At 50.3% G+C, this 62,393-nt stretch overlaps 2 protein-coding genes across 2 annotated transcripts; both read right to left on the bottom strand.

Moving 5' to 3' along the window:
* Positions 1-4,298: 4,298 nt before the first annotated feature.
* SLC50A1 (solute carrier family 50 member 1) lies at positions 4,299-27,138 on the bottom strand (the record flags this gene model as incomplete). Its single annotated transcript, XM_056552767.1, is given in 5 exon segments — positions 4,299-4,337; positions 4,339-4,461; positions 4,531-4,654; positions 10,513-10,590; positions 26,831-27,138. Coding segments are annotated over 5 exon segments (639 nt in total), but the record flags the coding sequence as incomplete, so codon positions are not given.
* Positions 27,139-46,275: 19,137 nt separating this feature from the next.
* Positions 46,276-57,407, bottom strand: LOC130315692 (ephrin-A1-like; the record flags this gene model as incomplete). Its single annotated transcript, XM_056552768.1, has 4 exons — positions 46,276-46,946; positions 47,187-47,237; positions 50,180-50,245; positions 57,115-57,407. Coding segments are annotated over 4 exons (532 nt in total), but the record flags the coding sequence as incomplete, so codon positions are not given.
* Between the last annotated feature and the right edge of the window lie 4,986 nt (positions 57,408-62,393).

The following is a 62,393-nucleotide window of genomic DNA, read 5'->3' as shown; positions in this document are numbered from 1 at the left end:
TCCCCCCCCACATCACTACTACTCTACTGCCTGATGCCCCCCTCTACATCACTACTACTCTACTGCCTGATCCCCCCCCCCCTACATCACTACTACTCTACTGCCTGATCCCCCCCCTACATCACTACTACTCTACTGCCTGATCCCCCCCCTACATCACTACTACTCTACTGCCTGATCTCCCCCCTACATCACTACTACTCTACTGCCTGATCCCCCCCCTACATCACTACTACTCTACTGCCTGATCCCCTCCACATCACTACTACTATACTGACTGATTTCCCCCCCTACATCACTACTACTCTACTGCCTGATCCCCCCCCTACATCACTACTACTGCCTGATCCCCCCCCACATCACTACTACTCTACTGCCTGATCCCCCCCCCCTACATCACTACTACTCTACTGCCTGATCCCCCCCTACATCACTACTACTGCCTGATCCCCCCCCACATCACTACTACTCTACTGCCTGATCCCCCCCCCTACATCACTACTACTCTACTGCCTGACCCCCCCCCCACATCACTACTACTCTACTGCCTGACCCCCCCCCTACATCACTACTACTCTACTGCCTGACCCCCCCCCCTACATCACTACTACTCTACTGCCTGATCCCCCCCCTACATCACTACTTCTCTACTGCCTGATCCCCTCCACATCACTACTACTCTACTGCCTGTTCCCCCCCTCTACATCACTACTACTCTACTGCCTGTTCCCCCCCTCTACATCACTACTACTCTACTGCCTGATGCCCCCCCCCCATCACTACTACTCTACTGCCTGATCCCCCCCACCCTACATCACTACTACTCTACTGCCTGATCCCCCCCCCCCCTACATCACTACTACTCTACTGCCTGGTCTCCCCCCTACATCACTACTACTCTACTGCCTGGTCTCCCCCCTACATCACTACTACTCTACTGCCTGGTCTCCCCCCTACATCACTACTACTCTACTGCCTGATCTCCCCCCTACATCACTACTACTCTACTGCCTGATCCCCCCCCCTACATCACTACTACTCTACTGCCTGATCCCCCCCCCCCTACATCACTACTACTCTACTGCCTGATCCCCTCCACATCACTACTACTCTACTGCCTGATCCCCCCCCCACATCACTACTACTCTACTGCCTGACCCCCCCCCCCCTACATTACTACTACTCTACTGCCTGATCCCCCCCCTACATCACTACTTCTCTACTGCCTGATCCCCTCCACATCACTACTACTCTACTGCCTGATCCCCTCCACATCACTACTACTCTACTGCCTGTTCCCCCCCCTCTACATCACTACTACTCTACTGCCTGATGCCCCCCCCCCATCACTACTACTCTACTGCCTGATCCCCCCCCCTACATCACTACTACTCTACTGCCTGATCCCCCCCCCCCCTACATCACTACTACTCTACTGCCTGATCCCCCCCCCTACATCACTACTACTCTACTGCCTGGTCTCCCCCCTACATCACTACTACTCTACTGCCTGGTCTCCCCCCCTACATCACTACTACTCTACTGCCTGATCTCCCCCCTACATCACTACTACTCTACTGCCTGATCCCCCCCCCTACATCACTACTACTCTACTGCCTGATCCCCCCCCCCTACATCACTACTACTCTACTGCCTGATCCCCCCCCCTACATCACTACTACTCTACTGCCTGATCCCCCCCCCTACATCACTACTACTCTACTGCCTGATCCCCCCCCCCTACATCACTACTACTCTACTGCCTGATCCCCTCCACATCACTACTACTATACTGACTGATTTCCCCCTACATCACTACTACTCTACTGCCTGATCTCCCCCCCCACATCACTACTACTCTACTGCCTGATCCCCCCCCTACATCACTACTACTCTACTGCCTGATCCCCCCCACATCACTACTACTCTACTGCCTGATCCCCTCCACATCACTACTACTCTACTGCCTGATCCCCCCCCCCACATCACTACTACTCTACTGCCTGATCCCCCCCTACATCACTACTACTCTACTGCCTGATCCCCCCCCCACATCACTACTACTCTACTGCCTGACCCCCCCCCCCTACATCACTACTACTCTACTGCCTGATCCCCCCCCTACATCACTACTACTCTACTGCCTGATCCCCCCCCCCCCACATCACTACTACTCTACTGCCTGACCCCCCCCCCTACATCACTACTACTCTACTGCCTGATCCCCCCCCTACATCACTACTACTCTACTGCCTGATCCCCCCCCTACATCACTACTACTCTACTGCCTGATCCCCCCCTACATCACTACTACTCTACTGCCTGATCCCCTCCACATCACTACTACTATACTGCCTGATCCCCCCCCATCACTACTACTCTACTGCCTGATCCCCCCCCCTACATCACTACTACTCTACTGCCTGATCCCCCCCCCTACATCACTACTACTCTACTGCCTGATCCCCCCCCTACATCACTACTACTCTGCCTGATCCCCTCCACATCACTACTACTATACTGCCTGATCCCCTCCACATCACTACTACTCTACTGCCTGATGCCCCCCCCCTCTACATCACTACAACTCTACTGCCTGATGCCCCCCCCCATCTACATCACTACAACTCTACTGCCTGATGCCCCCCCCATCACTACTACTCTACTGCCTGATGCCCCCCCCTCTACATCACTACTACTCTACTGCCTGATGCCCCCCCCATCACTACTACTCTACTGCCTGATCCCCCCCCTACATCACTACTACTCTACTGCCTGATGCCCCCCCCTCTACATCACTACTACTCTACTGCCTGATCCCCCCCCCCACATCACTACTACTCTACTGCCTGATCCCCCCCCTACATCACTACTACTCTACTGCCTGATCTCCCCCCTACATCACTACTACTCTACTGCCTGATCTCCCCCCTACATCACTACTACTCTACTGCCTGATCCCCCCTACATCACTACTACTCTACTGCCTGATCCCCCCTACATCACTACTACTCTACTGCCTGATCCCCCCCCCCTACATCACTACTACTCTACTGCCTGATCCCCCCCCTACATCACTACTACTCTACTGCCTGATCCCCCCCCCCACATCACTACTACTCTACTGCCTGATCCCCCCCCCCTACATCACTACTACTCTGCCTGATCCCCCCCCCTACATCACTACTACTCTACTGCCTGATCCCCCCCCTACATCACTACTACTCTACTGCCTGATCCCCCCCCCCCTACATCACTACTACTCTACTGCCTGATCCCCCCCCCCACATCACTACTACTCTACTTCCTGATCCCCTCCACATCACTACTACTCTACTGCCTGATCCCCCCCCCACATCACTACTACTCTACTGCCTGATCCCCCCCCCTACATCACTACTACTATACTGCCTGATTTCTCTCCCCCCCCACCTAAATCACTACTACTCTACTGCCTGATCCCCTCCACATCACTACTACTATACTGCCTGATTTCCCCCCTACATCACTACTACTCTACTGCCTGATTCCCCCCCCTACATCACTACTACTCTACTGCCCTATTACCCCCCCCTACATCACTACTACTCTACTGCCTGATTTCCCCCCTACATCACTACTACTCTACTGCCCTATTACCCCCCCTACATCACTACTACTCTACTGCCTGATTCCCCCCCCCCCTACATCACTACTACTCTACTGCCCTATTACCCCCCCCTACATCACTACTACTCTACTGCCTGATTCCCCCCCCCCTACATCACTACTACTCTACTGCCCTATTACCCCCCCCTACATCACTACTACTCTACTGCCCGATTACCCCCCCCTACATCACTACTACTCTACTGCCCGATTACCCCCCCCCTTACATCACTACTACTCTACTGCCCGATTACCCCCCCCTACATCACTACTACTCTACTGCCCGATTACCCCCCCCTACATCACTACTACTCTACTGCCCGATTACCCCCCCCCCTACATCACTACTACTCTACTGCCGATTACCCCCCCCCCCTACATCACTACTACTCTACTGCCCGATTACCCCCCCCCCCTACATCACTACTACTCTACTGCCCGATTACCCCCCCCCCCTACATCACTACTACTCTACTGCCCGATTACCCCCCCCACATCACTACTACTCTACTGCCCGATTACCCCCCCTACATCACTACTACTATACTGCCTGATTTCTCCCCCCCACCTACATCACTACTGTCTCGTCCTCCTTACAGCTCTTCAGCCTCACCCCCCTGCACAGTATAAAGTTGCAGCACTAGGATTACCAGGTCGGTGAGCGGGGACAGGTACATGCTGATGGTGAAACACGCTGCAGAACAGACCCAGCTGGTTAAGACGAGCGCCTACATCTGGGATCCAGAGGTAGAAATAGATGTACCCCAAAACCAGGACTCCCAGCGACAAGAGCACCTGATATATGGGAGGACGCTGCAATACAAGTATACAACATGTCAGACACAGCCCGAAGCAGCTCCATCACCTAACACTGACACAAACCTTCTCCGCTGAGTAGAGTATGAAGGCCACAATATACACAGTCTGTAGGGAGGCTCCGATCGAGTTCACTGTGATCAGTGTCCCATCCCCCTTCAGGAAGCCATAATACAGCCAGCCCAGATTACTGCAAGACAAAGACAAACGGGACCTAAGAAAGACCCCCGCAATGCCCCCCTACACTCCAGCCTATCCACAACTACCCCCCCATGTCCTCCATCCACAGAGACAACTGCCCCCATGTCCTCCATCCATCCAGACAACTGCCCAGAATACTGCAAGACAAAGACAAACAGGACCTAAGAAAGACCCCCGCAATGCCCCCCTACACTCCAGCCTATCCACAACTACCCCCCCATGTCCTCCATCCACAGAGACAACTGCCCCCATGTCCTCCATCCATCCAGACAACTGCCCAGAATACTGCAAGACAAAGACAAACAGGACCTGAGGAAGACCCCCGCAATGCCCCCCTACACTCCAGCCTATCCACAACTACCCCCCCATGTCCTCCATCCACAGAGACAACTGCCCCCATGTCCTACATCCATCCAGACAACTGCCCAGAATACTGCAAGACAAAGACAAACAGGACTGAGGAAGACCCCCGCAATGCCCCCCTACACTCCAGCCTTTCCACAACTACCCCCCAAGTCCTCCATCCACAGAGACAGCTACCCCATGTCCTCCATCCATACAGACAACTGCCCAGAATACTGCAATACAAAGAAACTGAGGAAGACCCCCGCAACTACACTTTACCCTACACTCCAGCCTAGCCACGACTCCTTCCCCAGCCTAACCACAACTCCGTCCCCAGCCTAGCCACGACTCAACCCCATCCCCAGACTAGTCCCAAACTAAGTTATATAATACCCAGACTAGTCCACTGTTCCATGACCAGTCTAGTCCCTGTTTGGCCACTACTCCATCCCCACACTAGTCCTAGTATAACCACTAAGCCAACCCCATTCTCAGACTAGCCTCAAACTAATAACTACTCAATCCAAAAACTAATCCCAAAGTTTACCCAATACTTTATCCCCATCATCAGAGAAATCCCTACATAACCACTACTCCAATCTCATCCCCATACCAAACCCAGTCTAACCACTACACCAACTTCATCCCTAGACTAGTCCCAACCTAACTACTACACCAACTCCATCCCTAGACTAGTCCCAATCTAACCACTACACCAACTCCATCCCTAGACTAGTCCCAATCTAACCACTACACCAACTCCATCCCTAGACTAGTCCAAATTTAACCACTACACCAACTCCATCCCTAGACTAGTCCCAATCTAACCACTACACCAACTCCATCCCTAGACTAGTCCCAACCTAACTACTACACCAACTCCATCCCTAGACTAGTCCAAATTTAACCACTACACCAACTCCATCCCTAGACTAGTCCCAATCTAACCACTACACCAACTCCATCCCTAGACTAGTCCAAATTTAACCACTACACCAACTCCATCCCTAGACTAGTCCCAATCTAACCACTACACCAACTCCATCCCTAGACTAGTCCCAATCTAACCACTACACCAACTCCATCCCTAGACTAGTCCAAATTTAACCACTACACCAACTCCATCCCTAGACTAGTCCCAATCTAACCACTACACCAACTCCATCCCTAGACTAGTCCAAATTTAACCACTACACCAACTCCATCCCTAGACTAGTCCCAATCTAACCACTACACTACTCCATCCCTAGACTAGTCCCAATCTAACCACTACACCAACTCCATCCCTAGACTAGTCCCAATCTAACCACTACACCAACTCCATCCCTAGACTAGTCCCAATCTAACCACTACACCAACTCCATCCCTAGACTAGTCCCAATCTAACCACTACACTACTCCATCCCTAGACTAGTCCCAACCTAACCACTACACCAACTCCATCCCTAGACTAGTCCCAATCTAACCACTACACTACTCCATCCCTAGACTAGTCCCAATCTAACCACTACACCAACTCCATCCCTAGACTAGTCCCAATCTAACCACTACACTACTCCATCCCTAGACTAGTCCCAATCTAACCACTACACTACTCCATCCCTAGACTAGTCCCAATCTAACCACTACACTACTCCATCCCTAGACTAGTCCCAATCTAACCACTACACTACTCCATCCCTAGACTAGTCCCAATCTAACCACTACACCAACTCCATCCCTAGACTAGTCCCAATCTAACCACTACACCAACTCCATCCCTAGACTAGTCCCAATCTAACCACTACACCAACTCCATCCCTAGACTAGTCCCAATCTAACCACTACACTACTCCATCCCTAGACTAGTCCCAATCTAACCACTACACCAACTCCATCCCTAGACTAGTCCCAATCTAACCACTACACTACTCCATCCCTAGACTAGTCCCAATCTAACCACTACACCAACTCCATCCCTAGACTAGTCCCAATCTAACCACTACACTACTCCATCCCTAGACTAGTCCCAATCTAACCACTACACCAACTCCATCCCTAGACTAGTCCCAATCTAACCACTACACTACTCCATCCCTAGACTAGTCCCAATCTAACCACTACACTACTCCATCCCTAGACTAGTCCCAATCTAACCACTACACCAACTCCATCCCTAGACTAGTCCCAATCTAACCACTACACCAACTCCATCCCTAGACTAGTCCCAATCTAACCACTACACCAACTCCATCCCTAGACTAGTCCCAATCTAACCACTACACTACTCCATCCCTAGACTAGTCCCAATCTAACCACTACACCAACTCCATCCCTAGACTAGTCCCAATCTAACCACTACACCAACTCCATCCCTAGACTAGTCCCAATCTAACCACTACACTACTCCATCCCTAGACTAGTCCCAATCTAACCACTACACCAACTCCATCCCTAGACTAGTCCCAATCTAACCACTACACCAACTCCATCCCTAGACTAGTCCCAATCTAACCACTACACCAACTCCATCCCTAGACTAGTCCCAATCTAACCACTACACTACTCCATCCCTAGACTAGTCCCAATCTAACCACTACACTACTCCATCCCTAGACTAGTCCCCAATCTAACCACTACACCAACTCCATCCCTAGACTAGTCCCAATCTAACCACTACACCACCTCCATCCCTAGACTAGTCCCAATCTAACCACTACACCACCTCCATCCCTAGACTAGTCCCAATCTAACCACTACACTACTCCATCCCCAGACTAGTCCCAATCTAACCACTACACTACTCCATCCCTAGACTAGTCCCAATCTAACCATTACACCAACTCCATCCCTAGACTAGTCCCAATCTAACCACTACACTACTCCATCCCTAGACTAGTCCCAATCTAACCACTACACTACTCCATCCCTAGACTAGTCCCAATCTAACCACTACACCAACTCCATCCCTAGACTAGTACCAATCTAACCACTACACCAACTCCATCCCTAGACTAGTCCCAATCTAACCACTACACTACTCCATCCCTAGACTAGTCCCAATCTAACCACTACACTACTCCATCCCTAGACTAGTCCCAATCTAACCATTACACCAACTCCATCCCTAGACTAGACCCAGCATAACCACTGCTCCAATCTCATCCCCATACTAGCTCCAGTCTAATCACTACACCAACTCCATCCCTAGACTAGACCCAACCACTATTCTGCTACCAGACTATTCAAAAACTAACTCAAACTTTCTCCATCCCCAGACTAGTCACAAAGGCTAATATGGGTGTAGGTGGTCGGCACTTCTGCAATGGTGGTGGTGCGTGAGGCAAAGATGCTATAATATATAAAGAAGGCCCAGCACTCACCAAGGTAGATGCAAGAATGTGAAGTTTATTCACATAAGTGGACAGAACGCGTTTCGGCAGGATAGCCTTCCTCTGCTGTCTAGTACATAAGTCAGGTCTCTCTGTTATATACACACGAGGAGGCGCCCTAAGATGACGTCACTCCCTGCCCGTCACGGCGGGTGTAATAATAGTGTAGTAGAACATGACAGTGACATAATGACAGAAACAGTAGCTAGAGTCATGCAAAACAGGGTAGTGAAATCGGGTTTGGCAAGCGGGTTCATCAGCGTTCTTATGAGCGCTCCGGCTGGGCGCTCAGTGTATCCCAGCTGACAGCTGCCGCTGAACTTGTAACATCAGCGTGCGTGAGTAAACAGTTTCTGATAGGGTAAGACAAGTGAAGTGGGCGTGTCCTGCTCCCGATGTAACGGAGCGCTGATTCAACATGGGGCAGCATGCTGATAATGGATAAGTGCTCGTGCCAGGGGATACCTGACAGGCCTGCATCACATCACGCCATGATAGGGAGTGGATCGGTCATTGCGGGGCAGCACATTGCTCCAGGGCTTGGGGTGGAAGTCCTTAGATCAGATGCGGGGCCATATCCAGGTAAGTCCACTGCAGGGGAATAGCATCAGATGAAGGTTCCATAAAGTCCAAAAAATAGGAATAGTATTCTCAGCGCACAAGTTTCCATGATGCACACAGATAAATATCAAAGTCAGAGTGATACTGTAAGAAAATATAAATGGCTAAATGTAGAGGGACGCCATACTGGGTAGATGGCTAGCATTGCCACTAAATAGGGGATACATATAAATAGCATAGAATTAGAAGTAGCCGAGGAATCTGAAGCTACTATCTGACATAATGTCCACTGCAACGGCCCCGCATCTGATCTAAGGACTTCCACCCCAAGCCCTGGAGCAATGTGCTGCCCCGCAATGACCGATCCACTCCCTATCATGGCGTGATGTGATGCAGGCCTGTCAGGTATCCCCTGGCACGAGCACTTATCCATTATCAGCATGCTGCCCCATGTTGAATCAGCGCTCCGTTACATCGGGAGCAGGACACGCCCACTTCACTTGTCTTACCCTATCAGAAACTGTTTACTCACGCACGCTGATGTTACAAGTTCAGCGGCAGCTGTCAGCTGGGATACACTGAGCGCCCAGCCGGAGCGCTCATAAGAACGCTGATGAACCCGCTTGCCAAACCCGATTTCACTACCCTGTTTTGCATGACTCTAGCTACTGTTTCTGTCATTATGTCACTGTCATGTTCTACTACACTATTATTACACCCGCCGTGACGGGCAGGGAGTGACGTCATCTTAGGGCGCCTCCTCGTGTGTATATAACAGAGAGACCTGACTTATGTACTAGACAGCAGAGGAAGGCTATCCTGCCGAAACGCGTTCTGTCCACTTATGTGAATAAACTTCACATTCTTGCATCTACCTTGGTTAGTGCTGGGCCTTCTTTATATATGATAGTCACAAAGGCTAGCCACTACTCCACCCTATCATCATACTAGTTCCAACATACCAAGGTCCCTCTCCGATCCCCACACTAGATCCATCATTACCCCATCTCCAGACCAAACCCAGCTTTACTACTAGAGTATTCCCTTAGATGCAGACTAGTCTTAGCCTAGCCTCTTCATCCACCCACCAGACCCAGTCAAACCAATAGTGCACCCCATCCTCCAACAAGCCAAGACTAAGCCATTATTTACCCCATCCCCAGTCTAATCCCCCACCCCCCAACACCAAGCCATTATTTACCCCATCCCCAGTCTAATCCCCCACCCCCAACACGCCAAGACCAAGCCATTATTTACCCCATCCCCAGTCTAATCCCCCAACACACCAAGACCAAGCCATTATTTACCCCAGTCTAATCCCCCACCCCCCAACACCAAGCCATTATTTACCCCATCCCCAGTCTAATCCCCCACCCCCAACACGCCAAGACCAAGCCATTATTTACCCCATCCCCAGTCTAATCCCCCAACACGCCAAGACCAAACCATTATTTACCCCATCCCACACTAATCCCCACTCCAGGCCATTCATAGACTCCTCAAAATATGGGGCACAGACTCACCAAGGGCCCGGACAGATCTGCCACCACCACCCAGGACCCAAACCTACTTCAGATCTGTTGTCAAGAACGGCAAGAACTGGACATTATCCACAGTGCGCTTAGATACCATCACACGGAGGTCCGATCTGTAAAGACAATGTTAGATACTGATACTGTATACAGAGTACAGGGCACTACAAAGTCGGGGTCATACTTTATACAGAGTACAGGGCACTACAGAGCCGGGGTCATACTGTATACAGAGTACAGGGCACTACAGAGCCGGGGTCATACTGTATACAGAGTACTACAGAGCCGGGGTCATACTGTATACAGAGTACAGGGCACTACAGAGCCGGGGTCATACTGTATACAGAGTACAGGGCACTACAGAGCCGGGGTCATACTGTATACAGAGTACAGGGCACTACAGAGCCGGGGTCATACTGTATACAGAGTACAGGGCACTACAGAGCCGGGGTCATACTGTATACAGAGTACAGGACACTGCAGAGCCGGGGTCATACTGTATACAGGACACTACAGAGTCGGGGTCATACTGTATACAGAGTACAGGGCACTCCAGAGCCGGGGTCATACTGTATACAGAGTACAGGGCACTACAGAGCCGGGGTCATACTGTATACAGAGTACAGAGCCGGGGTCATACTGTATACAGAGTACAGGGCACTACAGAGCCGGGGTCATACTGTATACAGAGTACAGGGCACTCCAGAGCCGGGGTCATACTGTATACAGAGTACAGGGCACTCCAGAGCCGGGGTCATACTGTATACAGAGTACAGGGCACTACAGAGCCGGGGTCATACTGTATACAGGACACTACAGAGCCGGGGTCATACTGTATACAGAGTACAGGGCACTCCAGAGCCGGGGTCATACTGTATACAGAGTAGAGGGCACTCCAGAGCCGGGGTCATACTGTATACAGAGTACAGGGCACTCCAGAGCCGGGGTCATACTGTATACAGAGTACAGGGCACTACAGGAGATCATACCGTATGCAGAGTACAGGGCACTACAGAGCCGGGGTCATACTGTATACAGAGTACAGCGCACTACAGAGCCGGGGTCATACCGTATACAGAGTACAGGGCACTACAGGAGATCATACCGTATGCAGAGTACAGGGCACTACAGGAGATCATACCGTATGCAGAGTACAGGGCACTACAGGAGATCATACCGTATGCAGAGTACAGGGCACTACAGGAGATCATACCGTATGCAGAGTACAGGGCACTACAGGAGATCATACCGTATGCAGAGTACAGGGCACTACAGGAGATCATACCGTATGCAGAGTACAGGGCACTTAAGTAAAGTATTTAGTCAGCCCCCAATTGTACCCGTTCTCCCCCTTATAAAGATGAGGCTGTAATTATCATAGGTTATAACCTCAACTATGAGACAGAATGAGAAAAATCCATTAATTCACATTGTCTGATTATTAAAGAATTTATCTGCAAATTATGGTGGAAAATAAGTATTTGGTCACCTACAAACAAGTAAGATTTCTGTCTCTCACAGACCTGTAACTTCTTCTATAAGAGTCTCCTCTGTCCTCCACTCGTTACCTGTATTAATGGCTCCTGTGTGAACTTGTTATCAGTATAAAAGACACCTGTCCACAACCTCAGTCACACTCCAAACTCCACTATGGCCAAGACCAAAGAGCTGGCGAAGGACACCAGAAACAACACTGTAGACCTGCACCAGGCTGGGAAGACTGAATCTGCAATAGGCAAGCAGCTTGGTGTGAAGAAATCAACTGTGTGACCAATTATTAGAAAATGGAAGATATACAAGACCACTGATAATCTCCCTCCATCGGGGGCTCCACACAAGATCTCACCCTGTGGTGTCAAAATGATCACAAGAACAAAGTAACAAAGGCTAGCATCAGTAACACACTACACCGCCAGGGACTCGCATCATGCAGTGCCAGACGTGTCCCCTTGCTTAAGCCAGTACATGTCCGGGCCCGTCTGAAGTTTGCTAGAGAGCATATGGATGATCCAGAAGAGGATTGGGAGAATGTCATATAAGTCAGATGAAACCAAAGTAGAACTTTTTGGTAAAAACTCAACTCGTCCTGTTTGGAGGAGAAAGAATGCTGAGTTGCATCCAAAGAACACCATACCTACTGTGAAGCATGGGGGCGGGAACACCATACCTACTGTGAAGCATGGGGGTGGGAACACCATACCTACTGTGAAGCATGGGGGTGGGAACACCATACCTACTGTGAGGCATGGGGGTGGAGACATCAGGCTTTGGGGCTGTTTTTCTGCTCAGGGACCAGGATGACTGATCCGTGTAAAGGAAAGAATGAATGGGACCATGTATCGTGAGATTGTGAGTGAAAACCTCCTTCCATCAGCGAGGGCAATGAAGATGAAACGTGGCTGGGTCTTTCAGCATGACAATGATCCCAAACACACCGCCCAGGAAATGAAGGAGGAGCTTCATAAGAAGCATTTCAAGGTCCTGGAGTGGCCTAGCTGATCTCCAGATCTCAACCCCATAGAAAAGCTTTGGAGGGGGTTGAAAGTCTGTGTTTCCCAGCGACAGCCCCAACACATCACTGCCCTAGAGGAGATCTGCATGGAGGAATGGGCCAAAATACCAGCAACAGTGAGAACCTTGTGAAGACAGAAAACATGTGACCTCTGTCATTACCAACAGTGTGTGAGAACCTTGTGAAGACAGAAAACATGTGACCTCTGTCATTACCAACAGTGTGTGAGAACCTTGTGAAGACAGAAAACATGTGACCTCTGTCATTACCAACAGTGTGTGAGAACCTTGTGAAGACAGAAATCATGTGACCTCTGTCATTACCAACAGTGTGTGAGAACCTTGTGAAGACAGAAAACATGTGACCTCTGTCATTACCAACAGTGTGTGAGAACCTTGTGAAGACAGAAAACATGTGACCTCTGTCATTACCAACAGTGTGCGAGAACCTTGTGAAGACAGAAAACATGTGACCTCTGTCATTACCAACAGTGTGTGAGAACCTTGTGAAGACAGAAATCATGTGACCTCTGTCATTGCCAACAGTGTGTGAGAACCTTGTGAAGACAGAAATCATGTGACCTCTGTCATTGCCAACAGTGTGTGAGAACCTTGTGAAGACAGAAAACATGTGACCTCTGTCATTGCCAACAGTGTGTGAGAACCTTGTGAAGACAGAAAACATGTGACCTCTGTCATTACCAACAGTGTGTGAGAACCTTGTGAAGACAGAAATCATGTGACCTCTGTCATTACCAACAGTGTGTGAGAACCTTGTGAAGACAGAAATCATGTGACCTGTCATTACCAACAGTGTGTGAGAACCTTGTGAAGACAGAAAACATGTGACCTCTGTCATTACCAACAGTGTGTGAGAACCTTGTGAAGACAGAAATCATGTGACCTCTGTCATTGCCAACAGTGTGTGAGAACCTTGTGAAGACAGAAATCATGTGACCTCTGTCATTGCCAACAGTGTGTGAGAACCTTGTGAAGACAGAAAACATGTGACCTCTGTCATTACCAACAAAGGGATATAACAAAGTATTGAGAGGAACTTTTCTTATTCACCAAATACTTATTTTCCACCATAATTTGCAGATAAATTCTTAAAAAAATCAGACAATGAGATTTTATGGATTATTTCTCATTCTGTCTCTCATAGTATATATATACACACACCGTATTTACCGGGGTATACCACGAACCGGCCTATAACACGCACCCTCATTTTACCAAGGATATTACCCAAATATCCTTGGTAAAATGAGGGTGCGTGTGTGCGCATGTATACCCCGATACACCCCCAGGAAAGGCAGGGGGAGAGAGGCCGTCGCTGCCCGCTTCTCTGCCCCTGCCTGTCCTGGGGTCTAGAGCCCTGCTGCCGCCGCTTCTCTCCCACTGGCTATCGGCACCGCTGCCCGTTCTCTCCACCTGACTATCGGTGCCGGCGCCCCATTGCCGGCGCCGATAGCCAGGGGGAGAGAAGCAGCGCCAGCAATGGGGGAGCGGCGCCGACAGACAGGGGGAGAGAAGGGGCAGCGGCACCCATTGCCGTCGCCGCTGCCCCGTTGCCTCCCCCATCCCCGGTTGTATAATTACCTGTTGCCGGGGTCGGGTCCGCGCTGCTTCAGGCCTCCGGTGTGCGTCCCATGCGTCGTTGCTATGCACTGCACGGCGCGGCGCAATGACGAGTGACGAGCACCGATAGTCAGGGGGAGAGAACGGGCAGCGGCGCCGATAGCCAGGGGGAGAGAAGGGCTGGCAGCAGGGCTCTAGACCCCAGGACAGGCAGGGGCAGAGAAGCTGGCAGCGCTGGCGGTCTCTGCACCTGCAAAGCCGCTGCAGTTCATTGATTTAAAGCGCCCGCTTTAAATCATTGAACTGCAACGGCTTATCGGCGTATAACACGCAGGTAGACTTTAGGCTAAAAATTTTAGCCTAAAAAGTGTTTGTTATACGCCGATAAATACGGTATATATATATATATATAATATATATAATGAAGTATTTCTCACAGGAAAGGATTGCAGTAACACAGGTTTTGCTATACACATGTTTATTCCCTTTGTGTGTATGTATATATATATATATATATATATATATATATATATATATATAGATCTCCTCTCCTCTGTATATATATATATATAGATCTCCTCTCCTCTGTATATATATATATATATATATATAGATCTCCTCTCCTCTGTGTATATATATATATATATATATATATATATAGAGAGATCTCCTCTCCTCTGTATATATATATATATATATATATATATATATATATATATATATATATAGATCTCCTCTCCTCTGTATATATATATATATATATATATATATATATATATATATATATATATATATATTGCAGTAACACAGGTTTTGCTATACACATGTTTATTCCCTTTGTGTGTATTGGAACTGATCCAAAAAAGGAAGAAAAAAAGCAAATTGGACATAATGTCACCAAACTCCAAAAATGGGCCGGACACAATTATTGGCACCTTAACTTAATATTTGGCTGCACACCCTTTGGAAAAAATAAGTGAGATCAGTGTCTTCCTATAACCATCAATAAGCTTCTTACACCTCTCAGCCGGAATGTTGGACCACTCTTCCTATAACCATCAATAAGCTTCTTACACCTCTCAGCCGGAATGTTGGACCACTCTTCCTATAACCATCAATAAGCTTCTTACACCTCTCAGCCGGAATGTTGGACCACTCTTCCTATGAGCATCAATAAGCTTCTTACACCTCTCAGCCGGAATGTTGGACCACTCTTCCTATAACCATCAATAAGCTTCTTACACCTCCCAGCCGGAATGTTGGACCACTCTTCCTATAACCATCAATAAGCTTCTTACACCTCTCAGCCGGAATGTTGGACCACTCTTCCTTTACAAACTGCTCCAGGTCTCTTATTGGAAGGCGCCTTTTCCCAACAGTAATTATAAGATCTCTCCACAGGTGATCAATGGGATTTAGATCTGGACTCATTGCTGGCACTTCAGAACTCTCCAGCGCTTTGTTGTCATGCATTTCTGGGGCTTTTTGACGTATGTTTGGGGTCATTGTCCTGCTGGAAGTCCCAAGATCTCGGACACAAACCCAGCTTTCTGACACTGGGCTGTACAGTGCGACCCAAAATCCATTGGTAATCCTCAGTGCCAGAGGCAGCAAAACAACCCTAAAACATCACTGACCTCCCCCATATGTCACTGTAGGTTCTGTGCTCTTTTCTTTGTAGGCCTCATTCCGTTTTCGGTAAACAGTAGAATGATGCGCTTTACCAAAAAGCTCCATCTTGTCTCATCTGTCCACAAGATGTTTTCCCAGAAGGATTTTGGTTACTTAGGTTCATTTTGGTAAAATGTAGTCTCTTTTGTATGTCTGTATCAGAAGTGGGGTCCTCCTGGGTCTCCCCCATAGTGGGGTCCTCCTGGGTCTCCTCCATAGTGGGGTCCTCCTGGGTCTCCTCCATAGTGGGGTCCTCCTGGGTCTCCTCTATAGCGGGGTCCTCCTGGGTCTCCTCCATAGCGTTTCATTTCATATAAATGTGGATGGATAGTTTGTGCTGACACTGATGCTCCCTGAGCCTGCAGGACAGCTTGAATGTCTTTGGAACTTGTTTGGGGCTGCTTATCCACCATCTGGACAATCCTGCGATGACACCTTTCATCAATGTTTCTCTTCCGTCCACACCCAGGGAGATTATCTACAGTACCATGGGGTGTAAACTTCTTGATAATGTTCCGCACTGTGGACAAAGACAAATCTAGATCTCTGGAGATGGACGTGTAACCTGGAGATTGTTGATATTTTTCCACAGTTTTGGTTCCCAAGTCCTCAGACAGTTCTCTTCTCCTCTTTCTGTTCTCTTCTCCTCTTTCTGTTCTCTTCTCCTCTTTCTGTTCTCTTCTCCTCTTTCTGTTCTCTTCTCCTCTTTCTGTTCTCTTCTCCTCTTTCTGTTCTCTCTTCTCCTCTTTCTGTTCTCTCCTCCTCTTTCTGTTCTCTTCTCCTCTTTCTGTTCTCTTCTCCTCTTTCTGTTCTCTTCTCCTCTTTCTGTTCTCTCTTCTCCTCTTTCTGTTCTCTCTTCTCCTCTTTCTGTTCTCTCTTCTCCTCTTTCTGTTCTCTTCTCCTCTTTCTGTTCTCTCCTCCTCTTTCTGTTCTCTCCTCCTCTTTCTGTTCTCTCCTCCTCTTTCTGTTCTCTCCTCCTCTTTCTGTTCTCTCCTCCTCTTTCTGTTCTCTTCTCCTCTTTCTGTTCTCTTCTCCTCTTTCTGTTCTCTTCTCCTCTTTCTGTTCTCTTCTCCTCTTTCTGTTCTCTTCTCCTCTTTCTGTTCTCTTCTCCTCTTTCTGTTCTCTCCTCCTCTTTCTGTTCTCTCCTCTTTCTGTTCTCTCCTCCTCTTTCTGTTCTCTTCTCCTCTTTCTGTTGTCCATGATTAGTGTGACACACACAGACACACAATGCAAAGACTAAGTGAACTTCTCTCCTTTTTATCTGCTGTCAGGTGTGATTGTTATATTGCCCACACCTGTTACTTGCCCCAGGTGAGTATAAAGGAACATCACAGGCTGGAAACAATCTTATTTATCCACAATTTTGAAAGGTGCCAATAATTGTGTCCGGACCATTTTTGTAGTTTGGTGACATTATGTCCAATTTGCTTTTTTTCCTCCTTTTTTTGGTTTAGTTCCAATACAGACAAAGGGAATAAACATGTGTATAGCAAAACCTGTGTTACTGCAATATATATATATACAGAGGAGAGGAGATCTATATATATATATATATATACAGAGGAGAGGAGATCTATATATATATATATATATATATATATACACAGAGGAGAGAAGATATATATATATATATATATATATATATATATATATATATATATACAGAGGAGAGGAGATCTATATATATATATATATATATATATACAGAGGAGAGGAGATCTATATATATATATATACAGAGGAGAGAAGATATATATATATATATATATATATATATATATACAGAGGAGAGGAGATCTATATATATATATATATATATACATAAAGGGAATAAACCTGTGTATAGCAAAACATGTGTTACTGCAATATATATATACAGAGGAGAGGAGAGATCTATATATATATATATACACAAAGGGAATAAACATGTGTATAGCAAAACCTGTGTTACTGCAATATATATATACAGAGGGAATAAACCTGTGTTACTGCAATCCTTTCCTGTGAGGAATACTTCATTATATAGAAAAATGTCAGGGGGGACAACATTTACGGCAATGACTAAGCAGTGGCCTAGACAATGATGTCAGTATGGCTTGCAGTCTCCGGTATAGTACGGGGTCTGCGCAATGACAAGTAGTCTCCCTGTCTTATTCTCCGGTGTTCTCCGCTGTGTTGGGGGGGTCACCTCCTCGTGGTGTCGCGGCAGGAATCCCGGCAATCACTGGCTGGGTGATATTGGTACAGTATTATACTGTAGATCAGTGTTTCCCAACCAGGGTGCCTCCAGCTGTTGCAAAACTACAACTCCCAGCATGCCCGGATGGCATTTGGTTACGAGTAGCTATGTCCTCCCCTAGCAGATTAACTCATTAGATTAAAGCAGCTATGTACTAACCTAGCACAGTGGCCTCAAAATTTTAGGCCTCCAGCTGTTGCAAAATTGCAACTCCCAGCATGTCCGGACAGCCGAAGGCTGTCCGGGCATGCTGGGAGTTGTAGTTTTGCAACAGCTGGAGGCACACTGGTTGGGAAGCAGTGGCCTAGACAATGATGTGAGTGAGCCTTGCGGTCTCTGGTATTCTACGGGGTCTGCGTAGTAACAAGTGCATACAATGTATTACAAAGCCAGAAAAAATAAATAAATAAAAATATGGAATTGCACAATTTTGTAGGGCAATCATTTTTTCGGAGTTCAAAATACGGTAAATCTGACATCTGCCGTCTTTATTCTATGGGTCAGTACGATTTTAATGATGATTTAAACCTTGAAAAATAGAAGAAAAAAAAAAAACGTTGTTCATTACCATGTTCTCACCCCTATAAAAAAATTAAATTCCATTTTCCCCGATGAAGCTGTTTTAGGGTTTGATTTTTTTGCGCCATGAGCTGTAGTTTTTAACGGTACCACTTTTTTGAAGTTCTGGCTTTTTGATCACTTTTTGTTACATTTTTATTTTTTTTAGGATGTAATGTAACCAAATATCAGCAAATATGACGTTAGGAATTTTTTTTCCGTTAACGCCGTTCACCGTGCAGGATCGATCGGAAAAATTATAATTTAATAGTTTGGACAATTATGCACGCGGCCATACAAAATATGTGTTTTTTTTTTTCAAAAATGGGAAAAGGTGGGTGATTTGAATTTTTTTAGCGGAGGAATTTTTTAAATATTAAAAAAAAAAAACATTTTTTTACTTTCTTTTAGGCCCCTAGAGGCCTATCATCAGCCATCATCAGATGCTATTGCATTACATTGATCTATGAAATCTGTGCTCGATTACTAATGGCTGCCAGAGGGAGCCCTAAGCACGCAGAGGACAAAGTAAGGCCTCGGGCTTCCCCAGCAACCCATCGGCACCCCGCGATTACATCAAGGGGGGCTATGGGACCACTAGACACCAGGGAATAGCAGAATTTAATGTTTAACCAGGTAAATGATGGACATTGGAGCGATCTCTGATGTCCGTCATTACCGGCAGATGTGAGCTGCTGGTAGCCGCGGGCCCCCGTCATGTCCGCCCACCCGACCCATGACTTACATGTATGTCATAGGTCGGGAAGGGGCTAGACCAGTGTTTTCCAACCAGTGTGCCTCCAGCTTTAGCAAAACTACAAATTCCAGCATGCCCGGACATCCGAAGGCTGCCCGGCCATGCTGGGAGTTGTAGTTTTGCAACAGCTGGAGGTACACTGGTTGGGAAGCAGTGGCTTAGACAATGATGTGTTGGAGGGTCACCTCCTCGTGATTCCGCAGAGGGAATCCCGGCTGGCAATCACTGGCTGGGTGATATTGGTACAGTATTATACTGTAGTTCAGTGTTTGCCTACCAGGGTGCCTCCAGCTGTTGCAAAAGTACAACTTCCAGAATGCCTGGATGGCATTTGGTTACGAGCAGCTATGTCCTCCTCTAGCAGATTAACTCATCAGATTAAAGCAGCTATGCACTAACCTAGCACAGTGGCCTCCGAACTGTAGACCAAAGGCTGTCCAGGCATGCTGGGGGTTGTAGTTTTGCAACAGCTGGAGGCACCCTGGTTGGGAAATACTGCTGTAGTTAACCCTTAGCTGGATGCATTTCAGGATAATAATCCTTTCTTCAGCAGTTTCAAATAGATTTAAAAGTGATAATGGCGGCACCATAGCTCCACACCTTTTATAATCAGAGAATGGATCCGATAGGTGGCTGCATTCTGGTATCGGTAATAAGTAAACTCCGTACTCAACTTTTTTTTTTTTTTTTTTTTTAGTGTGTTTCTTTCAATGTATAAAATCGTGTAACAAAATGATTATCTAAAATAAGATAGGATATTATGACTGGTCAAATGGTGTAGAAAAGATAGAGAATATAATGAATGGAACATAAAGGGAGGCAAATAAGATGTTCCTCTTATTCTAAGGAGGGCTATAGATAGGATAAAGGTGACAAAAAGATATATATAGTAATGAAAGATAAATAATAAAGATAAAAATATATATAGTAATGAAAGATAAATAATAAAGATAAAAATATATATAGTAATGAAAGATAAATAATAAAGATAAATATATATATAGTAATGAAAGATAAATAATAATAAAGATAAAAATATATAGTAATGAAAGATAAATAATAAAGATAAAAATATATATAGTAATGAAAGATAAATAATAAAGATAAAAATATATATAGTAATGAAAGATTAATAATAAAGATAAAAATATATATAGTAATGAAAGATAAATAATAAAGATAAAAATATATATAGTAATGAAAGATAAATAATAAAGATAAAAATATATATAGTAATGAAAGATAAATAATAAAGATAAAAATATATAGTAATGAAAGATAAATAATAAAGATAAAAATATATAGTAATAAAAATATATAGTAATGAAAGATAAATAATAAAGATAAAAATATATATAGTAATGAAAGATAAATAATAAAGATAAAAATATATATAGTAATGAAAGATAAATAATAAAGATAAAAATATATAGTAATGAAAGATAAATAATAAAGATAAAAATATATAGTAATAAAAATATATAGTAATGAAAGATAAATAATAAAGATAAAATTATAAATAAAAATAAGAAATAAAAAAATACAAATAAAATAAATATTGAAAAAATTGAAAAATAAAGAAAAGGTACATAGGAAAGAACACAAAAGGCACAGAATTATATACTGAAGATATGATCAGGGTGAACAATAAGATATATTAACAATGTAAGACTTCTTGCTCTTAATAGTGAATTACCCATCAGGTAATGTTTATCTTTATTATTATTTATCTTTCATTACTATATATTTTTATCTTTATTATTTATCTTTCATTACTATATATTTTTATCTTTATTATTTATCTTTCATTACTATATATATATTTTTATCTTTATTATTATTTATCTTTCATTACTATATATTTTTATCTTTATTATTTATCTTTCATTACTATATATATTTTTATCTTTATTATTTATCTTTCATTACTATATATATTTATCTTTATTATTTATCTTTCATTACTATATATATTTTTATCTTTATTATTATTTATCTTTCATTACTATATATTTTTATCTTTATTATTTATCTTTCATTACTATATATATTTTTATCTTTATTATTATTTCTTTCATTACTATATATATTTTTATCTTTATTATTATTTATCTTTCATTACTATATATATTTTTATCTTTATTATTATTTATCTTTCATTACTATATATATTTTTATCTTTATTATTATTTATCTTTCATTACTATATATTTTTATCTTTATTATTTATCTTTCATTACTATATATATTTTTATCTTTATTATTTATCTTTCATTACTATATATTTTTATTACTATATATTTTTATCTTTATTATTTATCTTTCATTACTATATATATTTTTATCTTTATTATTATTTATCTTTCATTACTATATATATTTTTATCTTTATTATTTATCTTTCATTACTATATATTTTTATCTTTATTATTTATCTTTCATTACTATATATATTTTTATCTTTATTATTTATCTTTCATTACTATATATATTTTTATCTTTATTATTATTTATCTTTCATTACTATATATATTTTTATCTTTATTATTTATCTTTCATTACTATATATTTTTATCTTTATTATTTATCTTTCATTACTATATATATTTTTATCTTTATTATTATTTATCTTTCATTACTATATATATTTTTATCTTTATTATTTATCTTTCATTACTATATATTTTTATCTTTATTATTTATCTTTCATTACTATATATATTTTTATCTTTATTATTTATCTTTCATTACTATATATATCTTTTTGTCACCTTTATCCTATCTATAGCCCTCCTTAGAATAAGAGGAACATCTTATTTGCCTCCCTTTATGTTCCATTCATTATATTCTCTATCTTTTCTACACCATTTGACCAGTCATAATATCCTATCTTATTTTAGATAATCATTTTGTTACACGATTTTATACATTGAAAGAAACACACTAAAAAATAAATAAAAAAAAGTTGAGTACGGAGTTTACTTATTACCGATACCAGAATGCAGCCACCTATCGGATCCATTCTCTGATTATAAAAGGTGCGGAGCTATGGTGCCGCCATTATCACTTTTAAATCTATTCGAAGCTGCTGAAGAAAGGATTATTATCCTGAAACGCGTCCAGCTAAGGGTTAACTACAGCAGTATTTCCCAACCAGGGTGATTCCAGCTGTTGCAAAACTACAACTCCCAGCATGCCTGGACGGCCTTTGGTCTACAGTTTGGAGGCCACTGTGCTAGGTTAGTGCATAGCTGCTTTAATCTGATGAGTTAATCTGCTAGAGGAGGACATAGCTGCTCGTAACCAAATGCCATGGGAGTTGTAGTTTTCAAACAGCTGGAGGCACCCTGATAGGGAAACACTGAACTACAGTATAAGTAAGACGGGGAGACTACTTGTCACTGCGCAGACCCCCGTACTATACCGGAGACCACAAGCAACACTGACATCATTGTCTAGGCCACTGCTTCCAACCAGTGTGCCTCCAGCTGTTGCAAAACTACAACTCCCGGCATGCCCGGACAGCCTTTGGCTGTCCGGGCAGGCTGGGAGTTGTAGTTTTGCAACAGCCGGTGGCACACTGGTTGGAAAGCACTGGTCTAGGCTAAATGGCAAGCAGGAATTCCCCCCCCCCCCCCCCGCACTTCACATATGGGCAGAACAAGAAGATGTGCGCTGCCGACGTGCACCGGATCGCCACGCACGTGATACACGGAGCGCACACCACTCACCATTACTAATACCTGCGGATCCACTGGACCATCTACGATAAAACAGTCCGGACTACAGAAGGTACGAGGTGTCCTACACATAACCGATAGTCTGGAGAACTACAGGTCACAGCAGACCAGGAAACACAAAATCTACCGTATCAAGTCAACTTTACCTACCGGCTATATATATATATATATAAAGTGATATTATCCAGGTACACGGAGCAGTTATTATGTCTTATATTCTATTAGATGTAGACTTTATCATATTATACATTTAGGTTATTGTAGGACGCAAGGGCCCGCGATTCCACATGAGACAAAACGCTTTAGGTTATATATTAAATATATAGGACTAGAATATATATATATATCCTCCTCTATATACAGTATATATATATATATATATCCTCCTCCTCTATATACAGTATATATATCCTCCTCCTCTATATACAGTATATATATATATATATCCTCCTCCTCTATATACAGTATATATATCCTCCTCTATGTACAGTATATATATATATATCCTCCTCCTCTATATACAGTATATATATATCCTCCTCCTCTATATACAGTATATATATATATATATATATATCCTCCTCCTCTATATACAGTATATATATATCCTCCTCCTCTATATACAGTATATATATATATATATATCCTCCTCCTCTATATACAGTATATATATATATATATCCTCCTCCTCTATATACAGTATATATATATCCTCCTCCTCTATATACAGTATATATATATATATCCTCCTCCTCTATATACAGTATATATATATATCCTCCTCCTCTATATACAGTATATATATATCCTCCTCCTCCTCTATATACAGTATATATATATATATATCCTCCTCCTCTATATACAGTATATATATATATATATATATATATATATCCTCCTCCTCTATATACAGTATATATATATATATATCCTCCTCCTCTATATACAGTATATATATATCCTCCTCTATATACAGTATATATATATATCCTCCTCCTCTATATACAGTATATATATATATCCTCCTCCTCTATATACAGTATATATATATCCTCCTCTATATACAGTATATATATATATCCTCCTCCTCTATATACAGTATATATATATATATATCCTCCTCCTCTATATACAGTGTATATATATATATCCTCCTCCTCTATATACAGTATATATATATATCCTCCTCCTCTATATACAGTATATATATCCTCCTCCTCTATATACAGTATATATATATATATATATATCCTCCTCCTCTATATACAGTATATATATATATATATATATCCTCCTCCTCTATATACAGTATATATATATATATATATCCTCCTCCTCTATATACAGTATATATATCCTCCTCCTCTATATACAGTATATATATATATCCTCCTCCTCTATATACAGTATATATATATATATCCTCCTCCTCTATATACAGTATATATATATATATCCTCCTCCTCTATATACAGTATATATATATATCCTCCTCCTCTATATACAGTATATATATATATATATATATATCCTCCTCCTCTATATACAGTATATATATCCTCCTCCTCTATATACAGTATATATATATATATATATCCTCCTCTATATACAGTATATATATATATCCTCCTCTATATACAGTATATATATCCTCCTCCTCTATATACAGTATATATATATATCCTCCTCTATATACAGTATATATATATATCCTCCTCCTCTATATACAGTATATATATCCTCCTCCTCCTCTATATACAGTATATATATATATATATCCTCCTCCTCTATATACAGTATATATATATATATATCCTCCTCCTCTATATACAGTATATATATATATCCTCCTCTATATACAGTATATATATATCCTCCTCTATATACAGTATATATATATATCCTCCTCCTCTATATACAGTATATATATATATCCTCCTCCTCTATATACAGTATATATATATCCTCCTCCTCTATATACAGTATATATATATATCCTCCTCCTCTATATACAGTATATATATATCCTCCTCCTCCTCTATATACAGTATATATATATATCCTCCTCCTCTATATACAGTATATATATATATCCTCCTCCTCTATATACAGTGTATATATATATCCTCCTCCTCTATATACAGTATATATATATCCTCCTCCTCTATATACAGTATATATGTATATATCCTCCTCCTCTATATACAGTATATATATATCCTCCTCCTCTATATACAGTATATATATCCTCCTCTATATACAGTATATATATATATATATATATGTCTCTCCTCTATATACAGTATATATATATATATCCTCCTCCTCTATATACAGTATATATATATCCTCCTCCTCCTCTATATACAGTATATATATATCCTCCTCCTCTATATACAGTATATATATATATCCTCCTCCTCTATATACAGTATATATATATCCTCCTCCTCTATATACAGTATATATATATATATATCCTCCTCTATATACAGTATATATATATATCCTCCTCCTCTATATACAGTATATATATATCCTCCTCCTCTATATACAGTATATATATATATATCCTCCTCCTCCTCTATATACAGTATATATATATTTCCTCCTCCTCTATATACAGTATATATATATATCCTCCTCCTCTATATACAGTATATATATATATCCTCCTCCTCCTCCTCTATATACAGTATATATATATATCCTCCTCCTCTATATACAGTATATAAATATCCTCCTCCTCTATATACAGTATATATATATCCTCCTCCTCTATATACAGTATATATATATCCTCCTCCTCTATATACAGTATATATATATATCCTCCTCCTCTATATACAGTATATATATATCCTCCTCCTCTATATACAGTATATATATATCCTCCTCCTCTATATACAGTATATATATATATATCCTCCTCCTTTATATACAGTATATATATCCTCCTCCTCTATATACAGTATATATATATATATATCCTCCTCTATATACAGTATATATATATATATCCTCCTCCTCTATATACAGTATATATATATATCCTCCTCTATATACAGTATATATATCTCATCCTCCTCTATATACAGTATATATATATATATCCTCCTCCTCTATATACAGTATATATATATATATATATATCCTCCTCCTCTATATACAGTATATATATATATCCTCCTCCTCTATATACAGTATATATATATATATCCTCCTCTATATACAGTATATATATCTCATCCTCCTCTATATACAGTATATATATATATTCCTCCTCCATAGACACTCACAGGCCGCTGGAGAACATGGTGAGTGTGAAGAGGATACAGGCCCCGGAGAGGAGCCACATCCCGTCCATGATACCGGGAGAGACGGCGGAGGAGGCCGGGAGCAGCGACTGCAGAACGGCGGGAGAAATGACCAGAGACCGGGGAAGAACAACACGACCAGGCCGCATCCGCCTCATACATAGCACCGCCTCCTGCCACATCACCCGGAACAGAGAGTAACACCCGGAACACGCGAGCCCACACCCGACCATCACCCGGAACACACCCGACCTCATACCCGACCATCACCCGGAACATACCCGACCTCATCCCCGAACATCACCCGGAACACACCCGACCATCACCCGGAACATACCCGACCTCATCCCCGAACATCACCCGGAACACACCCGACCTCATACCCGAACATCACCCGGAACACACCCGACCTCATCCCCGACCATCACCCGGAACACACCCGACCTCATCCCCGACCATCACCCGGAACACACCCGACCTCATCCCCGACCATCACCCGGAACATACCCGACCTCATCCCCGAACATCACCCGGAACACACCCGACCATCACCCGGAACATACCCGACCTCATCCCCGAACATCACCCGGAACACACCCGACCTCATACCCGAACATCACCCGGAACACACCCGACCTCATCCCCGACCATCACCCGGAACACACCCGACCTCATCCCCGACCATCACCCGGAACACACCCGACCTCATCCCCGACCATCACCCGGAACACACCCGACCTCATCCCCGAACATCACCCGGAACACACCCGACCTCATCCCCGAACATCACCCGGAACACACCCGACCTCATACCCGAACATCACCCGGAACACACCCGACCTCATCCCCGACCATCACCCGGAACACACCCGACCTCATCCCCGACCATCACCCGGAACACACCCGACCTCATCCCCGACCATCACCCGGAACACACCCGACCTCATCCCCGAACATCACCCGGAACACACCCGACCTCATCCCCGAACATCACCCGGAACACACCCGACCTCATCCCCGAACATCACCCGGAACACACCCGACCTCATCCCCGACCATCACCCGGAACACACCCGACCATCACCCGGAACACACCCGACCTCATACCCGACCATCACCCGGAACATACCCGACCATCACCAGGAACATACCCGACCTCATCCCCGAACATCACCCGGAACACACCCGACCTCATCCCCGAACATCACCCGAAACACACCCGACCTCATCCCCAAACATCACCCGAAACACACCCGACCTCATCCCCGAACATCACCCGGAACACACCCGACCTCATCCCCGAACATCACCCGGAACACACCCGACCTCATCCCCGAACATCACCCGGAACACACCCGACCTCATCCCCGAACATCACCCGAAACACACCCGACCTCATCCCCGAACATCACCCGAAACACACCCGACCTCATCCCCGAACATCACCCGGAACACACCCGACCTCATCCCCGAACATCACCCGGAACACACCCGACCTCATCCCCGAACATCACCCGGAACACACCCGACCTCATCCCCGAACATCACCCGGAACACACCCGACCTCATCCCCGAACATCACCCGGAACACACCCAACCTCATCCCCGACCATCACCCGGAACATACCCGAACATCACCCGGAACATACCCGAACATCACCCGGAACAGCGAGTATCACCCGGGAAACACCCGGAACACGCGAGCCCACACCCGACCATAACCCGAAACACACCCGACCTCATCCCCGAACATCACCCAGAACACACCCGACCTCATCCCCGAACATCACCGGGAACATACCGCGGAACACACCCGACCTCATACGCGAACATCACACGGAACACACCCGACCATCACCCGGAACACACCCGACCTCATACCCGAACATCACCCGGAACACACCCGACCTCATACCCGAACATCACCCGGAACACACCCAACCTCATCCCCGAACATCACCCGGAACACACCCGACCTCATCCCCGAACATCACCCGGAACATACCCGAACATCACCCGGAACACACCCGACCTCATACCTGAACATCACCTGGAACACACCCGACCTCATACCCGAACATCACCCGGAACATACCCGACCTCATCCCCGAACATACCCCGGAACACACCCGACCTCATACCCGAACATCACCCGGAACACACCCGACCTCATACCCGAAGATCATCCGGAACACACCCGACCATCACCAGGAACACACCCGACCTCATACCCGAACATCACCCGGAACACAACCCAAAATCACCCGGAACACACCTGACCTCATCCCCGAACATCACCCGGAACACACCCGACCTCATCCCGAACATCACCCGGAACACACCCGACCTCATCCCCGAACATCACCCGGAACACACCTGACCTCATACCCGAACATCACCCGGAACACACCCGACCTCATCCCCGAACATCACCCGGAACACACCCGACCTCATCCCCGACAATCACCCGGAACACACCCCACCATCACCTGGAACACACCCGACCTCATATCCGAACATCACCCGGAACACACCCGACCTCATACCCGAAGATCATCCGGAACACACCCGACCATCACCTGGAACACACCCGACCTCATACCCGACCATCACCCGGAACACACCCGACCTCATACCCGAACATCACCCGGAACACACCCGACCTCATCCCCAAACATCACCCGGAACACACCCGACCTCATACCCGAACATCACCCGGAACACACAACCTGATACCCGAACTTCACCCGGAACACACCCGACCTCATCCCCGAACATCACCCGGAACACACCCGACCTCATACCCGAACATCAACCGGAACACACCCGACCTCATACCCGAACATCACCCGGAACACACCCGACCTCATCCCCGAACATCACCCGGAACACACCCGACCATCACCCGGAACACATCCGTCCTCCTACCCGAACATCACCCGGAACACACCTGACCTCATCCCCGAACACACCCGACCTCATCCCCGAACATCACCCGGAACACACCCTACGATCACCCGGAACACACCCGACCTCATACCCGAACATCACCTGGAACAGCGAGCCCACACCCGACCATCACCCGACCTCATCCCCGAACATCACCCGGCACACACCCAACCTCATACCAGAACATCACCTGGAACAGCGAGTATCACCCTGAACACGTGAGCCCACACCCGACCATCACCCGGAACACACCCGACCTCATCCCCGACCATCACCCGGAACACACTCGACCTCATACCCGGAACACACCCGACCTCATCCCCGAACATCACCCGGAACACACCCGACCTCATCCCCGACCATCACCCGGAACACACCCGACCTCATACCCGAAGATCATCCGGAACACACCCGACCATCACCCGGAACACACCCGACCTCATACCCGGAACAGAGAGTATCACCCGGGAAACACCCGGAACACGCGAGCTCACACCCGACCATCACCCGGAACACACCCGACCTCATACCCGGACATCACCTGGAACAGCGAGTATCACCCGGGAAACACCCGGGACACGCGAGCCCACACCCGACCATCACCCGGAACACACCCGACCTCATACCTGAACATCACCCGGAATACACCCGACCTCATACCCGAACATCACCTGGAACACACCCGACCTCATACTCGACCATCACCCGAAACACACCCGACCTCATACCAGAACATCACCCGAAACACACCCAACCTCATACCCGAACATCACCCGGAACACACCCGACCATCACCCGGAACACACCCGACCTCATACCCGAACATCACCCAGAACACACCCGACCTCATACCCGAACATCACCCGGAACACACCCGACCATCACCTAGAACACACGCGACCTCATACCCGAACATCACCCAGAACACACCCGACCTCATACCCGAACATCACCCGGAACACAGCCGACCTCATACCCGATCACCCGGAACACACCCGACCCCATACCCGAACATCACCTGGAACACACCTGATCTCATACCCGAACATCACCCGGAACATACCCGAACATCACCCGGAACACACGCGACCTCATACCCGAACATCACCCGGAACATACCCGAACATCACCCGGAACACACGCGACCTCATACCCGAACATCACCCAGAACGCACGCGACCTCATACCCGAACATCACCCAGAACGCACCCGACCTCATACCCGAACATCACCCGGAACACAGCCGACCTCATACCCGATCACCCGGAACACAGCCGACCTCATACCCGATCACCCGGAACACACCCGACCATCACCTGGAACACACTGGATCTCATACCCGAACATCACCCGGAACACACCCGACCCCATACCCAAACATCACACGGAACACACCCGACACCATACCCGAACATCACCCGGAACACACCCGACCTCATCCCCGAACATCACCCGAAACAAACCCGACCTCATCCCCGAACATCACCCATAACACACCCGACCTCATCCCCGAACATCACCCGGAACACACCCGACCTCATCCCCGAACATCACCCGGAACGCACCCGACCTCATCCCCGAACATCACCCGGAACACACCCGACCTCATACCCGAACATCACCCAGAACACACCCGACCTCATCCCCGAACATCACCCGGAACACACCCGACCTCATCCCCGAACATCACCCGGAACACACCCGACCTCATCCCCAAACATCACCCGGAACACACCCGACCTCATCCCCGAACATCACCCGGAACATACCCGACCTCATCCCTGAACATCACCCGGAACACACCCGACCTCATCCCCGAACATCACCCGGAACATACCCGAACATCACCCGGAACACACCCGACCGCATACCCGAACATCACCCGGAACATACCCGACCTCATCCCCGAACATCTCCCGGAACATACCCGACCTCATACCCGAACATCACCCGGAACACACCCGACCTCATCCCCAAACATCACCCGGAACATTCCCGAACATCACCCGGAACACACCCGACCGCATACCCGAACATCACCCGGAACACACCCGACCTCATCCCCGAACATCACCCGGAACATACCCGAACATCACCCGGAACACACCCGACCTCATACCCGAACATCACCCGGAACACACCCGACCTCATACCCGAACATCCCCCGAAACACACCCGACCTCATCCCCGAACATCACCCGGAACATACCCGACCTCATACCCGAACATCACCCGAAACACACCCGACCTCATCCCCGAACATCACCCGGAACACACCCGACCTCATCCCCGAACATCACCCGGAACATACCCGAACATCACCCGGAACATACCCGAACATCACCCGGAACATACCCGAACATCACCCGGAACACAGCCGAACATCACCCGGAACACACCCGACCTCATACCCGAACATCACCCGGAAAATACCCGAACATCACCCGGAACACACCCGGAACACACCCCGACCTCATAGCCGAACATCACCCGGAACACACCCGACCTCATACCCGAACATCACCCGGAACATACCCGACCTCATCCCCGAACATCACCCGGAACATACCCGAACATCACCCGGAACACACCCGACCTCATACCCGAACATCACCCGGAACACACCCGACCTCATACCCGAACATCACCCGGAACACACCCGACCTCATACCCGAACATCACCCGGAACACACCCGACCTCCTACCCGAACATCACCCGGAACACAGCCGACCTCATACCCGAACATCACCCGGAACACACCCGACCTCATACCCGAACATCACCCGGAACACACCCTACCTCATACCCGAACACACCCGGAACACACCCGACCTCATACCCGAACATCACCCGGAACACACCCGACCTGATACCCGTACGTCACCCGGAACATACCCGACCTCATCCCTGAACATCACCCGGAACACACCCGACCTCATACCCGAACATCACCCGGAACATACCCGACCTCATCCCCGAACATCACCCGGAACACACCCGACCCCATACCCAAACATCACCCGGAACATACCCGACCTCATCCTCGAACATCACCCGGAACACAGCCGAACATCACCCGGAACACACCCGACCTCATACCCGAACGTCACCCGGAAAATACCCGAACATCACCCGGAAAACACCCGGAACACACCCGACCTCATACCAGAACATCACCCGGAACACACCCGACCTTATACCCGAACATCACCCTGAACATACCCGACCTCATCCCCGAACATCATCCGGAACATACCCGAACATCACCCGGAACACACCCGACCTCATACCCGAACATCACCTGAACATCACCCGGAACATACCCGAACATCACCCGGAACACACCCGACCTCATACCCGAACATCACCCGACCTCATACCCGAACATCACCCGGAACACACCCGACCTCCTACCCGAACATCACCCAGAACACAGCCGACCTCATACCCGAACATCACCCGGAACACACCCGACCTCATCCCCGAACATCACCCGGAACACACCCGACCTCATCCCCGAACATCACCCGGAACACAGCCGACCTCATACCCGAACATCACCCGGAACACACCCGACCTCATACCCGAAAATCACCCGGAACATACCCGACCTCATCCCCGAACATCACCCGGAACACACCCGACCTCATACCCGAACATCACCCGGAACACACCCGACCTAATACCCAAACATCACCCGGAACATACCCGACCTCATCCTCGAACATCACCCGGAACACAGCCGAACATCACCCGGAACACACCCGACCTCATACCCGAACATCACCCGGAAAATACCCGAACATCACCCGGAACACACCCGGAACACACCCGACCTCATAGCCGAACATCACCCGGAACACACCCGACCTCATACCCGAACATCACCCGGAACATACCCGACCTCATCCCCGAACATCACCCGGAACATCCCCGAACATCACCCGGAACACACCCGACCTCATACCCGAACATCACCCGGAACACACCCGACCTCATCCCCAAACATCACCCGGAACGCACCCGACCTCATCCCCGAACATCACCCGGAACACACCCGACCTCATACCCGAACATCACCCAGAACACACCCGACCTCATCCCCGAACATCACCCGGAACACACCCGACCTCATCCCCGAACATCACCCGGAACACACCCGACCTCATCCCCAAACATCACCCGGAACACACCCGACCTCATCCCCGAACATCACCCGGAACATACCCGACCTCATCCCTGAACATCACCCGGAACACACCCGACCTCATCCCCGAACATCACCCGGAACATACCCGAACATCACCCGGAACACACCCGACCGCATACCCGAACATCACCCGTAACATACCCGACCTCATCCCCGAACATCTCCCGGAACATACCCGACCTCATACCCGAACATCACCCGGAACACACCCGACCTCATCCCCAAACATCACCCGGAACATTCCCGAACATCACCCGGAACACACCCGACCGCATACCCGAACATCACCCGGAACACACCCGACCTCATCCCCGAACATCACCCGGAACATACCCGAACATCACCCGGAACACACCCGACCTCATACCCGAACATCACCCGGAACACACCCGACCTCATACCCGAACATCCCCCGAAACACACCCGACCTCATCCCCGAACATCACCCGGAACATACCCGACCTCATACCCGAACATCACCCGAAACACACCCGACCTCATCCTCGAACATCACCCGGAACACACCCGACCTCATCCCCGAACATCACCCGGAACATACCCGAACATCACCCGGAACATACCCGAACATCACCCGGAACACAGCCGAACATCACCCGGAACACACCCGACCTCATACCCGAACATCACCCGGAAAATACCCGAACATCACCCGGAACACACCCGGAACACACCCGACCTCATAGCCGAACATCACCCGGAACACACCCGACCTCATACCCGAACATCACCCGGAACATACCCGACCTCATACCCGAACATCACCCGGAACACACCCGACCTCATCCCCAAACATCACCCGGAACGCACCCGACCTCATCCCCGAACATCACCCGGAACACACCCGACCTCATACCCGAACATCACCCAGAACACACCCGACCTCATCCCCGAACATCACCCGGAACACACCCGACCTCATCCCCGAACATCACCCGGAACACACCCGACCTCATCCCCAAACATCACCCGGAACACACCCGACCTCATCCCCGAACATCACCCGGAACATACCCGACCTCATCCCTGAACATCACCCGGAACACACCCGACCTCATCCCCGAACATCACCCGGAACATACCCGAACATCACCCGGAACACACCCGACCGCATACCCGAACATCACCCGTAACATACCCGACCTCATCCCCGAACATCTCCCGGAACATACCCGACCTCATACCCGAACATCACCCGGAACACACCCGACCTCATCCCCAAACATCACCCGGAACATTCCCGAACATCACCCGGAACACACCCGACCGCATACCCGAACATCACCCGGAACACACCCGACCTCATCCCCGAACATCACCCGGAACATACCCGAACATCACCCGGAACACACCCGACCTCATACCCGAACATCACCCGGAACACACCCGACCTCATACCCGAACATCCCCCGAAACACACCCGACCTCATCCCCGAACATCACCCGGAACATACCCGACCTCATACCCGAACATCACCCGAAACACACCCGACCTCATCCTCGAACATCACCCGGAACACACCCGACCTCATCCCCGAACATCACCCGGAACATACCCGAACATCACCCGGAACATACCCGAACATCACCCGGAACACAGCCGAACATCACCCGGAACACACCCGACCTCATACCCGAACATCACCCGGAAAATACCCGAACATCACCCGGAACACACCCGGAACACACCCGACCTCATAGCCGAACATCACCCGGAACACACCCGACCTCATACCCGAACATCACCCGGAACATACCCGACCTCATCCCCGAACATCACCCGGAACATACCCGAACATCACCCGGAACACACCCGACCTCATACCCGAACATCACCCGGAACACACCCGACCTCATACCCGAACATCACCCGGAACACACCCGACCTCATCCCCGAACATCACCCGGAACACACCCGACCTGATACCCGTACGTCACCCGGAACATACCCGACCTCATCCCTGAACATCACCCGGAACACACCCGACCTCATACCCGAACATCACCCGGAACATACCCGACCTCATCCCCGAACATCACCCGGAACACACCCGACCCCATACCCAAACATCACCCGGAACATACCCGACCTCATCCTCGAACATCACCCGGAACACAGCCGAACATCACCCGGAACACACCCGACCTCATACCCGAACGTCACCCGGAAAATACCCGAACATCACCCGGAAAACACCCGGAACACACCCGACCTCATACCAGAACATCACCCGGAACACACCCGACCTTATACCCGAACATCACCCTGAACATACCCGACCTCATCCCCGAACATCATCCGGAACATACCCGAACATCACCCGGAACACACCCGACCTCATACCCGAACATCACCTGAACATCACCCGGAACATACCCGAACATCACCCGGAACACACCCGACCTCATACCCGAACATCACCCGACCTCATACCCGAACATCACCCGGAACACACCCGACCTCCTACCCGAACATCACCCAGAACACAGCCGACCTCATACCCGAACATCACCCGGAACACACCCGACCTCATCCCCGAACATCACCCGGAACACACCCGACCTCATCCCCGAACATCACCCGGAACAGAGCCGACCTCATACCCGAACATCACCCGGAACACACCCGACCTCATACCCGAAAATCACCCGGAACATACCCGACCTCATCCCCGAACATCACCCGGAACACACCCGACCTCATACCCGAACATCACCCGGAACACAGCCGAACATCACCCGGAACACACCCGACCTCATACCCGAACATCACCCGGAAAATACCCGAACATCACCCGGAACACACCCGGAACACACCCGACCTCATAGCCGAACATCACCCGGAACACACCCGACCTCATACCCGAACATCACCCGGAACATACCCGACCTCATCCCTGAACATCACCCGGAACATACCCGAACATCACCCGGAACACACCCGACCTCATACCCGAACATCACCCGGAACACACCCGACCTCATACCCGAACATCACCCGGAACATACCCGAACATCACCCGGAACACACCCGACCTCATACCCGAACATCACCCGGAACACACCCGACCTCCTACCCGAACATCACCCGGAACACACCCGACCTCCTACCCGAACATCACCCGGAACACACCCGACCTCCTACCCGAACATCACCCGGAACACAGCCGACCTCATACCCGAACATCACCCGGAACACACCCGACCTCATCCCCGAACATCACCCGAAACACACCCGACCTCATCCCCGAACATCACCCGGAACTCAGCCGACCTCATACCCGAACATACCCCGGAACACACCCGACCTTATACCCGAACATCACACGGAACATACCCGACCTCATCCCCGAACATCACCCGACCTCATCCCCGAACATCACCCGGAACACACCCGACCTCATACGCGAACATCACACGGAACACACCCGACCATCACCCAAAACACACCCGACCTCATCCCCGAACATCACCCGGAACACACCCGACCTCATCCCCGAACATCACCCGGAACATACCCGAACATCACCCGGAACACACCCGAACTCATACCCGAACATCACCCGGAATATACCCAAACATCACCCGGAACATACCCCGGAACACACCCGACCTCATACCCAAACATCACACGGAACACACCCGACCTCATCCCCGAACATCACCGGGAACACACCCGACCTCATCCCCGAACATCACCCGGAACACACCCGACCTCATACCCGAACATCACCCGGGACATACCCGACCTCATCCCCGAACATCACCCGGAACATACCCGACCTCATCCCCGAACAACACCCGGAACATACCCCGGAACACACCCGAACTCATACCCGAATATCACACAGAACATACCCGACCTCATCCCCGAACATCACCTGGAACATACCCGACCTCATCCTGGAACATCACCCGGAACATACCCCGGAACACACCCGACCTCATACCCAAACATCACACGGAACACACCCGACCATCACCCGAAACACACCCGACCTCATCCCCAAACATCACCCGGAACATACCCGAACATCACCCGGAACATACCCGAACATCACCCGGAACAGCGAGTATCACCCGGGAAACACCCGGAACACGCGAGCCCACACCCGACCATCACCCGAAACACACCCGACCTCATCCCCGAACATCACCCAGAACACACCCGACCTCATACCCGAACATCACCCGGAACACACCCGACCTCATCCCCGAACATCACCGGGAACATACCGCGGAACACACCCGACCTCATACGCGAACATCACACGGAACACACCCGACCATCACCCGAAACACACCCGACCTCATCCCCGAACATCACCCGGAACATACCCGAACATCACCCGGAACACACCCGACCTCATACCCGAACATCACCCGGAACACACCCGACCTCATACCCGAACATCACCCGGAACACACCCGACCTCATCCCCGAACATCACCCGGAACACACCCGACCTCATCCCCGAACATCACCCGGAACATACCCGAACATCACCCGGAACACACCCGACCTCATACCTGAACATCACCTGGAACACACCCGACCTCATACCCGAACATCACCCGGAACATACCCGACCTCATCCCCGAACATACCCCGGAACACACCCGACCTCATACCCGAACATCACCCGGAACACACCCGACCTCATACCCGAAGATCATCCGGAACACACCCGACCATCACCAGGAACACACCCGACCTCATACCCGAACATCACCCGGAACACAACCCAAAATCACCCGGAACACACCTGACCTCATCCCCGAACATCACCCGGAACACACCCGACCTCATACCCGAACATCACCCGGAACAGACCCGACCTCATCCCGAACATCACCCGGAACACACCCGACCTCATCCCCGAACATCACCCGGAACACACCTGACCTCATACCCGAACATCACCCGGAACACACCCGACCTCATCCCCGAACATCACCCGGAACACACCCGACCTCATCCCCGACAATCACCCGGAACACACCCCACCATCACCTGGAACACACCCGACCTCATATCCGAACATCACCCGGAACACACCCGACCTCATACCCGAAGATCATCCGGAACACACCCGACCATCACCTGGAACACACCCGACCTCATACCCGACCATCACCCGGAACACACCCGACCTCATACCCGAACATCACCCGGAACACACCCGACCTCATCCCCAAACATCACCCGGAACACACCCGACCTCATACCCGAACATCACCCGGAACACACAACCTGATACCCGAACTTCACCCGGAACACACCCGACCTCATCCCCGAACATCACCCGGAACACACCCGACCTCATACCCGAACATCAACCGGAACACACCCGACCTCATACCCGAACATCACCCGGAACACACCCGACCTCATCCCCGAACATCACCCGGAACACACCCGACCATCACCCGGAACACATCCGTCCTCATACCCGAACATCACCCGGAACACACCTGACCTCATCCCCGAACACACCCGACCTCATCCCCGAACACACCCGACCTCATCCCCGAACATCACCCGGAACACACCCTACGATCACCCGGAACACACCCGACCTCATACCCGAACATCACCTGGAACAGCGAGTATCACCCTGAACATGTGAGCCCACACCCGACCATCACCCGGAACACACCCGACCTCATCCCCGACCATCACCCGGAACACACTCGACCTCATACCCGGAACACACCCGACCTCATCCCCGAACATCACCCGGAACACACCCGACCTCATCCCCGACCTTCACCCGGAACACACCCGACCTCATACCCGAAGATCATCCGGAACACACCCGACCATCACCCGGAACACACCCGACCTCAAACCCGGAACAGAGAGTATCACCCGGGAAACACCCGGAACACGCGAGCCCACACCCGACCATCACCCGGAACACACCCGACCTCATACCCGGACATCACCTGGAACAGCGAGTATCACCCGGGAAACACCCGGGACACGCGAGCCCACACCCGACCATCACCCGGAACACACCCGACCTCATACCTGAACATCACCCGGAATACACCCGACCTCATACCCGAACATCACCTGGAACACACCCGACCTCATACTCGACCATCACCCGAAACACACCCGACCTCATACCAGAACATCACCCGAAACACACCCAACCTCATACCCGAACATCACCCGGAACACACCCGACCATCACCCGGAACACACCCGACCTCATACCCGAACATCACCCAGAACACACCCGACCTCATACCCGAACATCACCCGGAACACACCCGACCATCACCTAGAACACACGCGACCTCATACCCGAACATCACCCAGAACACACCCGACCTCATACCCGAACATCACCCGGAACACAGCCGACCTCATACCCGATCACCCGGAACACACCCGACCCCATACCCGAACATCACCTGGAACACACCTGATCTCATACCCGAACATCACCCGGAACACAACCGACCTCATACCCGAACATCACCCGGAACATACCCGAACATCACCCGGAACACACGCGACCTCATACCCGAACATCACCCAGAACGCACGCGACCTCATACCCGAACATCACCCAGAACGCACCCGACCTCATACCCGAACATCACCCGGAACACAGCCGACCTCATACCCGATCACCCGGAACACAGCCGACCTCATACCCGATCACCCGGAACACACCCGACCATCACCTGGAACACACTGGATCTCATACCCGAACATCACCCGGAACACACCCGACCCCATACCCAAACATCACACGGAACACACCCGACACCATACCCGAACATCACCCGGAACACACCCGACCTCATACCCGAACATCACCCGGAACACACCCGACCTCATCCCCGAACATCACCCGGAACACACCCGACCTCATCCCCGAACATCACCTGGAACACACCCGACCTCATACCCGAACATCACCCGGAACACGCCCGACCTCATACCCGAACATCACCTGGAACACAGCCGACCTCATACCCGAACATCACCCGGAACACGCCCGACCTCATACCCGAACATCACCAGGAACACACCCGACCTCATACCCGAACATCACCCGGAACACGCCCGACCTCATACCCGAACATCACCTGGAACACAGCCGACCTCATACCCGAACATCACTTGGAGCACACCCCACCTCATACCTGAACATCACCCGGAACACACACACAACCTCATACCCGAACATCACCCAGAACACACCCAACCTCATACCCGAACATCACCCTTGAACACACCCGACCTTATACCCAAGCATCACCCGATCTCATACCCTAACATCACCCGGAACACACGAGCCCACACCCGAACATCACCCAGAACACACCCGACCTCATACCCGAACATCACCCGAGAAACACCCGACCTTATACTTGAACATCACTGGAACACACCTGACCTCATACCCAAACATCACCCGAGAAACATACACGACCTCATACCCAAACATCACCCGAGAAACATACACGACCTCATACCCATCACCCGGAACACACCCGACCTCATACCCAAACATCACATGGAACACACCCTACCTCATACCTGAACATCACCTGGAACACGCGAGCCCACATCCTGAATATCACGCGGGAAACATACCTGACCCCCATACCCGAACATCATCCAGAACACACCCGACCTCATACCCAAACATCACATGGAACACACCCGACATCATACCCAAACATCACATGGAACACACCCTACCTCATACCTGAACATCACCTGGAACACGCGAGCCCACAGCTGAACATCACCCGGAACACACCCGACATCATACCCGAATATCACGTGGGAAACTTACCTGTCCTCCATACCCGAACAAAACAAACACACCCAACCTCATACCCAAACATCACCCGGAACACACCCAACCCATACCTGAACATCACCCGGAACACACCCAACATCATACCCGAACATCACCCGGGAAACCCTCCCAGAACACGCAACCCCATATTCATGATAGTTAGATTTATGACCCCGTAGTGCTGATCATGTGGCGGTCACAGGGTGAGAGTTATGTAGTGGAGTAGCAGGGTCCTCAGCAGTACAGAGTATTTCAGGAGAGGAGTGTACTGATCATGTGGAGGTCACAGGGTGAGAGTTATATAGTGGAGGAGCAGAGTCCACAGCAGTACAGAGTATTTCAGGAGAGGAGTGTACTGATCATGTGGAGGTCACAGGGTGAGAGTTATATAGTGGAGGAGCAGAGTCCACAGCAGTACAGAGTATTTCAGGAGAGGAGTGTACTGATCATGTGGAGGCCACAGGGTGAGAGTTATATAGTGGAGGAGCAGGGTCCACAGCAGTACAGAGTATTTCAGGAGGGCAATGTACTGATCATGTGGGGGTCACAGGGTGAGAGTTATATAGTGGAGTAGCAGGGTCCAAAGCAGTACAGAGTCTTTCAGGAGAGGAGTGTGCTGATCATGTGGAGGTCACAGGGTGAGAGTTATATAGTGGAGGAGCAGAGTCCACAGCAGTACAGAGTATTTCAGGAGAGCAGTGTGCTGATCATGTGGAGGTCACAGGGTGAGAGTTATATAGTGGAGGAGCAGAGTCCAAAGCAGCACAGAGTATTTCAGGAGAGCAGTGTGCTGATCATGTGGAGGTCACAGGGTGAGAGTTATATAGTGGAGGAGCAGGGTCCACAGCAGTACAGAGTATTTCAGGAGAGGAGTGTGCTGATCATGTGGAGGTCACAGGGTGAGAGTTATATAGTGGAGGAGCAGAGTCCACAGCAGCACAGAGTATTTCAGGAGGGCAGTGTGCTGATCATGTGGAGGTCACAGGGTTAGAGTTATATAGTGGAGGAGCAGAGTCCACAGCAGTACAGAGTATTTCAGGAGAGCAGTGTGCTGATCATGTGGAGGTCACAGGGTGAGAGTTATATAGTGGAGGAGCAGAGTCCACAGCAGTACAGAGTATTTCAGGAGGGCAGTGCTGTGACGAGATTCTCCTATCCATTTGTACATGATACAATACTTAACAGAGGGTTAACCCGCATTCTCAGGCGATGCTCTAGGTGCTGAACGTCTTCAGACTATCTGGACTATAAATTCCTGCTTAAATCCTATTACTCCGCTCTTCATCTCACCAAACAAACATATTTTACCTCCCTCATCTCCTCTCTGTCTAACAACCCAAAACGCCTTTTTGACACGTTCAACTCTCTCCTTCGGCCTAAAGTACAGACCCCAATCACTGATCTCTGTGCTGAAGACCTGGCCAAATACTTCAAGACTAAAATCGACGACATTCGTGATGAAATCCTCTCCCAGTCCCCTAAAAGTTCTGATCCAATTCCCACCACGTCTCCTCTTCATCACTCTCAGTTTTTGGGCCTGTAATGGAGGATGAGGTTTCCAGACTCCTCCGCGCGCCCCACTACCTGCTCTGGTGACCCCAATGCCTTCACACCTCATCCAGTCTCTCTATCAGCTGTCACCTAACTAAAATCTTTAACCTCTCCCTCTCTTCTGGGGTCTTTCCCTCCTCCTTCAAACACTCGATCATAACCCATTATTGAAAAAACCATCTCTGGACCCGTCCTGTGCAGCCAACTATCGACCCGCCTCAAATCTCCCCTTTATCTCCAAACTCCTGGAACGCTTGGTCTACTCCCGCCTTATCCGCTATCTCTCCGAGAACTCTCTCCTTGACCCCTTACAGTCTGGTTTCCGCTCCCTTCACTCCACAGAAACGGCCCGAACCAAAGTCACTGACGATCTTCTGATGACCAAATCAAATGGCGATTTCTCTTTACCGATTCTCTTGGACCTCTCTGCGGCTTTTGACACTGTGGATCACCAACTCCTCCTCAGTAGTCTCCGCTCCATTGGTCTCAAGGACTCTGCTCTCGCCTGGTTTTCCTCCCATCTCTCTGGCCGCTCCTTTAGCGTCTCGTTTTCTGGCTCTACTTCTTCTCTTCCTCTTGCTGTCGGGGTTCCCCAGGGATCGGTCCTGGGTCCTCTACTCTTTTCACTCTACACATCCCCCATTGGAAAAACAATCAGTAGATTTGGTTTCCAGTACCACTTCTATGCTGATGACACCCAACTCTATACCTCCTCCTCCAACATCCCCCCTGCACTCCTACAGAATACCAGTGACTGTCTCTCTGCTGTCTCAGACATCACCCCTACACTCCTACAGAATACCAGTGACTGTCTCTCTGCTGTCTCAGACATCACCCCTACACTCCTACAGAATACCAGTGACTGTCTCTCTGCTGTCTCAGACATCCCCCTGCACTCCTACAGAATACCAGTGACTGTCTCTCTGCTGTCTCAGACATCACCCCTACACTCCTACAGAATACCAGTGACTGTCTCTCTGCCGTCTCAGACATCACCCCTGCACTCCTACAGAATACCAGTGACTGTCTCTCTGCTGTCTCAGACATCCCCCCTGCACTCCTACAGAATACCAGTGACTGTCTCTCTGCCGTCTCAGACATCCCCCCTGCACTCCTACAGAATACCAGTGACTGTCTCTCTGCTGTCTCAGACATCACCCCTGCACTCCTACAGAATACCAGTGACTGTCTCTCTGCTGTCTCAGACATCACCCCTGCACTCCTACATAATACCAGTGACTGTCTCTCTGCTGTCTCAGACATCTTGTCCTCTTTATATCTGAAACTAAATCTTTCTAAAACAGAACTTCTAGTCTTTTCTCCATCACCTGATCCTGTACCTACCCCTGACATTTCCATCTCGGTATGTGGTTCTACCATAACTCCCGGGCAGCAGTCTCGCTGTCTTGGATTATACTGGACTCTGATCTGTCTCTCACTCCCCATATTCAGTCTCTTTCACGTTCTTGTCTCCTGCATCTCAAAAACATTTCCAGAATCCGCCCGTTTCTCACGACTGAATCTGCTAAAACTCTCATTATTGCTCTGATTCCCTCCGACCTCGACTACTGTAACTCTTTACTAATAGGCCAAACTCTCTCCTCTCCAGTCCATCCTTAATGCCGCAGCCAAACTCTCTCCTCTCCAGTCCATCCTTAATGCCGCAGCCAAACTCTCTCCTCTCCAGTCCATCCTTAATGCCGCAGCCAGACTCTCTCCTCTCCAGTCCATCCTTAATGCCGCAGCCAGACTCCTCTTCCTCTCCAGTCGCTACGCCGACACCTCCTCCCTGTGCCAGTCGCTACACCGACGCCTCCTCCTCCCTGTACCAGTCGCTACACCGACGCCTCCTCCTCCCTGTGCCAGTCGCTACACAGACGCCTCCTCCCTGTGCCAGTCACTACACCGACGCCTCCTCCCTGTGCCAGTCACAACACCGACGCCTCCTCCCTGTGCCAGTCACTACACCGACGCCTCCTCCCTGTGCCAGTCACTACACCGACGCCTCCTCCCTGTGCCAGTCACTACACCGACGCCTCCTCCCTGTGCCAGTCACTACACTGGTTACCAATTCAGTCCAGAATACAGTACACAATCCTCACACACAAAGCTCTCCACAATGCTGCACCTCCCTACATCTCCTCTCATCTCCGTCTACCATCCTACACGTTCTCTCCGATCTGCTAATGACCTCACACTAACATCTTCTATAATCCCAACTTCTCTCTCCCGTCTCCAAGACTTCACTCGTTCTGCACCGGTTCTCTGGAATATTATCCCTCAATCCCTCAGACTCAACAACAACATCCATAGCTTCAAACGTGGCCTGAAAACACATCTCTTCAGACAGGACTATAACAGTCTCTAATTGGCCCCAACATATCCCCCCCAACATATCCCCCCCCCCCCAACATATCCCCCCAACATATCCCCCCCCAACATACCCCCCCAACATATCCCACCTCTTGTTTGAATAGTTATTGTGTAATATTATGTCTGATACTTGTCTTTTGTTTGTTCCCATAATCTGTAGGTGCTATATATATAAATAAATAAAGCCCTTTAACCCTTTGATGCTGGTGCCTCTCGTGACTGCAGTCTTGCGTGTGTCCTGACACTTGGAGGAGACTTCTGGGAATGTGGGTGGATTTGGTGGATTAGTTGCGGTGATTGGGCTCATGGTCTGGTGTGTGGTGCATTGTGTGGCCCCGGATCACTCCCTTGCTCCAGGACACTATGTGCTTTGTGCGCTGGTCACGGTTTTAGGCTTGTATGTAGGTAGGGGGTGCTGTTCGCTCCCTGGGGTCTTCCCTCCTGGGGGTTATTATATTATCGCTCAGGAACAAACACCACAAGATCCATAAAGACTAAAAAGATTTTTATATTTTATTAAAGAACATAAAAAATATTCCAGTTCTATAAAAGTTTATCTGTCCTTCTCCTGTACAAATATAGTGCAGTCCCCCTCATGGAGAATGGCGCGCGGTGCCCCCCCTCATGGACCATGGCGCTCCAGTCTACGGCACAGTGTCTAGTATCGGAGTCCTCTATAAATATACTCTATCATTTACATATGTACATAAAGCTACACTAGTGGGGCAGGGCCCTAAGCCGGGCCAATACTGTCAGCGGGGGAGGAGCTGCTGCCGCCCTCCCACCTCATCCACCATCTCATAGAGATTTCCAGGGGTCATGGCGCAGATCCCTTCCGGCGAGATTTTGCCGAGATCCAACCCTGGTAGGACAGTCCTGTGTCCACGCATGGTGCGGCAGCTGTGCAGAAGGTGCACCGTGTTCTTTGGCTATATGTCTTTTGCCTCTAGGAGGCGCTCTTTGGTCACCAGACTCAGATGAGCCACAGTTTGCTACATTTCCAGTCTTATAGTCTATACAACCGATGTTCCGGAGAGTTCCATCATTGTCCCAGAGAGAAAAGTAAAGGCAGTAAGAATCCGAAGAACGTGAGGGAGACAGACTCATGGGCAGAGTTATGGGCCACGCTTCTCAAAACATCCGGAAGGGCCACCGCAGGGTCATCTGGAAAGAAGAGAAGAGCGGGTCACAACACTCATCTGGTACTCCTTAAGAATTGTCCCTTCTGACCCCCAAGACACCTTCTACACCCCCCCCCTCCAGATCTGGGATGTTACGAACATGACATCTGGTCCAGATTGTCTGGGATTAGGGAGAGAGGAGCAGGCAGGGGAGCGAGGGGCTACAGTCCCTGAGGACCAGTCTATGGACGGCTGCCCTGTGTACAGACCGCAGGGTCCTTACCTGCTACAGCTCGGGCCCCTGGAGTGTGGATGTTGGTTGTCGGCTGCTGAGCTGTAAAGACAAGAACAAGATGAGCGGAGACTCTGGATGCTGTAACCCCTGATTATGTACAGAGACTGGCCCCATGGTGGTCCCCACTGTGCCAGAGGGTCCTAAAATATCAGGTCAATGTCTCGAGAGGACACAGCAAGCCCCTGCTGCAGCCCCCTTGTCAAAAAATCAGTTCAATGTATGGTCCCCAGAGAGGGGGCCCATCAGATACTATGATCCCATATAGGGGGCCCATCAGATACTATGATCCCATATAGGGGGCCCCATCAGATACTATGATCCCATATAGGGGGCCCCATCAGATACTATGATCCCATATAGGGGGCCCCATCAGATACTATGATCCCATATAGGGGGCCCCATCAGATACTATGATCCCATATAGGGGCCCCATCAGATACTACGATCCCATATAGGGGGCCCCATCAGATACTACGATCCCATATAGGGGGCCCCATCAGATACTACGATCCCATATAGGGGGCCCATCAGATACTACGATCCCATATAGGGGGCCCATCAGATACTACGATCCCATATAGGGACCCCATCAGATACTACGATCCCATGTAGGGGACCCCATCAGATACTACGATCCCATGTAGGGGACCCCATCAGATACTACGATCCCATGTAGGGGACCCCATCAGATACTACGATCCCATGTAGGGGACCCCATCAGATACTACGATCCCATGTAGGGGACCCCATCAGATACTACGATCCCATATAGGGGACCCCATCAGATACTACGATCCCATATAGGGGACCCCATCAGATACTACGATCCCATATAGGGGACCCCATCAGATACTACGATCCCATATAGGGGACCCCATCAGATACTACGATCCCATATAGGGGACCCCATCAGATACTACGATCCCATATAGGGGACCCCATCAGATACTACGATCCCATATAGGGGACCCCATCAGATACTACGATCCCATATAGGGGGCCCCATCAGATACTACGATCCCATATAGGGGGCCCCATCAGATACTACGATCCCATATAGGGGGCCCCATCAGATACTACGATCCCATATAGGGGGCCCCATCAGATACTACGATCCCATATAGGGGGCCCCATCAGATACTACGATCCCATATAGGGGGCCCATCAGATACTACGATCCCATATAGGGGGCCCATCAGATACTACGATCCCATATAGGGGACCCCATCAGATACTACGATCCCATATAGGGGACCCCATCAGATACTACGATCCCATATAGGGGACCCCATCAGATACTACGATCCCATATAGGGGACCCCATCAGATACTATGATCCCATATAGGGGACCCCATCAGATACTATGATCCCATATAGGGGACCCCATCAGATACTATGATCCCATATAGGGGACCCCATCAGATACTATGATCCCATATAGGGGACCCCATCAGATACTATGATCCCATATAGGGGACCCCATCAGATACTATGATCCCATATAGGGGACCCCATCAGATACTACGATCCCATATAGGGGACCCCATCAGATACTACGATCCCATATAGGGGCCCCATCAGATACTACGATCCCATATAGGGGCCCCATCAGATACTACGATCCCATATAGGGGCCCCATCAGATACTACGATCCCATATAGGGGACCCCATCAGATACTACGATCCCATATAGGGGACCCATCAGATACTACGATCCCATATAGGGGCCCCATCAGATACTATGATCCCATATAGGGGACCCCATCAGATACTACGATCCCATATAGGGGGCCCCATCAGATACTACGATCCCATATAGGGGGCCCATCAGATACTACGATCCCATATAGGGGGCCCATCAGATACTACGATCCCATATAGGGGGCCCATCAGATACTACGATCCCATATAGGGGACCCCATCAGATACTATGATCCCATATAGGGGACCCCATCAGATACTATGATCCCATATAGGGGGCCCCATCAGATACTACGATCCCATATAGGGGACCCCATCAGATACTACGATCCCATATAGGGGACCCCATCAGATACTACGATCCCATATAGGGGGCCCCATCAGATACTACGATCCCATATAGGGGGCCCCATCAGATACTACGATCCCATATAGGGGACCCCATCAGATACTACGATCCCATATAGGGGGCCCATCAGATACTACGATCCCATATAGGGGACCCCATCAGATACTACGATCCCATATAGGGGACCCCATCAGATACTACGATCCCATATAGGGGACCCCATCAGATACTATGATCCCATATAGGGGACCCCATCAGATACTATGATCCCATATAGGGGACCCCATCAGATACTATGATCCCATATAGGGGACCCCATCAGATACTATGATCCCATATAGGGGACCCCATCAGATACTATGATCCCATATAGGGGACCCCATCAGATACTATGATCCCATATAGGGGACCCCATCAGATACTATGATCCCATATAGGGGACCCCATCAGATACTATGATCCCATATAGGGGACCCCATCAGATACTATGATCCCATATAGGGGACCCCATCAGATACTATGATCCCATATAGGGGACCCCATCAGATACTACGATCCCATATAGGGGACCCCATCAGATACTACGATCCCATATAGGGGACCCCATCAGATACTACGATCCCATATAGGGGACCCCATCAGATACTACGATCCCATATAGGGGCCCCATCAGATACTACGATCCCATATAGGGGCCCCATCAGATACTACGATCCCATATAGGGGACCCCATCAGATACTACGATCCCATATAGGGGACCCATCAGATACTACGATCCCATATAGGGGCCCATCAGATACTATGATCCCATATAGGGGACCCATCAGATACTATGATCCCATATAGGGGTCCATCAGATATAATAACAGGGAGAACACTTATTATAACCAGGAAGCGATGGCCGCCCTGAGCTCCTCCGGACACTTACTGGCTTTGCCGATGACTTGGACCTTCAGCTTCAGGCAGGAGTCTCCATGATGGTGGATGGGTTTAGCTGTAATAGGAAAAAGCAGAAGATCAGAGACCCCCAATCACGGCACAGTGCCCCCCCCGTCACAGCACAGCCCCCATCACCTCCCCTCCCCCCCCCCCCCGATCACAGCCCCCCATCACCTCCCCTCCCCACCCCCGATCACAGCCCCCCATCACCTCCCCTCCCCACCCCCGATCACAGCCCCCCATCACCTCCCCTCCCCACCCCCGATCACAGCCCCCCATCACCTCCCCACCCCCGATCACAGCCCCCCATCACCTCTCCTCCCCACCCCCCGATCACAGCCCCCCATCACCTCCCCCCCCCACCCCCGATCACAGCCCCCCCATCACCTCCCCCCCCACCCCCGATCACAGCCCCCCCATCACCTCCCCCCCACCCCCGATCACAGCCCCCCCATCACCTCCCCCCCACCCCCGATCACAGCCCCTATCACCTACCCCCCCACCCCCGATCACAGCCCCCCATCACCTCCCCCCACCTTCCTGAAGATGTTTTTGGGAAGTGCAGGAAATTATTCATTCTCCTCCTCGGCCCTGGATGGGGCACACCTCGCCCGCATGTAGAGACAGGCTCACCGCCCGCCCGCTGCGTCCTGCCCGTGCATGTGCCAGAGCTATTACCCAGGAGAAGTCTCACAAAAAGAGACCGGATTACGGGCTGGATCCCCCAAAACACAGCTGTGCCCATCCCCCGAGAGACCTGCGTGTGGGAAAACATCCCAGTACTCCATTCACTGCCTGTCACCTCTCAGTATAGATCAGTATACTCCATTCACTGCCTGTCACCCCTCAGTATAGATCAGTATACTCCAGTCACTGCCTGTCACCTCTCAGTATAGATCAGTATACTCCAGTCACTGCCTGTCACCTCTCAGTATTGATCAGTATACTCCATTCACTGCCTGTCACCCCTCAGTATAGATCAGTATACTCCAGTCACTGCCTGTCACCCCTCAGTATAGATCAGTATACTCCAGTCACTGCCTGTCACCCCTCAGTATAGATCAGTATACTCCAGTCACTGCCTGTCACCCCTCAGTATAGATCAGTATAATCCAGTCACTGCCTGTCACCCCTCAGTATAGATCAGTATACTCCAGTCACTGCCTGTCACCCCTCAGTATAGATCAGTATACTCCAGTCACTGCCTGTCACCCCTCAGTATACTCCATTCACTGCCTGTCACCTCTCAGTATAGCTCAGTATACTCCATTCACTGCCTGTCACCTCTCGGTATAGATCAGTATACTCCATTCACTGCCTGTCACCCCTCAGTATACTCCCTTCACTGCCTGTCACCCCTCAGTATAGATCAGTATACTCCAGTCACTGCCTGTCACCTCTCAGTATAGATCAGTACACTCCATTCACTGCCTGTCACCCCTCAGTATAGATCAGTATACTCCAGTCACTGCCTGTCACCCCTCAGTATAGATCAGTACACTCCATTCACTGCCTGTCACCCCTCAGTATAGATCAGTATACTCCAGTCACTGCCTGTCACCCCTCAGTATAGATCAGTATACTCCAGTCACTGCCTGTCACCCCTCAGTATAGATCAGTATACTCCAGTCACTGCCTGTCACCCCTCAGTATAGATCAGTATACTCCAGTCACTGCCTGTCACCCCTCAGTATACTCCAGTCACTGCCTGTCACTTCTCAGTATAGATCAGTATACTCCAGTCACTGCCTGTCACCCCTCAGTATAGATCAGTATACTCCAGTCACTCCCTGTCACCCCTCAGTATACTCCATGCACTGCCTGTCACCCCTCAGTATAGATCAGTATACTCCAGTCACTGCCTGTCACCCCTCAGTATAGATCAGTATACTCCATTCACTGCCTGTCACCCCTCAGTATACTCCATTCACTCCCTGTCACCTCTCAGTATAGATCAGTATACTCCATTCACTGCCTGTCACCCCTCAGTATACTCCATTCACTCCCTGTCACCCCTCAGTATAGATCAGTATACTCCAGTCACTGCCTGTCACCCCTCAGTATAGATCAGTATACTCCATTCACTGCCTGTCACCCCTCAGTATACTCCATTCACTCCCTGTCACCCCTCAGTATAGATCAGTATACTCCAGTCACTGCCTGTCACCCCTCAGTATAGATCAGTATACTCCATTCACTGCCTGTCACCCCTCAGTATACTCCATGCACTGCCTGTCACCCCTCAGTATAGATCAGTATACTCCATTCACTGCCTGTCACCCCTCAGTATACTCCATTCACTCCCTGTCACCTCTCAGTATAGATCAGTATACTCCAGTCACTGCCTGTCACCCCTCAGTATAGATCAGTATACTCCATTCACTGCCTGTCACCCCTCAGTATACTCCATGCACTGCCTGTCACCCCTCAGTATAGATCAGTATACTCCATTCACTGCCTGTCACCCCTCAGTATACTCCATGCACTGCCTGTCACCCCTCAGTATAGATCAGTATACTCCAGTCACTGCCTGTCACCCCTCAGTATACTCCAGTCACTGCCTGTCACCTCTCAGTATAGATCAGTATACTCCATTCACTGCCTGTCACCTCTCAGTATAGATCAGTATACTCCATGCACTGCCTGTCACCCCTCAGTATAGATCAGTATACTCCATTCACTGCCTGTCACCCCTCAGTATAGATCAGTACACTCCATGCACTGCCTGTCACCTCTCAGTATAGATCAGTATACTCCAGTCACTGCCTGTCACCCCTCAGTATAGATCAGTATACTCCATTCACTGCCTGTCACCTCTCAGTATACTCCAGTCACTGCCTGTCACCCCTCAGTATAGATCAGTATACTCCAGTCACTGCCTGTCACCCCTCAGTATAGATCAGTATACTCCAGTCACTGCCTGTCACCCCTCAGTATAGATCAGTATACTCCAGTCACTGCCTGTCACCCCTCAGTATAGATCAGTATAATCCAGTCACTGCCTGTCACCCCTCAGTATAGATCAGTATACTCCAGTCACTGCCTGTCACCCCTCAGTATAGATCAGTATACTCCAGTCACTGCCTGTCACCCCTCAGTATAGATCAGTATACTCCAGTCACTGCCTGTCACCCCTCAGTATAGATCAGTATACTCCAGTCACTGCCTGTCACCCCTCAGTATACTCCATTCACTGCCTGTCACCTCAGTATAGCTCAGTATACTCCATTCACTGCCTGTCACCTCTCGGTATAGATCAGTACACTCCATTCACTGCCTGTCACCCCTCAGTATACTCCCTTCACTGCCTGTCACCCCTCAGTATAGATCAGTATACTCCAGTCACTGCCTGTCACCTCTCAGTATAGATCAGTACACTCCATTCACTGCCTGTCACCCCTCAGTATAGATCAGTATACTCCAGTCACTGCCTGTCACCCCTCAGTATAGATCAGTATACTCCAGTCACTGCCTGTCACCCCTCAGTATAGATCAGTATACTCCAGTCACTGCCTGTCACCCCTCAGTATACTCCAGTCACTGCCTGTCACTTCTCAGTATAGATCAGTATACTCCAGTCACTGCCTGTCACCCCTCAGTATAGATCAGTATACTCCAGTCACTCCCTGTCACCCCTCAGTATACTCCATGCACTGCCTGTCACCCCTCAGTATAGATCAGTATACTCCAGTCACTGCCTGTCACCCCTCAGTATAGATCAGTATACTCCATTCACTGCCTGTCACCCCTCAGTATACTCCATTCACTCCCTGTCACCTCTCAGTATAGATCAGTATACTCCATTCACTGCCTGTCACCCCTCAGTATACTCCATTCACTCCCTGTCACCCCTCAGTATAGATCAGTATACTCCAGTCACTGCCTGTCACCCCTCAGTATAGATCAGTATACTCCATTCACTGCCTGTCACCCCTCAGTATACTCCATTCACTCCCTGTCACCCCTCAGTATAGATCAGTATACTCCAGTCACTGCCTGTCACCCCTCAGTATAGATCAGTATACTCCATTCACTGCCTGTCACCCCTCAGTATACTCCATGCACTGCCTGTCACCCCTCAGTATAGATCAGTATACTCCATTCACTGCCTGTCACCCCTCAGTATACTCCATTCACTCCCTGTCACCTCTCAGTATAGATCAGTATACTCCAGTCACTGCCTGTCACCCCTCAGTATAGATCAGTATACTCCATTCACTGCCTGTCACCCCTCAGTATACTCCATGCACTGCCTGTCACCCCTCAGTATAGATCAGTATACTCCAGTCACTGCCTGTCACCCCTCAGTATACTCCAGTCACTGCCTGTCACCTCTCAGTATAGATCAGTATACTCCAGTCACTGCCTGTCACCTCTCAGTATAGATCAGTATACTCCATGCACTGCCTGTCACCCCTCAGTATAGATCAGTATACTCCATTCACTGCCTGTCACCCCTCAGTATAGATCAGTACACTCCATTCACTGCCTGTCACCCCTCAGTATAGATCAGTATACTCCATTCACTGCCTGTCACCCCTCAGTATAGATCAGTATACTCCATTCACTGCCTGTCACCCCTCAGTATAGATCAGTATACTTCATTCACTGCCTGTCACCCCTCAGTATAGATCAGTATAATCCATTCACTGCCTGTCACCCCTCAGTATAGATCAGTATACTCCAGTCACTGCCTGTCACCTCTCAGTATAGATCAGTATACTCCAGTCACCCCTCAGTATACTCTATGCACTGCCTGTCACCCCTCAGTATAGATCAGTATACTCCAGTCACTGCCTGTCACCTCTCAGTATAGATCAGTATACTCCAGTCACTGCCTGTCACCTCTCAGTATAGATCAGTATACTCCAGTCACTGCCTGTCACCCCTCAGTATAGATCACTATACTCCAGTCACTCCCTGCCACCCCTCAGTATAGATCAGTATACTCCAGTCACTGCCTGTCACCCCTCAGTATAGATCAGTATACTCCAGTCACTGCCTGTCACCCCTCAGTATAGATCAGTATACTCCAGTCACTGCCTGTCACCCCTCAGTATAGATCAGTATACTCCAGTCACTGCCTGTCACCCCTCAGTATAGATCAGTACACTCCATTCACTGCCTGTCACCCCTCAGTATAGATCAGTATACTCCAGTAACTGCCTGTCACCCCTCAGTATAGATCAGTATACTCCATAATAACCCATCACATGACCCCCTGCGCACCACTTACAGATATAGTAGTAGCTGTAATAACCCATCACATGACCCCCTGCACACCACTTACAGATATAGTAGTAGCTGTAATAACCCATCACATGACCCCCTGCGCACCACTTACAGATATAGTAGTAGCTGTAATAACACATCACATGACCCCCTGCGCACCACTTACAGATATAGTAGTAGCTGTAATAACCCATCACATGACCCCCTGCGCACCACTTACAGATATAGTAGTAGCTGTAATAACCCATCACATGACCCCCTGCGCACCACTTACAGATATAGTAGTAGCTGTAATAACCCATCATATGACCTCCTGCGCACCACTTACAGATATAGTAGTAGCTGTAATAACCCATCACATGACCCCCTGCGCACCACTTACAGATATAGTAGTAGCTATTATAATAACCCATCACATGACCCCCTGCGCACCACTTACAGATATAGTAGTAGTCTGATAATAACCCATCACATGACCCCCTGCGCACCACTTACAGATATAGTAGTAGCTGTAATAACCCATCACATGACCCCCTGCGCACCACTTACAGATATAGTAGTAGCTGTAATAACCCATCACATGACCCCCTGCGCACCACTTACAGATATAGTAGTAGCTGTAATAACCCATCACGTGACCCCCTGCGCACCACTTACAGATATAGTAGTAGCTGTAATAACCCATCACATGACCCCCTGCGCACCACTTACAGATATAGTAGTAGCTGTAATAACCCATCACATGACCCCCTGCGCACCACTTACAGATATAGTAGTAGCTGTAATAACCCATCACATGACCCCCTGCGCACCACTTACAGATATAGTAGTAGCTGTAATAACCCATCATATGACCTCCTGCGCACCACTTACAGATATAGTAGTAGCTGTAATAACCCATCACATGACCCCCTGCGCACCACTTACAGATATAGTAGTAGCTATTATAATAACCCATCACATGACCCCCTGCGCACCACTTACAGATATAGTAGTAGCTGTAATAACCCATCACATGACCCCCTGCGCACCACTTACAGATATAGTAGTAGCTGTAATAACCCATCACATGACCTCCTGCGCACCACTTACAGATATAGTAGTAGTCTGATAATAACCCATCACATGACCCCCTGCGCAACACTTACAGATATAGTAGTAGCTGTAATAACCCATCACGTGACCCCCTGCGCACCACTTACAGATATAGTAGTAGCTGTAATAACCCATCACATGACCCCCTGTGCACCACTTACAGATATAGTAGTAGTCTGATATTAACCCATCACATGACCCCCTGCGCACCACTTACAGATATAGTAGTAGCTGTAATAACCCATCACATGACCCCCTGCGCACCACTTACAGATATAGTAGTAGTCTGATATTAACCCATCACATGACCCCCTGCGCACCACTTACAGATATAGTAGTAGCTGTAATAACCCATCACATGACCCCCTGCGCACCACTTACAGATATAGTAGTAGCTGTAATAACCCATCACATGACCCCCTGCGCACCACTTACAGATATAGTAGTAGCTGTAATAACCCATCACATGACCCCCTGCGCACCACTTACAGATATAGTAGTAGCTGTAATAACCCATCACATGACCCCCTGCGCACCACTTACAGATATAGTAGTAGCTGTAATAACCCATCACATGACCCCCTGCGCACCACTTACAGATATAGTAGTAGCTGTGACCCTCCTTGAACTCCTTGCCCAGGCTAAATGCCGTGAACTTCTGAAACTTCTCGCGGAACTTCTCGGGGCCGTTGAGGTTGAAGGGGTTGTTACACTCCCAGCGGACTTGGCTCTTGGAGATGGGTTTACAGGTGACGTACTCCTCGTGGTCGACCAGGAATAGTGTGTATCTCTCCACGGGGGTGCCCGCCGCCCGCTCCTCCTCATAGTGGGGGCACACGATGTCCAGGTAGTCGTTGAGTTGGACCTGTACAGTGTAGTCGTTCCAGAAGCTGTGGAGAGGAGAGAGGATGTGATTGTGCGGCCATTATCATCCATCTTACAGTCTACATTAACCCTTTTGGCACCCACTACTGATAGGTGCGGCCCTTTGGTATTTTGTAGGGCCCTGGAGTTGTGATTCTGCCGATGACGCACGTGTGAACCCGTCACCGCTCGGTGTTGACAAACACAACTTTCTGTAGAGTGAACTGTGGCCCCAGGGCGTGCGACGTGACCCCGGGCGATGAAAAGACGGTATGTGTAATGATGAGTCAGCGTGTGGAGAGATTCCCAAACAGGAAGACGGCAGCCATGACGCGCCCTACATCTGGGGTCTGTACACCTGGGGGCGCTCCGTACACTGCCTACACCTGGGGGGGGGGGCTCCACACACTGCATACACCTGGGGGGGGGGGGGGGCTCCACACACTGCATACACCTGGGGGGGGGGGGGGCGCTCCACACACTGCATACACCTGGGGGGGGCTCCACACACTGCCTACACCTGGGGGCGCTCCGTACACTGCCTACACCTGGGGGGGGGGGCGCTCCGTACACTGCCTACACCTGGGGGGGGGGGGGGCTCCACACACTGCATACACCTGGGGGGGGGGGGGCTCCACACACTGCCTACACCTGGGGGGGGCTCCACACACTGCCTACACCTGGGGGGGGGCTCCACACACTGCCTACACCTGGGGTTGTGGGGGTTAAACGTGTTTACGAGAAGAGCGGTGTCAGGTGGGAATATCCTGGCAGCTTTGCACGTCTTGCACAATGTTCACACTCCTCTCCCGGGAGCCTCCTCTCCTCCTCCTCTCCCGGGAGCCTCCTCTCCTCCTCCTCCTCCTCCTCTCCTCCTCTCCTCCTCCTCTTTCCCGTAAACAAGGCGCAGTCATTCTTCCTCACAATCCTCTCTATTCAGAATGAGCAACACCGGGAGCTGGCACACAGCTTTCCCAGATTCCTGAACGCCACAACTACAAAAAACTTCAACCCGACACACTGTACACTCCATAGGGACATCATACAGGGGTCACATCCCCCCCCCCCCCCATGTGAGGATATAATGGAGTGTACACTTTGTGGGGGGGGGGGGGGGGGGGTTATCATACAGGGGCCACACCCGGACCCCATGACCAGTCCTGACTCAGCGCAACACGTCACACATACAGACCCCCAGCCGATAGGGAACATTTGCCCCCCCCCCCCAGTCTCCAGGTGTTAAATCTCTCGCCCTCGGGCCCCCCGCCCCCAGACGCCCGGCTCCGCACCATCCGGGCCCCATCATTAGGCGTCACATGGGACATATAAATCCTCATTACTCAGCCGTGAAATCGGAGACTTTACAAGTGCTAAAGAATAGTGAGAACGGGGCCCCCCCGGTTATAGGGGTGCAGACAGCCCCCCCCAGCTATAGGGGTGCAGACAGGCCCCCCCCCGGTTATAGGGGTGCAGACAGCCCCCCCCCGGCTATAGGGGTGCAGACAGGCCCCCCCCGGTTATAGGGGTGCAGACAGGCCCCCCCCCGGTTATAGGGGTGCAGACAGGCCCCCCCCCGGTTATAGGGGTGCAGACAGGCCCCCCCCCCGGTTATAGGGGTGCAGACAGGCCCCCCCCGGTTATAGGGGTGCAGACAGGCCCCCCCCGGTTATAGGGGTGCAGACAGCCCCCCCCCGGTTATAGGGGTGCAGACAGGCCCCCACATGGACAGATGTAGAAAGTCTTATGGAATATGGGAATATGTGTGTAGTGCGGGGTGTCCGGTGGAGGGCTGTGTGTGTAGTGCGGGGTGTCCGGTGGAGGGCTGTGTGTGTAGTGCGGGGTGTCCGGTGGAGGGCTGTGTGTGTAGTGCGGGGTGTCCGGTGGAGGGCTGTGTGTGTAGTGCGGGGTGTCCGGTGGAGGGCTGTGTGTGTAGTGCGGGGTGTCCGGTGGAGGGCTGTGTGTGTAGTGCGGGGTGTCCGGTGGAGGGCTGTGTGTGTAGTGCGGGGTGTCCGGTGGAGGGGTGTGTGTGTAGTGCGGGGTGTCCGGTGGAGGGGTGTGTGTGTAGTGCGGGGTGTCCGGTGGAGGGGTGTGTGTGTAGTGCGGGGTGTCCGGTGGAGGGCTGTGTGTGTAGTGCGGGGTGTCCGGTGGAGGGCTGTGTGTGTAGTGCGGGGTGTCCGGTGGAGGGCTGTGTGTGTAGTGCGGGGTGTCCGGTGGAGGGCTGTGTGTAGTGCGGGGTGTCCGGTGGAGGGCTGTGTGTAGTGCGGGGTGTCCGGTGGAGGGCTGTGTGTAGTGCGGGGTGTCCGGTGGAGGGGTGTGTGTAGTGCGGGGTGTCCGGTGGAGGGCTGTGTGTAGTGCGGGGTGTCCGGTGGAGGGCTGTGTGTAGTGCGGGGTGTCCGGTGGAGGGCTGTGTGTAGTGCGGGGTGTCCGGTGGAGGGCTGTGTGTAGTGCGGGGTGTCCGGTGGAGGGGTGTGTGTAGTGCGGGGTGTCCGGTGGAGGGGTGTGTGTAGTGCGGGGTGTCCGGTGGAGGGGTGTGTGTAGTGCGGGGTGTCCGGTGGAGGGCTGTGTGTAGTGCGGGGTGTCCGGTGGAGGGGTGTGTGTAGTGCGGGGTGTCCGGTGGAGGGGTGTGTGTAGTGCGGGGTGTCCGGTGGAGGGGTGTGTGTAGTGCGGGGTGTCCGGTGGAGGGGTGTGTGTAGTGCGGGGTGTCCGGTGGAGGGGTGTGTGTAGTGCGGGGTGTCCGGTGGAGGGGTGTGTGTAGTGCGGGGTGTCCGGTGGAGGGGTGTGTGTGTAGTGCGGGGTCTTGGTCACGTAGCTGAGGGTTAACCATTACTGGCCCCATGATGGGGCGGGGCCCTGCTGTGATTTTAGGCGGTGTTCCCCGCTCTGTTTGCTTTTTGCTGAGGAGCAGATTGTGGCGGCCGTCTCCTGTTTACAGCCCATTGTGTGGGGCCGGGGGAGGGGAGGACGCATTGTCCGTCCTAATGAAGCCTCGTAAAAAGCGCAAGTGAGGAAGAAAGCGCTCGGCACCGCGCCACCTCCTGTAATCTCCGCACCGACAACCAGTCTAACCACCCCGCACCCCACTACAGGGCACCCCACACTCCCCCGCACCCCCACTACAGGGCCCCCCCACACTCCTCCCCCGCACCCCCACTACAGGGCCCCCCACACTCCCCCGCACCCCACTACAGGGCCCCCCACACTCCCCCGCACCCCACTACAGGGCACCCCACACTCCTCCCCACACCCCACTACAGGGCCCCCCACACTCCTCCCCCGCACCCCACTACAGGGCCCCCCACACTCCCCCGCACCCCACTACAGGGCCCCCCACACTCCTCCCCCGCACCCCACACTCCTCCCCCGCACCCCACTACAGGGCCCCCCACACTCCTCCCCCGCACCCCACTACAGGGCCCCCCACCCCACACTCCTCCCCCCGCACCCCACTACAGGGCCCCCCACCCCACACTCCTCCCCCGCACCCCACTACAGGGCCCCCCACACTCCTCCCCCGCACCCCACTACAGGGCCCCCCACACTCCTCCCCGCACCCCACTACAGGGCCCCCCACACTCCTCCCCGCACCCCACACTCCTCCCCCGCACCCCACTACAGGGCCCCCCACACTCCTCCCCCGCACCCCACTACAGGGCCCCCCACACTCCTCCCCCGCACCCCACTACAGGGCCCCCCACACTCCTCCCCCGCACCCCACTACAGGGCCCCCCACACTCCTCCCCCGCACCCCACTACAGGGCCCCCCACACTCCTCCCCCGCACCCCACTACAGGGCCCCCCACACTCCTCCCCCCGCACCCCACTACAGGGCCCCCCCACACTCCTCCCCCGCACCCCACACTCCTCCCCCGCACCCCACTACAGGGCCCCCCCACACTCCCCCGCACCCCACTACAGGGCCCCCCACACTCCTCCCCGCACCCCACACTCCTCCCCCGCACCCCACTACAGGGCCCCCCACACTCCTCCCCGCACCCCACACTCCTCCCCCGCACCCCACTACAGGGCCCCCCCACACTCCTCCCCCGCACCCCACTACAGGGCCCCCCACACTCCTCCCCGCACCCCACACTCCTCCCCCGCACCCCACTACAGGGCCCCCCACACTCCTCCCCCGCACCCCACTACAGGGCCCCCCACACTCCTCCCCCGCACCCCACTACAGGGCCCCCCACACTCCTCCCCCGCACCCCACACTCCTCCCCCGCACCCCACTACAGGGCCCCCCACACTCCTCCCCCGCACCCCACTACAGGGCACCCCACACTCCCCAGCACCCCCCCCCCCCCCGCACCCCACTACAGGGCACCCCACTCTCCCCAGCACCCCCCCCCGCACCCCACTACAGGACACCCCCACACTCCTCCCCCGCACCCCACTACAGGGCACCCCACACTCCTCCCCCGCACCCCACTACAGGGCCCCCCACACTCCTCCCCGCACCCCACACTCCTCCCCCGCACCCCACTACAGGGCCCCCCACACTCCTCCCCGCACCCCACACTCCTCCCCCCGCACCCCACTACAGGACACCCCACACTCCTCCCCGCACCCCACACTCCTCCCCCGCACCCCACTACAGGGCCCCCCACACTCCCCCGCACCCCACTACAGGGCACCCCACACTCCCCAGCACCCCCCTACAGGACACCCCACACTCCTCCCCCGCACCCCACTACAGGGCACCCCACACTCCTCCCCGCACCCCACACTCCTCCCCCGCACCCCACTACAGGGCACCCCACACTCCTCCCCGCACCCCACACTCCTCCCCTGCCCGCACCCCACACTCCTCCCCCGCACCCCACTACAGGACACCCCACACTCCCCCGCACCCCACTACAGGGCACCCCACACTCCTCCCCGCACCCCACACTCCTCCCCCGCCCGCACCCCACTACAGGGCACCCCACACTCCTCCCCGCACCCCACACTCCTCCCCCGCCTGCACCCCACTACAGGGCACCCCACACTCCCCAGCACCCCCCCCCCCC

The sequence above is a fragment of the Hyla sarda genome, unplaced genomic scaffold (genome assembly GCF_029499605.1).
Source record: "Hyla sarda isolate aHylSar1 unplaced genomic scaffold, aHylSar1.hap1 scaffold_1883, whole genome shotgun sequence".
Lineage (NCBI taxonomy): Eukaryota > Metazoa > Chordata > Amphibia > Anura > Hylidae > Hyla > Hyla sarda.
The sequence above is the reverse complement of the archived record's forward strand: the minus strand, read 5'-3'. Positions and strand labels throughout refer to the sequence as shown.